At 37.2% G+C, this 72,089-nt stretch overlaps 2 protein-coding genes across 3 annotated transcripts; one reads left to right on the plus strand and one right to left on the minus strand.

The window, feature by feature from the left end:
• Window positions 1–10,849: 10,849 nt before the first annotated feature.
• On the minus strand, window positions 10,850–39,305 carry LOC137001974 (uncharacterized). 2 transcript variants are annotated; one of them, XM_067361354.1, is made up of 7 exons: window positions 38,982–39,305; window positions 35,183–35,253; window positions 31,043–31,083; window positions 12,247–12,519; window positions 11,708–11,959; window positions 11,545–11,580; window positions 10,850–11,422 (listed from the first exon to the last, which is right to left on the minus strand). In XM_067361354.1, exons 2-7 carry the CDS (start codon window positions 35,248–35,250, stop codon window positions 11,316–11,318), a joined length of 777 nt encoding a protein of 258 aa, XP_067217455.1. In that variant the 5' UTR covers window positions 35,251–35,253; window positions 38,982–39,305; the 3' UTR covers window positions 10,850–11,315. The 2 variants fall into 2 exon arrangements, with proteins under 2 accessions (XP_067217455.1, XP_067217457.1); XM_067361356.1 differs by lacking the exon at window positions 31,043–31,083 and having other exon boundaries at window positions 12,247–12,394; window positions 35,186–35,253.
• A 10,606-nt stretch (window positions 39,306–49,911) lies between these two features.
• On the plus strand, window positions 49,912–52,774 carry LOC137037154 (uncharacterized). The gene is made up of 5 exons (XM_067410973.1): window positions 49,912–49,956; window positions 50,406–50,446; window positions 50,813–51,514; window positions 51,617–51,709; window positions 52,475–52,774. Exons 3-5 carry the CDS (start codon window positions 51,305–51,307, stop codon window positions 52,772–52,774), a joined length of 603 nt encoding a protein of 200 aa, XP_067267074.1. The 5' UTR covers window positions 49,912–49,956; window positions 50,406–50,446; window positions 50,813–51,304.
• Window positions 52,775–72,089: the final 19,315 nt, after the last annotated feature.

Genomic DNA, 72,089 nt, shown 5'->3' on the forward strand with positions numbered 1-72,089 from the left:
TTATAGTTTCAATAAAACATTTGCAATGGGGTTGTAAAAGCTTTCTATGCGTGTTTGGCTTGAGTTTCTGCTGCATTTACACTGTTCTGACCAGCAGGGGTCACCAGCGTGTGGTGTTTCGAACGCTTCGAACAGTGAATCATTTTGAGAAGCAATCGGTTCAATTGATTCGAAACTTTGAAAAGCTTCGTTTCTCCCATCACTGCGGCCCTTTCCTAAATGGCACCCTAACACTTCCGTTGTTTGTTTGTTTGTTTGTTTTATTGAATCATGCTTTTATGGGGAAAATAAATGTTTTCAGGACATTAAAATTTTGTTCTATTTTCAAATTAATGTAGAATTGAATTGAAATAAAACAGAAAATTGTATAAATGCAGGGCTACCTTTATTTATTCATTTGCTTTTTCTTAATTTAATAGATAAACTCTTTCCCCACCAGCATTTTTTAAACAAGTTTCCAGTCACTGCCAGCATTTTTGATTATTTTTTCACAGTTTCATGGCCCCCATGAGTATTTTGTTGTATATCTGAAGAACATGCAATATTTCAAAAGAAAGAAAAACATTTTATTCTAGTTTCATGCATTTTTTACACTTAAATGTGGGTAAGTTTCATTAAAAATGTTTAAAAAGCAACATTTCGAGCAAAAGGCTGAGAAAATCGCCTTTTTGTCAAAGACTTTGTCCGGATGGGATTCAGAGCGATGATCAAAACACAGATGTAGTAGATCGAGTCCATCAAAGCTTCACAGTCCTGGAGCTCGTCCTGAAGTTTTGATTTATATGCCGTTGATGATCGTGTTATTTCTGCTTACATATCAATGTATGTGCTATCGCTTGTTTCTGCTTCTTCTTTTCCTGTGTTTTGATCAGGAGAGATCTGTACTTTTTCAGAAGGTGTGTAATAGCGCCCCCTACAGTATAACAGTGAAAACATGGAAAGCCAGAAGATTCTGTCAGTGGTGTGGAAAGAGTTAACAAATTACAAAAACAAAACAGTTGATATACATTTTATATGGAATATAGTACAATGAACTTAGATACAATAAGTGTAATTGATATTACAAAACATTTTAAGTTACATTAAGTGAAACTTATCCAGGTTTAGAATCAACAAACAGAAACCTGGTAATGCAATCCAAATGTTCATATTATTTTTCGGTGTATACATTGATCTTAAAATCTTTAACCTTATTATTTATTTTTCTGAGGTTAGGTAAAGTAAGTCGAGTCTGGCCTAAATTGTACGCATGTTAAATTAGTTCATTTGGTCAGAAGACTCCTCTGTGCTCTGTTCTTGTTTAAAGTCACTATAAATCAAGCCTCGGTAGGCAGTTTTTGTAATCAATGAAATTTCTTTTAATTGGTTATTTTTTGTTTTATAATAAAATAAAAAATGTAAAGGCAAGTAAAAGTTCATCATGTGCACACACACATAAACACACACTCTTTTGCAAACTCTTTATTTCAACAACATTTGGCAAAAAGCCTTTGTTGGTGAAATAAAGTATTTGCAAGTGAGTGTAGGTCAAATCCCCTTTGTACAGATTTGTTATCTTGGATGGTGTGCATATGAGTAAGTGTTTTTATTAAGGGACCACATGCCTATACAGCCACTGTTGTTTCTTGGCATCAGATAATATAATCAGAACCAGAGCCAGAACCAGAGGCAGAGTCAGCAGAACGCCACACACGGGCAAAACCCAAGACGCTACAGCTGGAAGGAGGAAGGTGGGAAAATATTTGTTCTTTCTTAAACTCACGTCTTAAAGATTTTATAAAGCTCTAAATGATTGTTTTACTTACTATGCTTTTTATTGGGTTTGTTCTCCAGTGTTCCCTTAGATTCTGTAGATGATATTGAAACTTTAGTAATTCAGTTTAGCATCAATTGACTGTTCAAATCATGATGTAACCTCATATATCCACTTTATAAATAATATTTCTGATCATCCTCTGATCTTCTCTCACCTGTGACTGTGATCCACATTTCTCCTTCAGAGTCCATATATATATATATATATATATATATATATATATATATATATATATATATATATATATATATATATATATATATAGACTATAGTATAGTGTAAAGCAGTATCAAATGTGTCAGTGCAGCTGTAAGAATATTCATGAACAATGTTTATTAAAGCTAAAGTCCGATTTTTGGCCCTCTAGCGGTTAATAAACAGAACTGCACGCGTCTTGCGGAAGAACATTGTAGCCGGAGCTACTTTTCTCTGTGTGTGTCTGTGGCGAGTCACGCAGTTACTGTGAAACTCCGCAGCGGGTCCGGTCTGAAATAGTCCGAATATAAACACTTATTATAAGTGTACCATAATGATTCAGGGTAAGACAAAATCACAGTTTGGAAAATGGATTCATGTTGTACATTCTCATTATAAAATGTTTGTAAAATTTGAACACAAAAAAAGTTACGGACAGCAGCTTTAATAAATTAACTGCATAGAAAAGTCAGTGATGAAGGTGTGTGTTGAATGTCAACCAAAGTCTCTTGAGTCACATGACAGAGAAACATTAGACTAAACTCTACCTGGAACTGAAAGTCAAAATGGTTACAATTTATGAATAAAAATGATACTGGCCGCTAGAATTGATGAAGCAAAACAACAGCAGAAGAAGATTTGAAAACCTGTTGAAAACAGAAGAGCTGGATTATGTCACAGATACAGACTCACATCACTCAAAGACATTTATAGGCCTGTTGAGATAAAATGCTTATAAAAATATTAATAAACTTTCACTTTCATTCTGTCTGGATATTTAACACATGTGACCTTTATATGTCTAATAAGAAACATCAAACTAATGATACCTGAGTAACTGAAAATGATCATCTAAACTCAAAACAATAACAGGCTTTAGAAATTATGTTAGACAATATTAAATTATATGCATTTAATTAGCTACCATATATTAATAACCTTGCTAATAAAAACCATCATCATAATCACACATCTGCTGTAAACATGAGGATGCATTAATAGCAGGTTTAGTTTTCCACAAACACAATAACAACACAAAAACACACAGGCTGAAAACTTACATGGTGAAAGTTCTGTTTGAGTATTATGTTCATCAGATGTCAAAACCACAGCATGTCTGGCAAGATTTAAATGTAAGAAATAAAACCGAAAGTACAGTGCGCAGTGTTTTATTGTCAAGATGTTTTATTTTGGACAGTGAAATAACAGGGAGTTTCTCCAGCTGATCCTCCCTATACACAAGCTGCCACCAGGGGGCCCCCTTGATCATCACTATATAACAATAAACATGATGATAAGAGGACTAACGGTTGATTAAACATGATGAATGTATTTATGATTATTAATTTCCTGGATTAAACACTTCAATAGAATCAATAAACAGTACTGTTAATATTGTTATTAATATTAAAATATATAATAATTTAATATAAATAGATATTATTTTATATCTAAAATGAATAACCTTCAACATGGGGTTGTTTAACCAAGAAATTGGGCTAATGTACAAAACCCAACAAGCTGGGTAAAATGTGTTCTGTCCAATATTTACCCAGTGGGTTGCCAAATAACCTGAATTGGGTTGTTTTTAACCCAGCATTTTTTAGAGTGTAAAGTGTGGCACAATGTGGCATAATTATAAAAACATCACTTCATTAACTGACTGGTTTGGTTGAGCGACTTGATTAGACCTCAGAAGACCCTGAGAGAATTATTGGTTCTCCTCTTCCCTCTCCAAGAACTGAACTCATCCAGAATGAGGAAAATGGAAATCCCTTTGGATTCTTCTCATCCAGGCCACATCTGTGTCTTGTTGTCATTCTGTCTGTGGAGCTTCTGTCACCAAGACAAATTCCTAGTGTGTATAAAAGCAATAAATCTGACTCTGAAAACTGATAACTCAGTACAAACCGAGTGGTAAACTTTGACAAAATAATTTTTTTAAATGCTATATTAGTGATTTCATAACGTCTAAATATGGAGTAGAATGAGCCGATAAGTGTTCCTCTGCTGACATCTACTAAATTTATGTTTATATTTTCCACCAGAAATAAAGCATGGGACATTTAACTCCATTAACCCTCTGCTCTGTTCATTTCCTGTGTACACTCGTTTTGTTTGAGATCAGTTTGACTCCAAAAATGTATAGAGGGATTGTATGAAAAAATATAAATTTTTAATATACAAATGATATATCATTTTTGAATAACTTTTTTACCTTTTTACTGCAAAATTCCTCAACTACACCATCAGCATGTTCTTGTGTGTGTAAATATAATAGAATAGAATAAATATAATGTATGTATTGTATCTGAACTCTGAACATGTTTAATTTGCTGTGCTTCACTTCAACACCATTCTAACAGCTATAAACACAAGTTATCAAACAAAACAATCCTACAATTATTATGCACTATTGCCACTTGTTGGAAAATAACTAAAAAAGTCAAGTCAAGTGAAATTTTAAAGAGATAAAAGAGAGATAAAAGTCAAGGGAGATAAAAGTCAAGTATCAAAATCGATCAAACAAATTGTATATACATAAAATGGAACACCGACATATAAAAAATAATATGCATCACTCGAAAGCTAAAGAGTAAAAATAAGTCTTTAAACTGGTTTTAAAAGCATCCAGTGGTCAAGATGAGGTCCTTTCAATAGAGGCTGTACGATAGCATGTTTAAAACTTTCTGGAAATACCCCGTTTATTAAGGAGCTGTTTATTACAGTGAAGAGGGTGGGGCTGATTGCATTTAAAACCTCTCTAAACAGATGACCAGGCAAAACATCTGATTGACAGAATGTAAGTTTCATCTGAGAAATGATTTTGAGTAATTGAGTTGAAAGTTTGTAAAGCTATAGGATGGAAGGATCAGTTGAGAGTGGTCTATGTCAGGTGGAGGCAGGTGTGATCTAATATCCTGTATTTTCTGAATGAAATATTCTGAAAATTGTGTGCACGTCTCAAGATTGACAACAGGAACTGAAAAAGCAACTGGGTTAAGAACCGAATTTATGGTATTAAAGAGTACTTTTGGCCTATTTGCATTTTTTGCAATCATGTTTGAGAAATAATTTGATTTTGCCTCATAAACAGATTTTTGATACACTGTAAAATGTAATTAGTTGAGTTTACTTAGAAAGCTTAATTAAACTGTTGGGTTTACTTAAAAAACTTAAGGAAACCGATTGCCTTAAATTTAGCAAGTAAGTTAACTCATCATTTTGAATTGATAAAACTAGCTGCCGCACAGTACAGAGTACTTAGAAATCTTGAGTATTCACTGTAAAATGTAATTAGTTGAGTTTACTTAGAAAGCTTCATTAAACTGTTGGGTTTAGCTACCAAACAGTACAGAGTACTTAGAAATCTTGAGGATTGGTAATTCAATTTTACAAATTGAGTACTTAGTTCAGTCATGCTAAAAATCTTGTTCACAGTGTAGAAACTGCCTTCAATTTCTCAAGCATTTTTTACTCAGTTGCAGCAATGGACCATACATTTATTTGTATTTATTAAACTGGAGATACTGTTGAAAATAATAAAGTTTGATGTCACCATCATGGTGGAAAGTGTTTGCTTTAGTTGGGCTCTTGACCTTGACTTTTAACATTAGTGTTTCTCTGGCTGTCGTAACTCAGTGTTTGTAAGACACAGCTGTTATGGTGAAAAAAGCCAAGAGAAATACTGGGATTGATCTGTTGCATCTTTCCTGATGATATCGTTGAATACCCACAGATTTAATCCTGAGGTTTATGCTTGATCAAAAGTGTGGTTCATTAAAAACAAATAAGTATTTTTTTAATAATCAATGAAACTATAGCAAGAGATGGAGCACTGTTGAAATCATATTATTAATATGACAGTCAAAAAACATTTTGAATTATATAGACACACAGAGACATCAAGAATCAGCGTATGCATCTCAACAACGGTGACATGCTGCAATGCATGCTGGGAGCCATGGATGAGTTTTATGATGGCTCCCAGCATGCATTGCATGTCACCATGGTTGAGATTTGTACGCTGATTATTGATGTCTCTGTGTGTCTGAAAGTAGCCCAAAATGTTTTTTGCCAAATATAATATTAAAAATATATGAGCTCAACTGTGCTCCGTCTCTTGATCTAGTTTCAGCAGTAAATTATTTAATTGTTTATATTAACAAACCAAACTTTTGATCAAGTATAAACCTCAGAATTAAATCTGTGGGTATTCAATGATATCATCAGGAAAGATGCAACAGATCAATCCCAGCATTTCTCTTGGCTTTTTTTCACCATAACAGCTGTGTCTTACAAACACTGAGTTACGACAGCCAGAGAAACACTAATGTTAAAAGTCAAGGTCAAGAGCCCAACTAAAGCAAACACTTTCCACCATGATGGTGACATCAAACTTTATTATTTTCAACAGTATCTCCAGTTTAATAAATACAAATAAATGTATGGTCCATTGTTGCAACTGAGTAAAAAATGCTTGAGAAATTGAAGGCAGTTTCTACATAATGTGAACAAGATTTTTAACATGACTGAACTAAGTACTCAGTTTGTAAAATTGAATTACCAATCCTCAAGATTTCTAAGTACTCTGTACTGTGTGGTAGCTAAACCCAACAGTTTAATGAAGCTTTCTAAGTAAACTCAACTAATTACATTTTACAGTGAATACTCAAGATTTCTAAGTACTCTGTACTGTGTGGTAGCTAGTTTTATCAATTCAAAATGATGAGTTAACTTACTTGCTAAATTTAAGGCAATCGGTTTCCTTAAGTTTTTTAAGTAAACCCCACAGTTTAATTAAGCTTTCTAAGTAAACTCAACTAATTACATTTTACAGTGATAGGCAAATAAACAGTCTTTTAAAATTTGGTAGGAGACTTGGAGCCCGTCCTTTTTCCAGCTGCGCTCAGCCCTTCTGCACTCTTGTCTGAGAGTGCGGGTAGAAGCATATAAGCTACTTCAATGGTATAAATCACATATTAGTGCAAGTTAAAGAGCAACAAAACAATTTTTGAGTTTCTGTTATTAAAGGATTAGTTCACTTTCAAATGAAAATTAGCCCAATCTTTACTCACTCTCAAGCCATCCTAGGTGTATATGACTTTCTTCCTTCTGATGAACACAATCGGAGATATTTGAATATCCTGACGCATCCAAGCTTTATAATGGCATTGAACAGGGGTCACGAGTATGAGCTGAAGAAAATGCTTCCATATTCATTTACCACCCTCTGTATTCAGTATACGAAGAAAGTGTAAAACTCTTGCAGTTCAAAAACTTACGCTATGCCTTCCCTAATCAACTTCCGGAAACTTGAATACGGAAGGCGGTCTGGTGGAAACTAGACATTCTACTTCATAACTTGTTAAAATATGGGGTTTTTTTTTTTTACACAAATGCATCGCTTCACTTTAGAAGACCTTTATTAACCCCCCGGAGCCATGTGGAGTACGTTTATGATGGATGGATGTGGATGGAAGCACTTTTTTCAGCTCATACTTGTGACCCCAGTTCACTGCCATTATAAAGCTTGGATGCGTCAGGAGGATATTTATTAATATAACTCCGACTTTGTTCATCAAAAAGAAGAAACACCTAGGATGGCTTGAGGGTGAGTAAAGCTTGGGATAATTTTCATTTGAAAGTGAACTAATCCTTTAACAGTGATGGGAATGTCTGTGTGTTCACCCAGAACATACTCACACATACACACCCTAACAACCAAATACTCACACACATACACCCTATCAACCACATACTCACATACACACCCTTGCAACTGCATGCTAAGAGCCAAGCAACCATCCAGAATCTCCTAACAAACCTTTATCAAACACCCAGAACATCTATCTGTTCTGGCCTAACTGACCAAACTATTTAAAACAAGACTTTAAGTTGGCTTTATGACAAGCCAGCATAAATTTGTCTTTCAAACTTTTCAATCTAGTTATTGTTTTTCTTGATTGCTGCTAACACACAATTCCTAACACCATTCAACATTTTCTCACAACTATAAACACGATCTCGAAACTATACATCAACTTGCACAAACCTCAAACTTCCAGGTCAAAATAAAATGTTCTAGTCAAAAATATATTCTTTTCTGACAAAATCAAATGCACCACAATACAGTAGCCTTTACTGTCAATTACAGTACAGTAAAAAAAAAAGTAAATTCAGCATCCTCTGCACATTTGGACAGATTTCATTACAGTATACTGTACTATAGCTGTCTATTGGTCTTCTGACACAAGACTATATCCCTAGGCAGTCATTTCTTAGTTCTGCAAAAATACAGTACACATTAAAAATGGCTACAAAAAAGCTGACAATCACAAGTTTGAGGGTGTTACAACGTGCTCCAGTTCAAGATCACAAAAACGGGAGACTTTTCAGACGCGCACTCCAACTTCGCCTCAGCGCCAGGCGCAAGTCAAACGGGCGCGGAAATGATACAGGTGGCGAATGAGCCTCAGCAGAACAACAGTGAACGGCGAACATTATATAGCTATAGCCTACGTAAATGTTTCTTAAGTGGTGGGTTGCAAGACCGTGCACTTTTCAATCACACGCAAATATGGCATGCTGTATAGCCTATCATTCACTGTATGATGAGAAAAATAACAATGAACAATCAAATCCATATGATCAGATTTTTCTCACAATTTCTTTTGCAATTAATGCTTTAAAACACAATTGCAACAATTGGAGAAAAATAATCAAATTGTAAAGGGTCAGGAGCCCAACTAAAACAAGCGTTTACCTCCATAACGGTGACATTTATAAATTTGATAAAACATCAACACCTCATAAAGAAGATTTGTATGACAGAAACAAAGTCAGAGTGGTTTGTAATAAGTGAAGATGCAGAGATCTAGAGAGATCTGTTAGTGTTTAATGTTGTTTCTGTTATCTGAGTTTTGTGTGTCACCATTGTGCTGGAGAGTAGATCCTGAGCTTCAGTCAGTGATGATCCAGAAACACTGATGCTCTGCTGCATGTCGCTTTATTTAAAGACAGTAACTGTGTAGTTACCGATGCAGTGATACAGCAGTTACATTAGCTCATGCATGTGCTGTTGTTTTTGTTTGAGCAGATACTCTTATTAATCGACATTTTTGATGAGGGCAGCTGGGATGTTCCCTAAAAAAAATTAAATATGGTTCCCTAAATGTTCTGTGAATGTCCGCCAAATAACGTCCCCCAAACCTTAAAAGAGCTCCACATCGTGACCGTCTCTGAACGTTCTGGGAACATTATTAAACAACGTCCTTAACACCAGTGGGGATGTTTTGAGAATGTTCTGGGAACGTAAAATTTCTAGCGGGGCAGGGTGTTGTGAACGTTCAGAAAATAACGTTTTCATAACATTTCCAAAATGATAGAATGGAATGTTCCTCTATCGTTCACATAAACCAAGAAAAAACGTTCTTAAAAACAGTTCATTTGAACGTTCCAAAAATATTACAAAATAACGTTTTTATAACATTTCCAAAATGATAGAATGGAATGTTCCTCTAACGTTCCTCTAACGAAAAAACATTCTTGATACATTAAAAAAACTGGACGTTTTGAACGTTTAGAAAACATTCCAAAATAACGTTTTCATAACTTAAAGAGAATGTTAACAAAACGTTCTGACAACTCCTTTTTGTTAGCTGGGCTTCTATCAACAATCACGGATGTTTCACTTCTGTTGATGCTCATAGCTTTGCGAACCTACATCGGCATCCAAACACGGCTCGCCGTAATTTGTATATAGACAGAGATTACAATCGAGCTGCTATTAGCTCGATTAGCTGCTATTTCAAAAATGGCAGTCACAAGTTTCTTGTTGGTCACGGTAACCCCGCCCCCAGCCCCTGAAGCAAGCGGTTCTTACTTCTAGCCCAGCAATGTTTTGGTACTACTTACGAACCACTTTTTCTGGTTTGGAGCTGGTGCTTTGTGTGTCGAAAGACAAAGAACTGATTTGAAACTAGGCTCTGGCTCGGAACCAGCACTCAAACTGCCTTGGTGGAAAAGGGGTATGTCTGTCTACTTCGGTAAAGTTGGTTTTATATTCGCACATTCGGACATCCGTATTCAATAGTCTTGTTAATCACACTACATTGGACATTCAGTGGACATTCACAAGTAAATATGCCATTAAAACAATACTTGCCTATTTTGATCGACTGTGAAAAATGTTGTAAGTTGACAATATCATGTCGCTTGGTTGTCAATATCATGTCGCTTCTTAAAATTCGCAAACATTAATTTATTGCACATTTATTGGAAAGTCTGAATTTATCAGAAGTCCGAATGTGCGAATATAAAACCAACTTTACCCAAGTTGTCTGTCTCATACTGAGGCGAATGATGTCGGGGAAGCTTTTGAAAGTTTTAAGTGCGTTGTTGGTAGGAAATACTTGAATTGAGGCGGGACTCGGCAATTTAAAACCCCACACGTTCGGTAGTCGACATCGTTAAGGGCATTACAATAGTGCCGCAATTAATTCTTTATTCGATGAACTGAAAACAGTCGGAAGTGACAGGAACCGGCAGCTTTCTCTCCATACCAGGCAACGCTCGGCAGACAATGCCAGTGACGAAGGATCAAGCGAGCTCAGCAGACGAACACTGGAGCGATAGGATCCAGCACTTGTAGTCATCCGTGCCAGGGAGATCCATCACAGTGGCATGTGCATAATTAAATGTAGCAAACTGGCGTGCACATAATTTGAACAGCCCACTGCAGCGCAACACTTCACTCACTACCTGTCGTTACTCCTTCCACTTCCTCTTTTATCCAGGTATTTCCATTCAATCATCCACACCTTTCTCCTGATTGGTTATAACATTTATTTATTTTAAAAGTGCGGTTTATCCCCAAACCGTCACACTATATTAATTTATAAACTTAAATGGCAACTGCCTATTTTAGACATTGAGTTTCTACAAATGAAGTGAACTAACTTCAGTTTAATTTAATGTATCTGTGCTGCCAGCATTTTACACTTACAGGACAGGAGTAAAAACTGTAAAAGCAACAGTACATTGCAGGTGAAGCTGCTGCCAGTTAATTACTGCAAATTTACACTGCAACATTTTACAGTGTACATGTAATAGCTAAATATATTCAGACCATATTGTGTCCAAAATTAAGCTTTTTAGATTGACTCTTTGTTTATTTTAAACTATTGTTTAAAAACTAATATTCAGGAAGAACAGCACTCTTGCTCAACTATTTTATATGATATAAATATAAGATTACAAGTTTCCAGTGTCATCTCTAGATGTTCTGGATTACTGTACAATGTCATGTATTGTTGTGCCGACGTCGGTATATCCAGATGACAATAAGTAGAACCACCAGAACCAGCAGAGCTCCAATCAAAGACAGTCCAATAACCAGAGGATCTACAGCTGGAAAGAGGAAGGAAGAGAACACAGATTATTTTTTAATGTTTTTTTTTTTTTTTTTTTTTTTTTTTTATCTCACTGCTTAAAGATTTTGTAAAGTTCTCACTGTCTCCTGTTTTACTTACTATATTGTGCAGGGTTATTAGTTTTTTCCACTGATTCTGTAGAGGATATCAAAGGTTACTCACACAGTTTAGCATCAAGTTGTTCTTTAAAACTTGATGAATAAGCATCATGCTCAAATGCAGTATAAATAATATTTCTGATCATCCACTGATCTTCTCTCACCTGTGATTGTGACTGTGACTGTGATCCAGATTTCTCCTTCAGAGTCCAGAACTCTGTATGTTCCAGTGTCAGAGACTGTAAAATTACTAATGGTCAGATTTCCATCTCTGTCGGTCAGTCGATCACTGCTGACCCCGTGACCTCTCGTCCACACCTCTGTCCACTCTCCACTGGAGTTTCTCTCCACTTTATCAGCATTGATCAACAGAACATCCATCTTCAGCTGCTCTCCTGTTTCCACAGAAATCTCATCTGAGGACAAACAGAAACACATTCATCCTCAATCATTATTATAACAGTATAAATCAATCAAGGTCATAAACTCAGATTTAGGATCAGAGGGAGCAAATGTAAACATATAAAAATCAGCCATTGAAAAGCCTATATTGGAATCATCTAATCTGAATATTGGATAATTGTTACATTTAATGTTTTCCATGATTACTGGCTCCACATTGAATACCAACAATATTACATTGTTAACATTATCAGGAAATCCAGAAAGCTCATGCTGATGGTTAAATTAGTTTTGACTTTACCATGAATATGAAGATGATACTTCAGTTCTCTCTGATCATTAGTGTAATAGACTCTCAGAATATATCTCCCAGCATCACTGAAGATCAGATCCTTGATGATGATGTCACATGATCCTTCTTTAAACACTCGACCACTACAGTTTTTCTCCTGACACACAGGAATGATTTTTGACCGACTAATTAAACTGAAATCAGAAATCTCTCTGTCATCAAAGTCACATGACAGGGTCACGTTGCCTCCATTTATTCCTGACACAGATTTAGTGCCGGTTCCTGCAAATACAGACAGTAAATATTCATTCAATACAATAAAGTAAAGTATCAATACTGGTGGATCCGAAATGGTCAATATTCATATTCATGCATTTTTATTAATATTTATGTTAATCGTTTATGGCTTATGATTTATCAGTTTTATCTTTAAGAGTATGTATGCTTGTTATGTTCAATTGTTCTTTGAAGTGGTCCAGTGTGACACGATTGTGGTTAGACATTGGACGCCTGCCAAGTACTGCAGAAGTGATGTTTTTCAGAATTATTGCTCATTTGAATCTGATCAAAATATGTCTGTTATTATTCCTGACATTTAAAAGGGTAAGATTTGCAAACTTCCCAAAGGGGGTCAAAACAACTACTATATCTATTTTTGACACTGGACCAGTCTATGTCTAATGGGGAAAAACCATTTAACCTTTTCTTTTAGAACAAAAACATCAATTTGTGTGGGATGTAAATTTCCCTATATGCTCCTGGTATAAAGCTGACCGGGTCTTTGATAATTCAGCTTTTTTTCTTCCTTTGCTCTCCTGGGCTTCTGCTTCTTCTCTCTTATCTGCAAATGTCTTAATTATTGTTCTTCCTTTTTGTATATTATGAACTTCATCTTTTAGATACAATACTCAGATTTTAGAATGTTATTTCACCTTTTGGTTTTATTAAATATTTCCATTATCGATTGAAGTTTGCGTGTGAGGCAAAATTTAATTGTAATGAATAAAGAATTTTTCATCAACGTTATCATCTGCCTGGATCTCATTTTCTCAAGTTTATGCATCAATACTGTATAAAGTATAATTTTGTAAAAATAAATGAATAAATAAATAAAATACAGAAAAACTGTAAACACATTTACAGAACAAACTGTGATTTACAAACAAGAAAATTTGAATGTAAACCAATAAATTGAACAATGCACACTACTACTACTAAAATCTATTTTGTATCTTTAACATATACTGACAACCACCATTATAATGCAGGTGCCAGGTGGTAAAAGAGAAAACCACATGAAGAATCAGAGTTCATCACAGTATAGTTTTTTCATGCACTGAAGCATGCTAATATATAAAAGGTTCAAAGAGTGATTCACGCAAACGCAAAACACTATCATGGTAACCCACAACACTTAAATAATGCAATAAACATTCATTAAACAACAGATGAAATAACATAAAACCCTAATGTACATAACTTATAACAAAAACTATTAAGAAACATAATTATCTAAACATTCAAATGTGGAGTGTTTTAAAGGGAATTGTGGGAATATCAGTTTACAGTTTTTGACTATAAGCAGATTTGTTGTTTTTTACTTCTAAAAACTGTATAATTAATAGCATTTTATTGTAAAATTACATAAAATGTCTGGTTAGACCTTTTACAGTTTTTCCCTGTATATAGTACAGGAACGTTTTGGTTACAAAGGTAACCCTCGTTCCCTGAAGGAGGGAACAGAGACGTACGTCGGACAGACCGACGAATAGGAATCTCGCTAGAGAGGCCAATCTATGGGGGTAAATTGATGCCAAAACCATTGAAAATGGACAGACTAAAAGTCACAAATAGATATTAGAACTTGTAAACACAAAACACAATCTACAAATAGATAAAAAATCCGCAAACAAAGTCCTCATGATCCGCAAATGTAAAACAAGATCTACAAATAGATACAAAGTCCTCAAACAAACTCTTTGTGATCCACAAATATAAAGCATGATCTACAAAAAGATTAAAAATCCACAAATAAACACATCCTGATTCACAAATAGAAATCAGTGACTTGTACTTGAAAACCAGAATTTGAATGAATGTAAAGTGACTTGTTTGCAGGTGAAGATCATGTTCTGTTTGTAGATTGTGTCACATTTGTTTTCATAATTCTGACACTATTGTTTTGCTGTTGTGACAAAATAATGCCATAATCATTGAAAATGAAGAGACTATGAGTCAAAAATGCATATTACAATTTGTAAACACAAAACAAGTTCTACAAATAAATTTAAAATCTGCAAATGTAAAACACAATCTGTAAATAGATTCCAAATCTGCAAACAAACTCCTCATGATCCGCAAATGTAAAACAAAATCTACAAATAGATAAAAAATCCACAAACAGACTCTTCATGATTCACAAATAGAAATCAGTGACTTGTACTTGACAACCAGAATTTGAATGAATGCAAAGTGATTTGTCTGCGCATGAGGGTCATTTTTTATTTGTAGATTGTGTTGCATTTGTTTTCAGAATTTTGGCACAGCTGTTTCGCTGTTTTTTCCATTAAAAAATCTACAAATGCCCTCCTCACAATCTGCAAACAAACATGGTCTAACTTGTATTTTCAAACCACTGTAAAAAGACATTCGTACACATTCTGTGCAAAGCTCAGCATGCAAGTGTTGAATCTGTGTTTGCAGATCACTGGGCATTCACAGATCCTTCTGCACACATCTACAGATCTTTTTGGCACTACCTTTCCGCAGAGTGTGTGACTACGATCCACACGTGTAGTCAGCCAATCAGGGGTATTGCTTCAATGTGATGTCACGCCCCCTCAATAAGCCCTTTTCAAAATAAGAGCTGACACTTCTCTGATGTGTGGGCTGGGCTCACTGCCATTTACCGTTGCCGGTGTCACAGCGCTGACAGGCGGACAGAGCCTGGGCAGCGCTGCAGTAGGAGTAAAATCTTTAATACGTGGAAGGGGGAGCTGCCACGGGACCTGCCACCGTTATATGCGCCTGCCTCGGGACCTGCCACCGTTATATGCGCCTGCCTCGGGACCTGCCAGGGTTATACGCGCCTGCCTCGGGACCTGCCACGGTTATACGCGCCTGCTTCGGGACCTGCCACGGTTATACGCGCCTGCCTCGGGACCTGCCACGGTTATGCGCGCCTGCCTCGGGACCTGCCAGGGTTATGCGCGCCTGCTTCGGGACCTGCCACGGTTATACGCGCCTGCCTCGGGACCTGCCAGGGTTATGCGCGCCTGCCTCGGGACCTGCCAGGGTTATGCGCGCCTGCTTCGGGACCTGCCACGGTTAAGCGCGCCTGCCTCGGGACTTGCCACGGTTAAGCGCGCCTGCCTCGGGACTTGCCACGGTTATGCGCGCCTGCTTCGGGACCTGCCAGGGTTATGCGCGCCTGCCTCGGGACCTGCCACGGTTAAGCGCGCCTGCCTCGGGACCTGCCACGGTTAAGCGCGCCTGCCTCGGGACTTGCCACGGTTATGCGCGCCTGCTTCGGGACCTGCCACGGTTATGCGCGCCTGCCTCGGGACCTGCCAGGGTTATACGCGCCTGCCTCGGGACCTGCCACGGTTATGTGCGCCTGCCTCGGGACCTGCCAGGGTTATACGCGCCTGCCTCGGGACCTGCCACGGTTATGTGCGCCTGCCTCGGGACCTGCCACGGTTATGCGCGCCTGCTTCGGGACCTGCCACGGTTAAATGCGCCTGCCTCGGGACCTGCCACGGATATATGATGCATATATGATATATGCCGATTGATGAATGCGTGCAAACAGTGCAGTCCTGCTCTTATGCACCTATTTATCATCTTAACTTAATATTTTATTCGCTCTTATTGCCCATAATGGAGCGCGTCTCTTAGCTCCTACTAGCGTCGCGCCTGCCTCAAGATCTCTCACTGTTTACAGCTACCAGACACTCTGATTGACACATGAGAGCAAACGGATACATAAATAAGAGCAGGATTGCACAATTTGTCAACTTATATTTTATTCGCTCTTATTGCCCATAATGGAGCGCGTCTCTTAGCTCCTACTAGCGTCGCGTCTGCCTCAAGATCTCTCACTGTTTACAGCTACCAGACACCCAGGACTGATGCAGGAGAGCACAGAACAAAACATGTCACAGCCAAGGTGAGTAAATTGAACAGGTAAAATCACATTGTGGTCTGTGAAATATTGTTTAAGGATCTTTTTAAGTACTAGTTTAGTAAGTTAATAAGATTTTTACAGTCTTTATAAAACATTTCTTTAAATGTTTGTGTCATTCAACAACACTGAAACAGCATTCGTTTTTATTTTTATTTATTTATTGTAATATGGGCTCAGACACCTTAAGCAGAGAAAAAAATGTAAAAAAAAAATATGATTGTAAAAAATGGGCTACACATTGTGGCATTAAGGCAAACTCGAAAGGTTATGCTGTACAAAATAAGTATATTAGTTCTGCAAAGTGACTTTTTAGACTGTATTATTCAACAAATTTGATAAAGATAACAGGGAAGGGGGCACAGAGAAAAGTCCAGACAGTAGCACAATGTGTGGTACAGTAACAGGAGGAATCCCTTTGTCATCAAAACCATTCAGGATCAGAATCTGTGGATGCTCTGTAAAATTGAGTAGAATTATTTAAGGGTTTAAGGCTAGACTGAATATTAAAATCAGGAAAAGGGAATTTAAAAATGCCATTTTAACACACTTACCCCAAATGTCCCTTTGTTTGAAAAGCCGTTTCTGCCTGGAACCTGTGGAAGCCCTCTGTCTTTTTTAGGATTAATAGGGTTACCTTTGAAAGACCAAGAGAGGACAACCATTTAATTTAATTTGATTGTTCTATATGCATCACCCATGCATTTTTAAGCAAACGAAATTATCCAAAAATTTACCTCAGAAATAAGTACTTCCAAAATGTAGGATGTATTACTTAATTCTGTCATGTCAATCTGTGTGACTCTTAATTCTATCAATGATCCCCTCTGTCTGTTGGCAATAGGCATTGCATTCAACATTGTTACAGTATATTGGTTATATATTAAGTGTAGCTCAAAATGCTAGGAAATAATTGTTTATATTTGTTGTTTTTCTACAAAAGTTACACGTTTGTTTATTACAAAATTGGTTTACCTGTTGTTCATCAAAAAAATAAATCCTTCCATTAAGTTTCATCTTCAGCTTTGGGGAAAATTTTGGATTTTTATGCAAAAACATCCTGTTTGATCTAATTGTGCCATTTGTGCCAGACACGTGAACAATAGAACACAGCAGAGATTCTTCCAAACCAACAATGGAAGGATATATGCACCAACAGGTGCAAACATAACACTTGGAGCTGAAGGAAAACTAACAGTCAACCTTGAGTGGATGAAAAACTTCAGAAGTAATCCAAGACTTGCAGCAAAACCCAGAGAAATGGACGACTTCTCATGTCCACACCCTGAGACCAGCACATCAGACCAGTATTCGTTATATGATAGATTTCATCAAAAAAAAAAACAGAAGCACCCTGAAGTATTATGTATTAAAATATTCCATGACTTGGGTACAGTCTGCTTTACATCCATTTTTTTTTTTCAGAGATGCATTTAGACATCTAGACTCCCTGGAAGGGTGGACTGAGTGAAAACCACAGCAATGGCACAAAAATGATGGAAGAAACTGTGGTGTTTTTGTTTGCACAGTGAGTGGACAGAGATTTATGTTTGCTATACATTCATTAACATTTACAGTATATAATAAATACTATGGAGACTTTAATTAAGTAAATACAGTACATTGTACAAAGCCCTTTACATTTTTGTAGATTGCAGAGATGGAAGCAAAAGGGCTCAGCATGTCTTCCGAGTTGCTCCACACAGAACAGTTGATCCACCTTCGGATGTACCATGCCTCCTGTTTGGTTAAAAATATACAAACTAAGGTAAAGCAGTGTCAAGCTCTAAATTAAATAATGGTGGCGTTTTCTCTAATCTGGATGTATGTGTGATCTGTCTAATATTTGAGTAAATATAAAATGAATATTATAAATACTATTTTGCTTAAAATGATGTACTGGTTTGCTCATCTTCTGTTCTTAGGACTTCCCACCTGAGATGACAGCTTGTGAGGCTAAAAACAGATATTTGGCCCAGAAGATTGATATTTGAATATTTCAACAAATCCGGACCAAGTAAGTGATAATACTGCATTTTAATATGTTATACTATATTGATTGAGCAGTTATATAAATGTACATATTTCCTCTGCAGAACCATGCATGCAGAGGTCAAGACATTGCAATGGATTCAGTGTGACATTTGTAATAAATGGCTGCACTATGACTGTGCTGGCATAAATCCAGCAATGGTCACAAAGGACATGGCATTCAGATGTGGATGTGACATTGAAAAGTCATATCCTTACGACAAGTATGCAGTTTACATTTTCAAAAAAATTTCATTCTCTAATCACAACATTACAAATACATTGAATGCTTCTGTAACCCTCCTATTTCTTTTAACAGAACACTATCAGTGTTGAAGCAGGGATTGGTGGTGAACATAACAGATCAGGACATTATGGTAAACAACATGAATACTTCATCACACCAATAACTGAATAAATGTGCCTTACCTTTTGTAAGGTTCTCATCTGCATATCCATTCTCTTGTGACATTTACATGCATATCTGTTTTTGGAAGTGAACAATTAGAAAAATAGTATATATTTGTTACACTTATTTCAGAAAGAAATACCGCATGATGCATTGCTTCACATTGTAGGAGCTACACAACGGCTTGACAAATGGCACAATTAGATCAAACAGGATGTTTTTGCATAAAAATCCAAAATTTTCCCCAAAGCTGAAGATGAAACTTAATGGAAGGATTTATTTTTTTGATGAACAACAGGTAAACCAATTTTGTAATAAACAAACGTGTAACTTTTGTAGAAAAACAACAAATATAAACAATTATTTCCTAGCATTTTGAGCTACACTTAATATATAACCAATATACTGTAACAATGTTGAATGCAATGCCTATTGCCAACAGACAGAGGGGATCATTGATAGAATTAAGAGTCACACAGATTGACATGACAGAATTAAGTAATACATCCTACATTTTGGAAGTACTTATTTCTGAGGTAAATTTTTGGATAATTTCGTTTGCTTAAAAATGCATGGGTGATGCATATAGAACAATCAAATTAAATTAAATGGTTGTCCTCTCTTGGTCTTTCAAAGGTAACCCTATTAATCCTAAAAAAGACAGAGGGCTTCCACAGGTTCCAGGCAGAAACGGCTTTTCAAACAAAGGGACATTTGGGGTAAGTGTGTTAAAATGGCATTTTTAAATTCCCTTTTCCTGATTTTAATATTCAGTCTAGCCTTAAACCCTTAAATAATTATACTCAATTTTACAGAGCATCCACAGATTCTGATCCTGAATGGTTTTGATGACAAAGGGATTCCTCCTGTTACTGTACCACACATTGTGCTACTGTCTGGACTTTTCTCTGTGCCCCCTTCCCTGTTATCTTTATCAAATTTGTTGAATAATACAGTCTAAAAAGTCACTTTGCAGAACTAATATACTTATTTTGTACAGCATAACCTTTTGAGTTTGCCTTAATGCCACAATGTGTAGCCCATTTTTTACAATCATATTTTTTTTTACATTTTTTTCTCTGCTTAAGGTGTCTGAGCCCATATTACAATAAATAAATAAAAATAAAAACTAATGCTGTTTCAGTGTTGTTGAATGACACAAACATTTAAAGAAATGTTTTATAAAGACTGTAAAAATCTTATTAACTTACTAAACTAGTACTTAAAAAGATCCTTAAACAATATTTCACAGACCACAATGTGATTTTACCTGTTCAATTTACTCACCTTGGCTGTGACATGTTTTGTTCTGTGCTCTCCTGCATCAGTCCTGGGTGTCTGGTAGCTGTAAACAGTGAGAGATCTTGAGGCAGACGCGACGCTAGTAGGAGCTAAGAGACGCGCTCCATTATGGGCAATAAGAGCGAATAAAATATAAGTTGACAAATTGTGCAATCCTGCTCTTATTTATGTATCCGTTTGCTCTCATGTGTCAATCAGAGTGTCTGGTACCTGTAAACAGTGAGAGATCTTGAGGCAGGCGCGACGCTAGTAGGAGCTAAGAGACGCGCTCCATTATGGGCAATAAGAGCGAATAAAATATTAAGTTAAGATGATAAATAGGTGCATAAGAGCAGGACTGCACTGTTTGCACGCATTCATCAATCGGCATATATCATATATGCATCATATATCCGTGGCAGGTCCCGAGGCAGGCGCATTTAACCGTGGCAGGTCCCGAAGCAGGCGCGCATAACCGTGGCAGGTCCCGAGGCAGGCGCGCATAACCGTGGCAGGTCCCGAGGCAGACGCGCATAACCCTGGCAGGTCCCGAGGCAGGCGCGCATAACCCTGGCAGGTCCCGAGGCAGGCGCGTATAACCGTGGCAGGTCCCGAGGCAGACGCGCATAACCCTGGCAGGTCCCGAGGCAGGCGCGCATAACCCTGGCAGGTCCCGAGGCAGGCGCGCATAACCGTGGCAGGTCCCGAGGCAGGCGCGTATAACCGTGGCAGGTCCCGAAGCAGGCGCGTATAACCGTGGCAGGTCCCGAGGCAGGCGCGTATAACCGTGGCAGGTCCCGAGGCAGGCGCGCATAACCGTGGCAGGTCCCGAGGCAGGCGCGCATAACCGTGGCAGGTCCCGAGGCAGGCGCGTATAACCGTGGCAGGTCCCGAAGCAGGCGCGCATAACCCTGGCAGGTCCCGAGGCAGGCGCGCATAACCGTGGCAGGTCCCGAGGCAGGCGCGTATAACCGTGGCAGGTCCCGAAGCAGGCGCGTATAACCGTGGCAGGTCCCGAGGCAGGCGCGTATAACCCTGGCAGGTCCCGAGGCAGGCGCATATAACGGTGGCAGGTCCCGAGGCAGGCGCATATAACGGTGGCAGGTCCCGTGGCAGCTCCCCCTTCCACGTATTAAAGATTTTACTCCTACTGCAGCGCTGCCCAGGCTCTGTCCGCCTGTCAGCGCTGTGACACCGGCAACGGTAAATGGCAGTGAGCCCAGCCCACACATCAGAGAAGTGTCAGCTCTTATTTTGAAAAGGGCTTATTGAGGGGCGTGACATCACATTGAAGCAATACCCCTGATTGGCTGACTACACGTGTGGATCGTAGTCACACACTCTGCGGAAAGGTAGTGCCAAAAAGATCTGTAGATGTGTGCAGAAGGATCTGTGAATGCCCAGTGATCTGCAAACACAGATTCAACACTTGCATGCTGAGCTTTGCACAGAATGTGTACGAATGTCTTTTTACAGTGGTTTGAAAATACAAGTTAGACCATGTTTGTTTGCAGATTGTGAGGAGGGCATTTGTAGATTTTTTAATGGAAAAAACAGCGAAACAGCTGTGCCAAAATTCTGAAAACAAATGCAACACAATCTACAAATAAAAAATGACCCTCATGCGCAGACAAATCACTTTGCATTCATTCAAATTCTGGTTGTCAAGTACAAGTCACTGATTTCTATTTGTGAATCATGAAGAGTCTGTTTGTGGATTTTTTATCTATTTGTAGATTTTGTTTTACATTTGCGGATCATGAGGAGTTTGTTTGCAGATTTGGAATCTATTTACAGATTGTGTTTTACATTTGCAGATTTTAAATTTATTTGTAGAACTTGTTTTGTGTTTACAAATTGTAATATGCATTTTTGACTCATAGTCTCTTCATTTTCAATGATTATGGCATTATTTTGTCACAACAGCAAAACAATAGTGTCAGAATTATGAAAACAAATGTGACACAATCTACAAACAGAACATGATCTTCACCTGCAAACAAGTCACTTTACATTCATTCAAATTCTGGTTTTCAAGTACAAGTCACTGATTTCTATTTGTGAATCAGGATGTGTTTATTTGTGGATTTTTAATCTTTTTGTAGATCATGCTTTATATTTGTGGATCACAAAGAGTTTGTTTGAGGACTTTGTATCTATTTGTAGATCTTGTTTTACATTTGCGGATCATGAGGACTTTGTTTGCGGATTTTTTATCTATTTGTAGATTGTGTTTTGTGTTTACAAGTTCTAATATCTATTTGTGACTTTTAGTCTGTCCATTTTCAATGGTTTTGGCATCAATTTACCCCCATACCAATCTACTTCGAGTGTAGCTAAAACGAGCCAATGCACATTGGCATGCAATCATATGCATCAGCTGCTCACCTCGCAGTGCAGGTGCGTTGCATCTTCAGCTTTTCACTGAGGAGCCGAAGGAAATAGGTGGCAGCAACAGCGGGGTACAGCGACTGTGGCAACGGGTTGACATCTCCATTCCCTCCTTCAGGGAACGAGGGTTACCTTTGTAACCGAAACGTCCCCATTCAGTCGGTCACGTTCGGCGTACGTCGGACAGACCGACGAATAGGAATCCCTACGAAAGTGCCACAGGAGCTGCCCCCTTCCAGCTCTCTGTAGTAAGCCACCTGACCCCTTGCCTGAGGACGGTGGGACAGGGCTAACACACAGAGAGGGTCGATCACTGCTGTTCCCCAAAACCCATTCAATGAAACTATTGGATAACGCTGGAAAAGCGTACCCTTTCATTGAGAAAGGAACACTGCCGGAAGCCACATCCTTCCCCGAAGGAGTTATGTGGAGAAGTACATATGGACTAACCCCATAGGGCTGTACTACATATGGAAGAACTGGGGTGACTCCAACTCGATGAGAGGTGGGTTCTCCCAGAGGGAAAGACATGGGCTTCGTTTAGGAGCAACCATGGAACCAGCCATATGGGATCCCCGTAGGGTCACACATATGGAACCCAGCCTAAACCTGGTTCTCAAGGATACAACGGACTATAGGCCTAGTGCCAGACGCTCCACCACGTCGGCTGCCGCAGGGAGATCAGAGGACTCGACAGGTTCTGCCTTGTAGGGACAGAGAGAAGACCGGCTCGACACGAAGGCTATAGTATCTAGCGAACGTGTTAGGTGTCGCCCAGCCCGCAGCTCTACAAATGTCTGTTAGCGAGGCGCCACGAGCCAGCGCCCAGGAGGATGCTACACCTCTCGTGGAGTGACCATGCAACCTGAGTGGGCAGGGCACGCCCTGAGCTTGGTAAGCCAGGGCGATGGCGTCCACTATCCAGTGGGCCATCCTCTGCTTGGAGACAGCCTTTCCCTTCTGCTGGCCTCCGTAACAGACAAAGAGCTGGTCTGAGGTCCTGAAGCTTTGAGTTCTGTCTATGTACAGTCACAAAGCGTGGACTGGACAGAGCAAAGCCAGGGCTGGGTCTGCTTCCTCCGAGGGCAGCACTTGCAGGCCCACTACCTGGTCCCTGAAGGGAGTGGTAGGAACTTTGGGCACATAGCCAGGCCGGGGTCTCAGTACAACGTGGCTGTCACCCGGCCCGAAGTCTAGGCACGATTCATCGACCGAAAATGACTGCAGGTCCCCTACCCTTTTGATGGAGGCCAATACAACCAGCAGCAAAGTCTTCAGAGACAAAATCTTTAAGTCTGCTGATTGCAGGGGCTCAAAGGGAGCAATCTGAAGTGCTCGAAGCACCAGAGCGAGGTCCCAAGAGGGTATGGAGGGAGGTCGAGGAGGATTTAACCGTCTCGCCCCCCTAAGGAACCTGACGACCAGGTGCTGACCAACAGTTTTGCCATCTATGTGGTCGTGGTAAGCGGAGATAGCAGCTGTGTGGACTTTGAGGGTGGAGGGGGACAGCCTACGCTCCAACCCTTGCTGCAAGAAGGACAGCATGACTCTGATCGAGCATCTTCGGGGGTCTTCTCGGTGAGAAGAACACCACTCGACGAACAGGTTCCACTTCGAGGTGTAAGCACGTCTTGTAGACAGTGCACGTGCCGAAGTGATGGTGTTAAGTACCTCAGGGGGTAAGTCACCTAGAACCTCCGCGTCCTGTCCAGGGACCAGACATGGAGTTTCCAGAGGTCTGGACGCAGGTGCCAAAGAGTGCCCCATCTCTGAGAAAGAAGGTCTTTCCTCAGAGGAATAGGCCAGGGAGGGGCTGTCGTGAGGAGTGAGAGTTCTGGGAACCAGGTCCGGTTGGGCCAATAGGGCGCAACTAACAGGACCTGCTCCTCGTCCTCCCTGACTTTGCACAGTGTCTGTGCAAGTAGGCTCACTGGGGGAAACGCATATTTGCGCAGGCCCCGGGGCCAGCTGTGTGCCAGTGCGTCTGTCCCGAGTGTTCCCCCAGTCAGAGAGTAAAACAACTGGCAGTGAGAGGTTTCTGGTGAGGCAAACAGGTCTATCTGAGCCTCTCCGAACTCTCTCCAGATCAGCTGGACCACCTGGGGGTGGAGTCGCCACTCTCCCGGCAGTGCAGCTCGTTGGCCGCACGGTTGAGCACACCGGGGACATGAATGGCGCAAAGCGACCTCAGATGCTTCCGACTCTACAAGAGGAGATGGCGGGCGAGTTGCGACATGCGATGGGAGCGTAGACCACCTTGACAGTTGATGTGCACAACGGTCGCAGTGTTGTCCGTATGGACCAGTACATGCTTGCGGCTCAGAGCAAGGCGTACTGCAAGCAACTCGAGGCAGTTGATGTGTCACTACAAAGGTCCCGTCCAAACCCCTGAAACTCCAAGCCCGTTGTACGTGGCACCCCAGCCGGTGGTCGAGGCATCCGTGAAAACCACAGCATGCCGGGACACCTGTTCTAGGGGCACTCCTGCCTGAAGAAACAAGGGGTCTGACCACGGGCTGAAGGCTTGGCGACACTCCTGAGTGATTGCCAACCGGAACGTGCCGCGTTGCCACGCCCATCTCGGGACTCGGCTGTGAAGCCAGTGTTGAAGCGGTCTCATATGAAGCAGACCGAGCAGTGTTACAGCCGCTGCTCAGTGGGACCGCTGTCCTGCCATTGAACGTATTCAGGCAGTTCAACACCAACTGAGCACGTTCCTCTGTGAGGCGTGCTATCTGTTCGACCGAATCCAACTCCATACCGAGAAAAGAGATCCTCTGCACCGGGGCGAGTTTGTTCTCTCATGGGAACAAGGGCTCCCTCCACGACTTTCGTGAAGACGCAGGGAGACAGGACCAGCCTGAAGGGTAGGACTCTGTACTGATATGCTCGTCCTTCGAACGCGAACCGCAGGAATGGCCTGTGTCACGGAAGAATCGAGACATGAAAGTACGCATCCTTCAGGTCGATAGCTGCAAACCAATCCTGGGGACGGATGCATTCGAAAATGCGTTTCTGCGTGAGCATCTTGAACAGTAGCTTGTGAAGGCTCCGATTCAAGACTCGCAGATCCAGGATAGGTCGTAACCCACCGCTCTTCTTGGGTACAATGATGTATGGACTGTAGAACCCTGACCTCATATCGGCTGGAGGGACCAGGTAGTGGACCGGCTCTATCGCGTCCTTCGCCAGTAGGACTGCGATGTCCGCACGCAAGACAGGGGCATCGACATCTTTCACTGTAGTGAAGAGGACGCCCCTGAACACCAGGCGAACTGAATCGCATAGCCGAGCCTGATGGTCCGAATGACCCAGCGAGACGGACTGGGGAACGCTAACCAGGATCGCAGAGACCGTACAAGTGGGACCAAAGGGACCACCGGCATACCCACAGTGGGGCAGCGAGGTGGAACACAGGGACGAGGCTCGGGGGGCTCTCTTTGCGAGGTGGCTCGAAGCGGCGTCACAGTGTGCTGGGCAACACTTACCTGGTTCCACGGTTGGACAGAGGGTGCAGTCAAGGCTTTGTTTAACCGCTGCCTGCTGCTGTCCACTGGCGACAGAAGAGGGGGATGAGAGTGGTGAGGTTCTTGCCCTCCCACTGCTCTCCGAGACCTCTCCGAGACCTCTTCAGACCTGGAGATTAAGGAAACTGCTCTTTCATTGAAAATTTGGGTACCACAAACAGACATTAACGAAAGAACGAGCAGCATGAGGTGCTGCGGGCGGTGGAGGTGCAGCAGCTGAACGCCACGGCAAGATGTGGGATATGGCCTCAGACTGCTTCTGGACAGCCGAGAACTGCTGGGCAAAGTTCTCGACCGTGTCGCCGAAGAAGCCAGTCTGGGACACGGGGGAATTAAGGAATCTGACTTTGTCGGTATCCCTCATGTCCACGAGACACAGCCAGAGATGGCGTTCCTGGACCACTAACGTGGACATCGCATGACCCACTGACCGCATCATGACCTTCGTCGCACGAAGCGCGAGGTCCGACGCAGCACGAAGTTCCTGTAGAACTTGTGGTTCATGACCACCCTCGTGCAGGTCCTTCAGTGCCTTGGCCTGATGGACCTGCAACAACGCCATAGTGTGTAGGGCAGAGGCGGCTTCCCCACAGGCCTGGTAAGCCTTGCCGGTAAGATCCGACGAGTACTTACAGGCCCGGGAAGGGAGAGACGGCTCCCCCCGCCAGGTGGAGTTAGGGCACAGTTGCATGGCAACGGCCCATTCCACAAGGGGTATGCGTGTATAACCCTTAGCTGCCCCGCCATCAAGGGTGGTGAGGGAGGAGGACGCACCGACACGGTTTCGGGCAGTAAAAGGTGCCGTCCATGTGCCAGTGAGTTCTTCATGCATCTCCAGGAAGAAAGGCACTGGGGTTGGGGGCTGAGAACCAGCCCTTGCCACCCCGAAATACCAATCATCCAGCCTCAAGGGTTCGTGACACGGTGGAGGATTCCACACGAGCCCGACCCTGTAGGCGGCCCGGGAAAGCATAGCCATCATTTCCGGGTCCGAATCGGGCACAGTTGTCACTCCAGAAGGAGGCAGCTGCGCCGAATCGTCATCCCCAGAAGTTTCAGGCTCACCCTCCGATACAGCAATCAACATCCTGTCAACCTGGGGAGCCCCGAAGGATACGGATGGTACACACCTCTGGGGTGGTCCACCGCGTTCCCCCTGCAGCTCTACTGGCTGCGGAGTGCAGGAGGGATGAGGGTTCCTAGGGGGTTGGTTCCCCGAAGAAAGCGCACTCACCGTGATCCTCAGATCACCAGGACCGCTGCCCGAAGCAACTCTCTGAGGAGGATTGGATCGAGGCAACGGAGCTGGGACTCCGCCCGTTTGCAGAAGCTGGAGTCTAGATCGCAACTCCGAGATGGTCATCTGCCCACAATGAGTACATGACTCATCCACAAACGCCGCCTCAGCGTGCTTTAAGCCCAGGCACGTGATACAGCGTTTGTGACCATCCCGCGGTGACAGATAACGACCGCATCCAGAAACACACAAGTAGAACGACATCTTTAAAAAGATGTGAATCTACTTATGTAAGCTCTTTTAGGACTACTCTTTTAGGTGCCGAAGCACGCAGGGGAATGACCGCTGCAAAAACAGACAGGGAATAGTGCAGCCTGTCGTGTGCACTCTCTCTCCTTGTAGCCGCCATCTTGCCAGCTGTGAGAACAGCTCTTAAGCGCTCAAAGCGCACCGTTCACCAGCCGTGAGAACGGCTTTTACAACTGGACTTTGCTCTCTTGAAAAAGGCAAAAACAAAACGAAAGTGAAAGTAAAGAAGAGAGATCGGTCCCGCTGCAGTGCTGTCCGCCTGCACCAACACAAAGGAGAGATCTTCCAAAAGAAGCTGACTCGTAGTAGAAAACACGCTCGTAGACACCACTGTTTGTAACAGAAGGTTCGGCTCCGAAGCGAAAAGCTGAAGATGCAACGCACCTGCTGCTCATTATATACCCGCGCTGCGAGGCGAGCAGCTGATGCATACGATTGTAGCCAATGTGCATTGGCTCGTTGTAGTTACACTCAAAGTAGATTGGCCTCTCTAGCGAGATTCCTATTCGTCGGTCTGTCCGACGTATGTCGAACGTGACCGACTGAATGGGAACAGGGAAGTAATAGATGCACGCCAGCCAATGAGATTGCCATTTGCGCATTAGATCTGCCCTCTACTGGAGAAACCGGCATCTCTTCTGTTTGAAAATTCTTCTGAATTATGAATAATTCCAAATGAACAGTGAAAACATGTGTAATTTAAAAACACTACTTTATTTTTTCATGAAATGTTGTCAAGAGTTTTTCAGGTGAGAATGTGCTGGTTTAAAGCTCAAATTTGTGGTTTGTTGATAAAGATAGTGCTTATTTGAAATGTTGATCTAATGTTGTGTGAGTTGTGAGATCCAGGTGATCACAGGGTGCTCAGCGTTCATGAACCCAGCTGAGAACAGCCTGACCTCGGCTAGTGCTTCTGATGTTTGCAGCTGGCTCTGATGACTCTTTAAACATGAGATATAGTTTGTCTTGTGTATGTCTAACAGACGATCTTTGCTTTCATGAATCTAAAATTTGTTCCTGGGCAAATCGTTTTCGTGGAGGGCAAAGAAAGTTAAGTTTAATAACTTTCTATATTTATTTAACTTTACCATTAGAGCGTTGACTTTGTATGCTTTTATGACTGAATTGTTTGTTTGTCTTTATTTCTTATTGTATAGCTTCTTATACTTCATACTTATACTTTTATTATGGCTATTATTGATCATTAAAACTGACTTTTAACAAAAAGAGATGGCTGTTTTATGTCATATTATTTTATTTTTTAAGAAGCTAATTATATGGAGCCTACATATACAGTGAAGATAATCAGAGTACTTATGCACATATTGCCTGAACCACACATTAATAAGTTTTATTTTTAAAATGAAAATGAAAAGAGGTAGGGTTGTGTTTTATATGTCATTTTGTTATAAATATAGCCTACACGAGGTGAAGATAATCAGTGAACCACATTTGTGTGGCACCTCTGTGTTGTCATTCTCCTTGTAGCATGTGCAAGAGACGATTCTCTGTCAACCAATCAACATTCAGCAGAGTCTAGCTCCACCCTATAGCTACCGGACTACTGTTACATACCCCAATGGAAGGATCCCAAAAAAAGTGGTACAGTTCTGGTTTTTGGTACCATTCATAACTTCTGACAATGGAAATGGACATAATTGCGTACCGTAACGTACTTGTCTTCTTTAGCCCAAAGTATACAAAGTATGCACACCTTATTCGTGTGCAGCACATTTTTTTATATTGTATTATATATTATTTCTGGTTCTCATACAGGCCTATACATATATTACGGACATTATATTTCCGGTTCATGAATGTGGCAGGCCGCCACCGTCTAGTTAATCCCTGCATCCCAGTGTGCATACTACAGTGTGCATACTATCCACCCTATCTACCCTAAATAGTATTGAATATTACTAGTGTCACATACTATTTAGGATGGATAGTATGCACATTGAGACGCAGGCAATGTATGGGAAACACTGCTATTGACATTTCTCTTTCTCTGACATCATCTGTTGCATACGCACTTCCCGCACTAGTGTAAAATGGCGGAGGAAGGCAAAAGTGAGTAATAAAAAAATGCACCCTCTATTTTAACAGTGTGTGTGTCCAAGTGTGTGTGAGCGTTATTGTGACTTAAGTACACTATTTGACAGTTTCATGCACAGTAAGTATTTACTAGTGTTTATTAGTTCTAAATGCTCCTGTCATATACTGTTCAGACCAGTTTTGTTTGATGTTTACGTCTTTTTTCAATCAGATAAAATAAAAAAGGAGTTCATATATCTGACTGCTTGTATTTATTGACAAAAAAATCAGCCATTTACAGTAATATTGAAATTGAGTATGCATTGTGTAATCAAAAACATGATAATCATAATCGAATTGAATCGTGAGACCAGTGATGATCCACACCCCTAGTGTAATAGCCATCCTGACATCTAGGCTAAAACAAGGAAAAAATTGGGCTGTCAGTGAGAATTTAATAGACCAAACAACTTGTAATCTCTGTTGACTTTGCTTACATGATGGAATATCACACATCTTGGCAAAAAACAACATGTAACCAAATTAAAGGTTATTTTGGCTAGAAATGGGTTTTGGAAAATAATCTAATTGTGATTTTTTTTTAGCAAATATAGCGATTAATATGAGGTTATTTTTTTTTAAGCTTTATCTTCTGTATTATTCAACAAAAACAAGCAACAAATCATTGTATATTAGGGGTGGAAATTTTTAGGCACCTTACAATCCGATCGATTCAGAGAGTCACGATCCGATTCTAAGACGATAATTGATCTACTTTTTTCTCATTTTTTAAATATTAAAGTACTTTAAAAAAAAAAAAAAATTACACATTAAGAAATTGAATTAAAACAATTGCATGTTAAGAATTTAAAAAAAAAAATTGTGCACCAAAAAAAAAAAAAAAAAAAAAATAACGACTTATATTATATTATTATAGGAGAAACAGAAACAGTTTATCATTAATCATTATTGTAATGTGTCAATTAATCAAGATCATAAGCATATATTTAGTTTTAGTATTCTCTCTATTTTCGTAAATTCTTAAATCAATATGATCATAAATATTCTTGTAGAGTTATTTTAGTGAACTGGATTATAATAAATAAATAAAGGCAACAAGTATCAACAATATTAGCAGTGCCACATTACAATGATTCAGATGTTGATGACAGAATAAATCAGTATCAGACGTGTCAGTGCAGTTATAGTGAACTCATGAACAACGTTTATTAATCAATGAACTGTAATGATATGTCAGTGACGTCAGTGTGATGGAAAACTTCAACTATAAATTCACAAACACTCATCAAATCACTCGACTGAGTGACACAACAGAAAAACTATTGACTAGAATAACTCTATCTTGAACTAAAAATGTTTTTCTGAACATAAATGATACTGACCGCTGTGATAGACGAGACACAGCAGAAGAAGAAGATTCAACCTGATGAGAAAACACAAGAGCTGTGATGATGATGAAGATGATGAAGAGTGATATTACACACCTGACTACAATACACACTACAGTAAACTCTCACACATGTGGATCTCACTGATACTCAAACACAACTATTACAAAAGGTTCAAACATTCACTGATGATCCAGAAGGAAACATGATGCATTAAGAACTGGGGGTGAACACTTTTGAACAGGATGAAGATGAAGATCATAAAAATTAAAATTAAAGATTAAAGATCATAGTTGTTTTTTTTTTTTTTTTCTCATGTAACACTGCCCTTCAGAAGCTACAGAAGATACTTGCATGTCTCCTGGAAGACAAATTAAATAAAGAAGAGACTTCAGAAGGTTTTGTCAGCTGTGGTTCAGCACAACAGAGGCTCTACTGAAATATACAAATTTATTGTAATGTTGCAACTTGCCATTATTTATTAAATCAAATGCTTGACCATAATAACGACACACGGTATTCAGAATCAAGTGTATGTAAACTTATGAACAGGTCATTTCTATGAATTCAACTTTTATTTTGTCTTGTGGACTATATTTAAACATACTTTATGTGAAATATCTTCAGCACAACACACTGAACACAGGCTCATTATTGGCTGGCTCCTGTCTCAGTATCACACGCATGCGTCATGCTGATCATCTGATCAGATCCAGCCAATACTGAGTCGGCGTTCAGACGTAAACACTGAAGCTCTGCACTGAACAAAACTCAGACGTTTCAGCGATGACTAATCTGAACACCTCTGATTGGCCATTGCAATTGTAAGCTCAAAAGAATCGTGCATGATTGGTTATAGTGCGCAACACTGTAAAACGTGTAAAAAGTGATCTATATTAAATGCCGCAATTGACACTTTTCATTTTCATTTTCACTTTATTACTAGATTTAGTTTAAATGTGCATCTGCATTTTTGGCCAAGCCCTAGTTAATTTTTGACCCATGGCCAGTGAGCCTTCCCCAGCCTTAAGCCTCGTTTTAAACGATACCAGATGAGGAATAACGTTAAGGGTCTTATCTTAAGGCAATCATTTGTGTTTATAAAGCATATGCAGTTGTTTTTTGTTTGTTTTGTTTTTTTTTTCGAAAATGAAAGATCGTTTCACTATAAGACTCTTATTCCTCGTCTGGTATCGTTTAAAGCTCTTTGAAGCTGCACTGAAACTGTAATTTTGACCTTCAGCCGTTTGGAGTCCATTGAAGTCCACTATATGGAGAAAAATCCTGGAATGTTTTCATCACGAACATCTTGAATGACATGAGGGTGAGTAAATTATCAGTAAAAATGTATTTGTAAGTGAACTAATCCTTTAATAAACAATTAAAATGTCTCCTTGCTGTTTTTTGTCACATTCATAATCATTACTTTAGCCGTTTTTTTATGACAAGCTTTATGTGTGCGCTTGGGTGCTATATAGATTATATTATGTAAACGCTCATTAATATGGATTTTCTCCAGTATTAAATTAATTTAAATTAACTATTGGCTTAAATGAACAACTACTAGTCAACTAGAAATAACTTATTTCACATATTTTCGATCCAGCATGTCACGAGGGTCTGTTCTGACACAGACACATCTACATTATTATCAGTTTAAAATTGTATTTGTGTACGACTAACCTGCACTATTTCTTTAGAACAAAACTTTGCAGGTCAGTCATCTCTAGTCATACCCTAATCTTCTTCAGCTAGCCTATGTGTCCCACCCCAACACACACCAGAGAAAAAACTTTGCAGGTCATATGAGAGAGAGCATACTCACATTCAGTGAGCTTATAATGCTGCATTTTATTGTCAGTAAGAATAAGGGCATTGAAAAAAAAGGCATACGTGGAAAAAATAAATCTATTTTTTCATAAAACTGCAATTTAAATATATTATTTCTATAGGTTATACAAAAAAGACAAAATAAAAGGGCTGAATAAGCTGATCTAGCATGTTAAATGGTGGCATCCTAGTAAATTAATGGTACACCGCCTTAAAATTAAATTTTAAATTGTAGGGCACCTTTAAACTTACAAAACATATTGAAATGTATACAATAACAAATGAGAAGATTAATCATAATAAAGTCTGTAACAATAAAGAAGGATTAATATGTATATAATTTATACAGTGAAGAATATGCAGTGCTATTTTACATTTGTTTACTTTATTTCTGTACCTGAAAACTATTAAACCTAAAAACACTGTTTATTTCATATGTATCTTTGTTCTGTTCTCTTTACGTAGGCCTGCTGAATGATAAATGGATTAAATCCATGCTCAATCCATGCTCATCCCTAAACAAAACATTTGAAGTTTAAAAAAAGTAGTTTTGGTATACATTATAAACACTTGTGAAAATGAAAATATTAAATAAAATTTTGGTAATTTTTTTGTAGTCATAATTTTGTTATAATATTGTTTTGAACTGGTTGTTATTTACAATTTTTACTATTAACTGTTGTTGTTTTTTGAGGGTGCATGAATTGTATTAAAACCAGGCCAAAAATGATAATATATAGTCAAACTAAATCATAATTATTAATGTTAATAATAATAATAATGTAGGCAACCCACAACAATAAAAAAACAAAAACATTCAAAAAAGTATTTCCTCGTTTTTTAATTAATAGATTGAATTTCAGTGATATTTTGACCACTCAAATCATTTAATTTCACCTTAGCATACACCTGATGAGAACTGCTAGAGCTGGCACAAGGTTCAAAATTCAGGATTATGAACAATATCTCGGAGGAAATATTACGGAGGAGACACTGATGAATTCAAGTGGAGGTGAAGAGAAATAAGAAGCGCAGAGAGCGTGTTTGAAATCAGCCCATCTATCACCATGGGAAATGTTCACTGTTTAACCAACAAACTCGAAAGAACTAGAGACTCCTATCAGGAGCCAGAAAATGTATCGGAAGAGCTAACTGAGTTATATGCCTGACTACAACATGTTTGAGAGACAGCATCCCTGATCGTTTGGCTAGCTTTAATAGCTTCAGGACGATACGAGTGGACATGGACGCTGAATCAAGCGTTAAAAAAACAGAAAGGAAGAAGCTTATTCAGCTCATCAATAACAAGAGGTGTAATCGTAATCATGCTACTATCAAAGAACTGCAATAAAGACATTTAACTATTGGCGGTTAGTTTAAAACTATATTACCTTCCAAAGGATTTCACACTGAAGATCGCCATTTTGTTCGTCTGCACATGGAAAAAACCTCACGAACTGACCAACTTCCTATGACATATCGCGAGATTTCAGGCAAAACATACATATATGTTCATCTTCTTTTTGGTAATTATAACCATGCTTCTCTCTCTCAGACTGTCACATTTAAGTAGTTTGTTGACTAAATAACAAGGAGAGATAATCTATCGTGCAGGGGCGAAGCACCCACTCTTGGGCCCCGTAGAGACAGTGTGTGCGACCCTTTGCCATCAAGCATCCAATGATCCACGCTATTTATCACATATTTTAAAATAATAGTGTACAACTTTACACACAGCACTCACTGATAGAAAAACAGTTTTACTGTAAGTCATGTATACAGTATAACACTGATATTTGAGTATGAATTGTGCTTTACGTAAAGCTTCTCTCAACTCAACAGACTCACACCAAACATTCAGTGTAATGACAGTAAATCTGACTGAACATCATCTTTGTACTTGTAAATAAAAGTACTTTTTCAGGTTACACAAATAAATATGAAAGGAGGAGCTTGTATTGTCATGTGCTCCTTGAATTTTTTTAATTAAAACCAATTATTACAGTCACTCCAACTGAGTCCAACACATACACATAATTACATAATTCATAAATCATAAAGCTCAGCTCTGTTGTGTTTCTCTCTTGATGAGAGTTTCCAACCCACAGAAAAAAATAAAGGGCAAAAATCATAAAGATGTGATTTCTAGCCTGATCAGGATTGAAGCAAAGTCTCCTGACTCTTCAACTACACAATTACTGTCACCAAAATCACTTGAACGCCATTGAGCGACTTTATTTTTCACTGGTGTGCAGATGTTGATCATTTACACACAGAAAATGATCACAGAGAGTTGAGAGGTACCACCAGTGGATATCTGTTAGGAGCGTCCTCCATCTCTCTCGGGATTTGTCCTTGCTGAGGGCAAACATAGCCTACATGAAGATAATGAAAATAAATAATCTTGAAAATGATATCATGAAAATAATCTTGAACCACATATATTTAATATATATATACTAGCAAATGGCTATTCTATCGCTATTCTATTGCATGAAACTGTTCCATCAATGAAACTGTTGATAAACTTGTTTCATTTCTTTGTGAAAACTCGTTATGATCGACGTATGAAATATAATCAGCAACAATGAGTCTCTTATTTACATCGTGTCAACACTTTGTTGGTTAAAATTAAAATATTCTTCAACTCATTGATCTCGCCTTGAAAGAAGACTCAAGTTTTGGACTCTCTTCAGAGCGCAAATATGAATATGTTCTGTCAGAGAGGAAAATAAAGGAATCGTGCACTGTAAAATGTAATTAGTTGAGTTTACTTAGAAAGCTTAATTAAACTGTTGGGTTTACATAAAAAACGTAAGGAAACCGATTGCCTTAAATTTAGCAAGTAAGGCCCCATTTACACTGCACAGTTCAAGTGACCCAATTCCGATTTTTTCCTCCCATGTGGCACAGATCGGATATGAGTCACGACCGTGTAAGCAGGAAAAAAGCGCATGGATTCCGATTTTCACAGATCGGTTTCAGGCCTCATTCATATGTGGTTATAAATCAGATATGAATCGGATACGTGCGTTTGCGCCTGCAGTGTAAGCGGACAGATCGGATATTCCCCTGTAAATGCGACTCCTGCGTCATTGAAAAGTGAGGGTTTTTTAACATTTCGCGGTACAGACATACCTATAACAAACGGAACATCTCTAGTTAACTGGCAGATTATTAATTTCATTTGTTTGTGTTAAATACAAGGCGATCTGACGTTGAAATGTGTTGCTCTTGAAATCACACTGAGTGCTCGTTGTCGCTGTTGTCAGTGACGACGGCTCGTGCACAGACGCGCGCTTCAGTCCCTATTCGTTCCATTGAAACCACAAAATAAAAAGCACACAAACTTGCAACTGTCCTTGATATACAATCACTGATGAATGCATTTGTTTTAATGACAAAAAAAAAAAAAAAAAAAAAAATAGTATAGGATGGCAGATTCGAGCCCATGAAGCTGTGAATATCTCGTACCCGAATATTCTTCAATTCGGGACATTCTAAAACGCTTAACGTGAAAAAGGCTTAACGTGGCTTAATGTACTAAGACAGTGATTTTAACAGACCAAACTTACTAAATATCATTATAATAAAGTATACTATGTGCAAAAAATCAGATGAGCCCAAAATATGATCTTAACGCGTTTTATAACACGTTAAGCTTTTTTCTCCCATAGAAAACCGTTATAAGAAAAAGCTTAACGTGGCTTAATGTAGACAGTGATTTTAACAGACCAAACTTACTAAATATCATTATAATAAAGTATACTATGTGCAAAAAATCAGATGAGCCCAAAATATGATCTTAACGCGTTTTATAACACGTTAAGCTTTTTTCTCCCATAGAAAACCGTTATAAGAAAAAGCTTAACGTGGCTTAATGTAGACAGTGATTTTAACAGACCAAACTTACTAAATATCATTATAATAAAGTATACTATGTGCAAAAAATCAGATGAGCCCAAAATATGATCTTAACGCGTTTTATAACACGTTAAGCTTTTTTCTCCCATAGAAAACCGTTATAAGAAAAAGCTTAACGTGGCTTAATGTACTAAGACAGTGATTTTAACAGACCAAACTTACTAAATATCATTATAATAAAGTATACTATTTGCAAAAAATCAGATGAGCCCAAAATATGATCTTAACGCGTTTTATAACACGTTAAGCTTTTTTCTCCCATAGAAAACCGTTATAAGAAAAAGCTTAATGTGGCTTAATGTACTAAGACAGTGATTTTAACAGACCAAACTTACTAAATATCATTATAATAAAGTATACTATGTGCAAAAAATCAGATGAGCCCAAAATATGATCTGAACGCGTTTTATAACACGTTAAGCTTTTTTCTCCCATAGAAAACCGTTATAAGAAAAAGCTTAACGTGGCTTAATGTACTAAGACAGTGATTTTAACAGACCAAACTTACTAAATATCATTATAATAAAGTATACTATTTGCAAAAAATCAGATGAGCCCAAAATATGATCTTAACGCGTTTTATAACACGTTAAGCTTTTTTCTCCCATAGAAAACCGTTATAAGAAAAAGCTTAACGTGGCTTAATGTACTAAGACAGTGATTTTAACAGACCAAACTTACTAAATATCATTATAATAAAGTATACTATGTGCAAAAAATCAGATGAGCCCAAAATATGATCTTAACGCGTTTTATAACACGTTAAGCTTTTTTCTCCCATAGAAAACCGTTATAAGAAAAAGCTTAACGTGGCTTAATGTACTAAGACAGTGATTTTAACAGACCAAACTTACTAAATATCATTATAATAAAGTATACTATGTGCAAAAAATCAGATGAGCCCAAAATATGATCTTAACGCGTTTTATAACACGTTAAGCTTTTTTCTCCCATAGAAAACCGTTATAAGAAAAAGCTTAACGTGGCTTAATGTACTAAGACAGTGATTTTAACAGACCAAACTCACTAAAAATCATAATAATAACGGCCTCATCTTATTTTTTGCACATAGTATACTTTATTATAATGATATTTAGTAAGTTTGGTCTGTTAAAATCACTGTCTTAGTACATTAAGCCACGTTAAGCTCTTTCTTATAATGGTTTTCTATGGGAGAAAAAAGCTTAACGTGTTATAAAACGCGTTAAGATCATATTTTGGGCTCATCTGATTTTTTGCAAATAGTATACTTTATTATAATGATATTTAGTAAGTTTGGTCTGTTAAAATCACTGTCTTAGTACATTAAGCCACGTTAAGCCTTTTTCACGTTAAGCGTTTTAGAATGTCCCTTCAATTCGCACGCTTCCAGCGGAGCTGCATATGTCGTGAATTTGTATTATTTTTTATATAGGGAACTATTGCATTAAAAGGGTTTCTGTATGAATTCATGTCAATAAATTAAGCTCAATGTACCACTGAAATTGATTTGTGATGTCATATAGGCTATTTTTGGTACGTTTCGCCAAGTGCAGTGTAAAAAGGAGATATCCGATACAGGTCACTTTTAAAAGAAATGTAAGCACGTCGTCCAAAAAAATCGGATATGGTCAAAAGATCGGATCTGTGCATTAAGACTTGCAGTGTAAATGCGGCCTAAGTTAACTCATCATTTTGAATTGATAAAACTAGCTACCACACAGTACAGAGTACTTAGAAATCTTGAGGATTGGTAATTCAATTTTACAAATTGAGTACTTAGTTCAGTCATGTTAAAAATCTGGTTCACATTATATAGAAACTGCCTTCAATTTCTCAAGCATTTTTTACTCAGTTGCAGCAATGGACCATACATTTATTTGTATTTATTAAACTGGAGATACTGTTGAAAATAATAAAGTTTGATGTCACCATCATGGTGGAAAGTGTTTGCTTTAGTTGGGCTCTTGACCTTGACTTTTAACATTAGTGTTTCTCTGGCTGTCGTAACTCAGTGTTTGTAAGACACAGCTGTTATGGTGAAAAAAGCCAAGAAAAATACTGGTGAGTTAACCTACTTGCTAAATTTAAGGCAATCGTTTTCCTTAATTTTTTTTAGTAAACCCAACAGTTTAATTAAGCTTTCTAAGTAAACTCAACTAATTGTATTTTACAGTGTGTAAGTGTGATTTAGGCTCACCTTTCTCACATCTTGACCGCCAGATTCCTTTTTCTGCTGTCTTTCTGTATCCAACTCTAGTCCTGCTCATCCATTAATTCATATATAGGCTATACTTCACCTTTGTTAAGTATATATCCCCATATATAGGCTACTTCACCTTTGTTAAGTATATATCCCCATATATAGGCTACTTCACCTTTGTTAAGTATATATCCCCATATATCCGACTAATTTATCCAGTACAGCGTCAAAATCGACCTGCTCTCTATTTCTGGATTTAATGTTGCCAAATCCTTCATTCTGGTCTTTGCTTTTCTTTCTCTTTCGCCTCCTTCTTTAACTGCTTTCTTTCCTCTGTGTAATTTCCAAAAGCGCCCCAACGCTTAAATGCTCTGAATGATCCAGGGGCGGAGCCAGACATTAACATTCGGGGCTTAGCCCAAATCAGTTTGTCCAATGACATTTCTGTTAACAGCTTTACTGACATGAAAGGAACTTTGTTTTAGTATCTTGGTTAAATTTCATTAAATGTACATTATGTACATCAGTGGAATTTGCAAAACTTTGTTGGGTGTACCTCCTCTAGGTTAAATGCATCAATCTGGTGCACTCTGGAAGCTCAAAATTAAGAGCTTCAATCTATGTACAGTGTGTGCACAATGAACAAAGAAACAGAACTGACTTGTACCTGGACATGAAAGAGGGCTCAACATCTTTTAGTGATATAGAGTCTCAGTCTACATTGTGTTTTAGGATGCCAAACAAGTATTACAATAAAATAATAATATAATGTTTTAGGTAGCCTCTGTAGGAGCCATACAATTTACTGGTGAATTATTTTAAAAACTGTTCTATTGCGCTTCTGATTTGGCAGTGAAATTCGCCGATTTTGGGTGCGTAAGATATGAAGGATTCAATGGTCCAGTTAGTATTTTCACCCCATAATGGCGGCCGCGCTACCGGAGCGCCATCTAGTGGCTGTTAGCCAAAGAGTATCAGAGTGTCGCCTCTTGGGTTCTAAGCTCTTTGGAGAGGTTCACATATGGATTTTCTTGGATCTCGGAGATATGTATGAGTTTATTTGAATTCTTTACAGAGTTTTAATATGTGGTGTTTGTTTCTACACTGTTAAAAAAAACTGTCAAATTTACGGTAAAATACCGGCAGCTGTGGTTGCCAGGAATATACAGTGAAAAAAATGTGGAATCTGTAAAAGACAATACGATATACTGGTTTTGTAACCCTAAATTTTACAGTAGACAACGTATTTTTTTTTACCAAAATCATGGTAGAAAAAAACAAATATATTTGTCAATTATACAGTAATTTTATGTAAAAAATGCAACTTTCCATAGCTTTTTACGGATATTTGCAGTAAAAAAAAAAGTTATAATATAATAATATATACAGTAATTTGTTGTTAATTTAACAGTAATACACTGTAAAAAAAATCCCAGTAAAATTTACGGTAAAAAACGGCAGCTGTGGTTGCCAGAACTTTACCGTAAAAAATACAGTAGCAATGTTAAAAAAAATCTGTTAAATTTACGGTAAAATAAGGTATTTCATTAACTGATATAATGTTATTTTACCAACCTAATGAAATACTAATATCTGTTTTGTACCTTTATAATACACTGACAGTCACCAAACACAGTGGTGATAAGAGTCACATGATGAATCAAAGTTCATCACAAGCAGATTTCCCACAAGCTGAGAAGGACAACACTAACATATAGAAGGCGCACAGTGTCATTCACACACACACTAAACACCATCATGGTAACATGCATGAAATTTTAAAAATGCAATAAACATTAATTTAACAACATTAGATGTAACATAAAACCCTAATGTACATAACTGATTAGAAAAAAATGAGAAAAACTAAGAAGAAACAGAATTAGTTCAACGAAAATATATCAAATGTGAAGTGTCACGCAGGGAATTGTGGGAATGTTAATTTATGGTTTTTCACTGTAATATTTACAATGAATTGTTATTTTTCACTTCCAAAAACTGTGAATTTAATGGTATTTTACCATAAAATTACATTAAATGTACCATTAGATTTATCACAGTTATTCACCGTATATAGTACGGAAACTTTCTGTAAACCAATTAATAGTTTTTCACCGCAGCATTTTTACAGTCTTTTACTGTTAAAATCATGGTCATTTTTTAATAGACCCTATTATGGTAAATAACTGTAAAAATAACAGAAATATGTTAAACCTTATTAAAACCTTTGACAGTAAAAACACAGTGAAATTGTATAACAAATTACAGCATTTTATTTTGACCAGATACATTTTACAGTAAATTCCTGCACTGTAAAAAAAGTCAGTAAAATATACAGCAAAACACCGTCAAATTCCAATGGTAATGGAAAAACTTCCTTTTACTGTATTAAATAGATTGAATAACCGTTAATTGTGAGACTGGATAAAACTTTGTTTTTTACTGTAATAAAATGTTGAAATTATAAATATTTTCTGTGAAAACAAATAAATATGCATACATTTTACAATTAAATATTGTAATGTTGAAAATGTCTAAAAACCTTAGATTTTATGGTATTATTTGAGTAAAACTACATCTTTTGGGGTTGTGCACATTGGAATTCACAGTATAAATCTGTAGATTTTTAAGCAAACAAAAACATTCATTTTTACAGAAGCAAGATGTTAAAAAATCCCACTAAACACTGGACGTCGGATAGACATGCAGATCATGTCTATATTAGGTCCGTCGGTCCATGACCATTTCTGAACATCTATTCGACGTCCAAACTACACAGTTAAAAAAAAAACTGTCAAATTTACGGTAAAATACCGGCAGCTGTGGTTGCCAGGAATATACCGTGAAAAAAATGTGGAATCTGTAAAAGACAATACGGTATACTGGTTTTGTAACCCTAAATTTTACAGTAGACAACGTATTTTTTTTACCAAAATCATGGTAGAAAAAAACAAATATATTTGTTAATTATACAGGTCCACTATTTGGACGTCCAACCATGACCCAACTTGGACGTCATCTTGACGTTCAACATTTGACCTTTGAACGGGGTCATTTTTTTGGACGTCATTTGGACGTCAATAACAGATGCAGGAAATTGACATGATTAACATGTAATATTTGTTTTATAGGGCCTATCAACATGATTAATACACGAAGAGCTCAGATGCAAAAGCCTCTAAGTGCCATCTGAAATTTTCTTCTAAAATTATCATTTTTATCAAGCTTGTATATTTAAGTTCAATAATTTCACTTAAATGGCAATGCAAATTACCTATTAATTGTCATTTAAGTGAAAGTACTTAACTATACCACAGCAAAGTCCCCAGTGTTAAATTAATACCCAAAGTGAACATATGAGTCCATCTTACCGGGTGTTAAAAAGTAACACTGAAGTTATATTATCGGTGACCATAAGTCTGAGTGGACATCCATGACATGCGGAGTCCCTCAAGGTTCAATTCTTGCACCCCTCCTGTTCAACCTATATATGCTGCCACTGAGCCAAATAATGAGAAAGAACCAAATTGCATATCACAGCTATGCAGATGACACCCAGATTTACCTAGCCCTATCACCTAATGACTACAGCCCCATTGACTCCCTGTGCCATTGCATTGATGAAATTAAAAATTGGATGTGTCTAAACTTCCTTCAGTTAAACAAAGACAAAACTGAAATCATTGCGTTTGGAAACAAAGATGAAGTTCTCAAAGTGAACAAGTACCTTCACTCTAGGGGTCAAACAACTAAAAATCAAGTCAGGAATCTTGGTGTGATTTTGGAGTCAGACCTGAGTTTCAGTAGCCATGTAAAGACAATAACTAAATCAGCATATTATCATCTCAAAAATATTGCAAGAATTAGATGCTTTGTCTCCAGTCAAGACTTAGAGAAACTTGTTCATGCTTTCATCACCAGCCGGGTGGATTATTGTAATGGACTCCTCACTGGTCTTCCCAAAAAGACCATAAGACAGCTGCAGCTCGTACAGAACGCTGCTGCCAGGATTCTGAGCAGAATCAGAAAACATGAACACATCACACCAGTCCTCAGGTCCTTGCACTGGCTTCCAGTTGCATTTAGAATTGATTTTAAAGTACTGTTGCTTGTTTATAAATCACTCAATGGTCTAGGACCTCAATACATTGCAGATATGCTCATAGAATATAAACCTAACAGATCACTCAGATCATCAGGATCAAGTCATTTAGAAATACCCAGGGTTCACTCAAAGCAAGGAGAGTCTGCTTTTAGCTGTTACACCAGCCGCAGCTGGAACCAGCTTCCAGAAGAGATCAGGTGTGCTCCAACAGTAGCCACATTCAAATCCAGACTCAAAACACATCTTTTTATCTATGCATTTGCTGATTGAACTGTTTGCATTTTATTTTATACGTATTATCTTTTTATTCTTTTAATTCCTTTTCCTGTTTTTATTTCATTTTTAATGTATTTTATATCTTTTATGTATCATCTTGTTATTCTGACTTTTAATGCATTTTAAATATTGCTGTCTGGTTGAAAGAGCTGGGAGAATTAGGAAGAAAGTGATTAGGTTAAAATTTGGTAAATTTGGATAAGGGGACAAACCATGGGGAAATTTAAGCTGTGGTGCATGGTTAAGATATCTCTGGATTACAGTCAGGACACTTTCCAAAGGGGGAAATTTCCAAAGGGGAAATTTGAACTGTGTTGCATAGATAAGATATCTCCGGAAGGGGCATTAGGGCTGTGTGGTGCAGTTTGAGGTGTCTTGGCAAAAGGGGAGATTGAAACTGTGTTTATCAGTTTGAAGTGCCTTAACAGGTAGCAGTCCTGTCGTGTGAGGAAGATCCATTCTGATCCGCTCTGATGGATAGATCCGTTTAGATCCAACTCTGATGGACGACAACAACAACAACAACAACAACAAACTCCCTGAGACTTCCTAGCTCTTCCATCCAGATAGCAAAATTCTCTGTTTTTACTGTTATTTCTATTCCTTATGTTCTATTTTTATTATTCTTTTTTATGTAAAGCACTTTGAATTACCATTGTGTATGAAATGTGCTATACAAACAAAATTGCCTTGCCTTGCCTTGCCTTGCCTTGAAGCAGTGTTAAAGTTAATGAGATAATTGATTGATGATTGAGTGATGATTGACAATTAGTGGAGACACCTGATGATAATAAGCAGAATCACTGAAGAAACAACAAGAGAAAAAGAGAGAGACACAACATCTACAACTGACTTCCAGCCATTAAACATTATTACACTTATTATTAACCAGTTTGATTTGATTTCTGTCACACATCAACAAAAGCTCTTACTGAGAATGAACAGATGTTTAGATGTTAATGTTTGAATGAAAGTTTAGTTTGAAGTCACCATGATGGTGAAAAGCATTTCCTTTAGCTGGGCTCTTGACTCTATTTATTAACATTAATTTCTCTCTGGCTGCTCCAACTTTGTGTTTGTAAAGCACATTTGTTATGGTCAGAGAAACTATGATCTGGGCTGTGTTTCCCAATAGTGATGTGAACTAAAGTTGATCAATTTAGGTTTACAATGCTTTGGGATTCACAGTCATGATGGTTTTGTTTTGATGATGACATTCTGTTTGTGAAATGGTCAGATTCATTGATGACGTCCAGTATTGACGGTCAAATAGATGTTATATTATTTCTTTTTAGTAAACGTGTTACCACTTGAAATCAGAAAAGCTTTTATAATCTGAAGACTCAAGAAAAAAAACACACACACACAGACATCAAGAATCAGCATATGATTCTCAAGAACGGCGATGATAAATAAATACAAAATACTGACAAACAGATCAACTCTGAACATCACAAAACAAGCTACTGTCACAACAAAACTACAGAGAAATAAAGTAAACATGAACAATCTACGAAAATTACAGGACAATTCAGCTGCATAATTTATTCATGCAGCAATGCATGATGGGAGCCATGGATGAGTTTTGATTGGTGGCTCCCATCATGCACTGCAACATGAAGCACTTTGTTTGATTGTCACCATTGTTGAGGGTCATGTGCTGATTCTTGATGTCTGTGTTTTTGTTTTGTTTTTTCTGTTCTTCAGATTATAAAAGCTCTTCTAGATTTCAAGTGGTAACAGATTTACTAGAAAGAAATAATCTGACATCTATATGACTGACAATACTGGATGTCACCAATGAATCTGACCATTTCACAAAGAGAATGTCATCAAAACAAAACCATCATGACTGTGACTCCCAAAGCACTGTAAACCTAAATTGATCAACTTTAGCTCACATCACTATTGGGAAACACAGCCCAGGTCATAGTTTCTCTGACCATAACAAATGTGCTTTACAAACACAAAGTTGGAGCAGCCAGAGATAAACTAATGTTAATAAAGAGAGTCAAGAGCCCAGCTAAAGGAAATGCTTTTCACCATCATGGTGACTTCAAACTAAACTTTCATTCAAACATTAACATCTAAACATCTGTTCATTCTCAGTAAGAACTTTTGTTGATGTGTGACAGAAATCAAATCAAACTGGTTAATAATAAGTGTAATAATGTTTAATGGCTGGAAGTCAGTTGTAGTTGTTGTGTCTCTTTCTTTTTCTCTTGTTGTTTCTTCAGTGATTCTGCTTATTATCATCAGGTGTCTCCACTAATTGTCAATCATCACTCAATCATCAATCAATTATCTCATTAACTTTAACACTGCTTCAGTGTTACTTTTTAACACCCGGTAAGATGGACTCATAAGTTCACTTTGGGTGTTAATTTAACACTGGGGATTTTGCTGTGGTATAGTTAAGTACTTTCACTTAAATGATAATTAATAGGTAATTTGCATTGCCATTTAAGTGAAATTATTGAACTTAAATATACAAGCTTGATAAAAATGATAATTCTAGAAGAAAATTTCAGATGGCACTTAGAGGCTTTTGCATCTGAGCTCTTCATGTATTAATCATGTTGATAGGCTCTATAAAACAAATATTACATATTAATCATGTCAATTTCCTGCATCTGTTATTGATGTCCAAATGACGTCCAAAAAAATTACCCCGTTCAAAGGTCAAATGTTGAACGTCAAGATGAAAAAATATTTATGAAAAAATATTTATAATTTCAACATTTTATTACAGTAAAAAACAAAGTTTTATCCAGTCTCACAATTAATGGTTATTCAATCTATTTAATACAGTAAAAGGAAGTTTTTGGTTTTACGCTCCATTACCGTTGGAATTTGACGGTGTTTTGCTGTATATTTTACTGACTTTTTTTTACAGTGTATAATAATAAAGGTGTTTTAATGCATGTATTTCAGCTCTATGGAGCCCATTAGTTCATATGCAAGAGGTTTGCATGTGCTGTCTTTTGGACCTTTGACATAGGTATGAGGATTTTTGAAGCATTCATGGGCATTCTGATTGCAGTTTGGCTAAGTGTGCGGGTGTAGAAAGCCATAACATCAGTGTTAAAAAAGGTCGGAGCAGCTAGTTAACAAGAATCAGCTGACCTTTAAGCTAGTTGTTTTACATCTTCCCGGCTAAGTAAAATAATTTTTTTATATATATTATGATAATGATCTGTTGTATTATTGTGAAAACGTTGAGCACAGGGCCTCTTCAGTCATGAAATTATATAGTCATGAAATTATATATATAATCATGAAATTATATATATAATCATGAAATTATATATATATAATTTCATGACTGAAGAGGCCTTTCATGAGTTTTTGTCAGATAGAAAAGCTACAGTTCTTATTAACCCTTTAACTGCCCGCTCAACCAAATGGTTGAGCACATTTTGAGTCACTATATTTTGAACAGAGTTGGGTAATCCAGGGGTCAGAGAGTAAAAGTCCTGCCATATTTTTATTCCACCCACTGAAGCATTAATGAGATAAATAAGTGATTAATTGAGTGATGATTGAACATTATTGAAGACACCTGATGATAACAAGCAGAATCACCAAAGGAGAAAATCACAATTTTTAAGTTACCATCATCGAGGTCAGGGTTTGTTTTAGTTGACCTCTTGACCCTTGACTTTTTAATATTAGATTTTGTTTGGGCAGTTTTAACTGCATTAAAACCAACCAGACAAGCAAAGTTAAAAGATGCTGCTGTTGGTTATGTTTTTACATAATCCTTAATTGATCTGAACTCATTTAGAGCCCAATCTCTGAGTTAGATTCACATTATTGATTACAGCAGCACTGTGATTCTACAGCAGAAGATCAGCTTTATCAATACAATTTTTTTTTTTTTTAAGTTCTGTTTTAAAAAAAAACAAACAAACCTCATTTAAACACACAGACGTAAAGAATCAGCCTGTGAATCTCAACAGTGGTGAGAATAATAAAACCTGTTGCAGTGCATTCTGGGTGCCACCAATCAAAATTCATCCATGCCTCCCAGCATGCATTGCTGCATGAATAAATTATGATCTGAATTGTCTTAGTAATTTTCTTTATTCTCACTATTAAAATTTTGCTGTTTTTCTGTGACTTTTTAGTAGCTTGTTTTCTAATGTTCAGAGTTGATCTGTTTATCAGAATTTGTTGCTTGTCACCGTCATTGAGATTCACAGGATGATTCTTGATGTCTGTGTGTGCCTAAAATAGCTTTTTTTTTTGTGAAAAGAACAACTTTAAAAAAAAAAAAAAAATTCTGTATTGCAAAAGCTGATCTTCTGCTGTAGAATCACAGTGCTGCTGTAATCAATAATGTGAATCTAACTCAGAGATTGGGCTCTAAATGAGTTCAGTGATTCAGATCAAATAATGATTATGTGAAAACATAACCAACACCACCTGATTATCTTTTCTCTTTGCTTGACTAGCTGTTACAACAGCCCAAACAAAATCTAACATTAAATAGTCAAGGGTCAAGAGCCCAACTAAAGCAAACCCTCATCTCCACGATGGTGTCTTAAAAATTGTGATTTTCTCCTTTGGTGATTCTGCTTGTTATCATCAGGTGTCTTCAATAATGCTCAATCATCACTCAATTAATCACTTAATTAACTCATTAACTTTAACACCGCTTCAGTGTTCATTTAACACTCTTATTTTAACACTTTAACACTCTTGAGTATGGTCTCACATGTACTCCCAGAGAGAGTTTATTTAACACTGCAGTTTTTGCTGTGCAATGTCCGATATCGGATCACATTCCCTTATAAGGAAATAAGGTCCTGTCTGTTGTGTAATCACTCCAGATAGCCACTTCAGATATCCTCCCACCACAGAAAAACAGAATCATCCACAGCTTTCTCTCTTGCTTGATACAGTCATGTTGATTTTTCTGCAACTGTTTCCTGTAAACATTTTCATGTAAACATTTACATAGTTTCAGGAAAACCAACCTGGTGCAATCTAAAGGTAGAACATTGAAACAATTATATTAATAACCCTACTATTAAATTTTCATCATTGTAACAAATTCAGCATAGACTCTGACTGTCCTTTAACATCACCAGCAGGTTAAGTTTTCCACAAACAGCTAAAACTATAGGTATAATAACACAAAAACACTCTCAAGCTGGCGTTATATTGAAGTTATATTGAAATAAAGATATTTTATCATCAATGCACATTTGTTCATTAGTCAATTTCTTCATACCCATCTTAAATGTCTTTCTGCTAGTCCATTGGTTGCTGGGTGTTTTGGTGCAAAATAACATCTTTGGAATTCATCAGAAGTGAAAGTAGTTGCATTATCAGTCATTATTTGTTCAGGTAATCCTTATGCTGAAAACAGTCTCTTCAATCTGGAAATTGTAGCTTGAGAAGTAATCTGTGGCATACGAACAACTTCCAACCACTTAGAATAAGCATCATGAACATGTTGTTCAGGAAAGGACCAGCGAAATTGACATGCAACCTTTTCATCAAATTTTCCATAATGCATTGAAAAATGGTGCTGAACTGATGCCAAAAGCTATTGAAATTAATTTCTGGACATCATATTTTCTACAATTGTTATTTTACATATCTGATATAGCATTGTATTAGCAGCAGTTTCGTTCACTGTTTTGTTTCTTCATGCTTTATTAAAAAAAACAAAAACAAAGGTCCCCCCCCAATGTTTAAGACATGGTTACAGCCTTGAGTATTATGTATTGTGTGTTTTTAATCTTAGATTTAAACTGACAGTGTGTCTGCTTCCCGGACAATGCTAGGAAGATTGTTCCAAAGTTTAGGTGCTAAAAAGGAAAAGGATTAGTTATTTTGATATTCTAGGTATTATCAGCTGGCCAGAATTTAGAGATTGCAATAGACGTGAAGGACTATAAGAGGGTTAAATTTATCAGGTCTGGACCTGACCCTGCTATATTTACAGAACTGTGCAGCACCACAGGGTGCTGGAGACCATGTGTTTGTTGCTGGTTCTGAGCTTGCCCATCTGTCTGTGCAACCAAAGACGTCAGTTCTCATGTCCTCAGAGCCAAAGTTCAGTCTCTGCTGGAAAAAGCACAATGGAGAGAGTTCCCACGGAACACAGTGAGTCAGGCTTTTACAGCTGCTACTTCCTCGTCCCCAAGAAAGACGGGGGTCACAGGTCCATTCTCACACCCTCATGAGACTGATGTTCAAAATGTTAACTTTGAAACAAATCCTTGCACAGCTTCGCCCCAGGAATTAGTGTTTCATGAGGCTTCATCTCGTCCAGGGTTGAGGTCATTATTATATATATTTTTTTATTGTATGCAGTAACAGTGAAATATAGTGGAAAAAAATATACAACAAATACATGTATTGATCTGTCTTTTCTGTTTTTATGTCTATACTGCTAATTAAAAAAAAGAAAAGAAAAGAAACCTAAAGAAAAAACACCATGTAGACACTGGTTCATGGGTTGGCAGAGATCAACGCCCCCTTGTTTCAGTAAGTGCTAGATTGTAAATTACTTTCAGTTTTGGCTGTACTGCTAAACACAGCAATTTGTTTGGACTCATGCAGAACTTTTATCATGTAAGTTTTCCATTATATATATATAAATCCAGCTTGTTTTTGTTTTATTGTTCCAATAGTTGTGTTTCTATTTTTGAAAAACTAGTCCTGCTTGTGATGAAGAAATATGAATCCATTACTGTGATTATGATGATGGTTTTTATTTATGGAGTTATATTAATATAATTATTAGGTACTTAATTTTCTAAAGCCTGTTGTTTGTGTTTTGAGTTTTTTACTGATCATTTTTCAGTATTAAACTGGAATCATTAATTAACGCAAAAATTCAGAATGTAATTTGATGTTTCTTTTTTTGACATTTTAATCATGACAGATCCTCATGTGTTAAATATTCAGACAGAATGAAAGTGAATGTTTAGTAACATTTTACCATTCAGGAAAGTGTTTTATCTCTGTATAAATGTGTTTGTGATGTGTGTTTCTAATCCAGCTCTTCTGTTTCTCATCAGGTTTTCGAATCTGCTGCTGTTTTGCTTTATCAATTATAGCGGTCAGTATCATTTTTGTTGATAAATGGTAACAATTTTTAATTTTAGCTAAAGATTTGTTATTGTAGTCGACTTTTTCTATTTTTCACCAAGTGACTTTGCTTGACATTTGTGGGTTAAAGATGGAAATTTCCTGTTCAGGAATTCACTACAGGTTCATTGAAACATCTGATACAGCTTTTGTTAAAATGTGGCACAGCTAATATTGTTGGCTCCTTATTACCCTAATTTATATATATATTTAATCCAGTTGACTAAAATAAGAATATTTTCAGATGGCCTTGATTACAGAGAATAGAGAGAAACAACACACGTATTTTTCAGTAATGATACATTGTATTGAATAAATATTATGTCTGTATTTGCAGGAACCCCTTCTATACCTGTGACAGGAATAAAAGGAGGCAATGCCACCCTGTCATGTGAACTTGAGGACCATGAGATTTCAGATATTGTTTTAAGCAGACAGGCAAAAAACATCCTTGTCTGTAAGAATGATGAATGCAAGAGTGTAAATGACTCTAAAGTGTTTAAAAAAGGAAAATGTGACATTGTGTTAAAGGATCTGATCTACACCCAGATAGCATGAATGATCGAAATAACATTGATTCAATGTCGTTACCGTTGACACATTGACATTGATTCAATGTCATTTTTGCACCCTCAATTAATGTTAAATCAATGTTAAATTTCAACAATAAATCAATGCCCACACAGCAAGGGACTCCTAGGCAGATCCGCATTCAAGTCGCCAAATCCGCGTGACTGTCACATCCGTTTTGGCGCCACCCAGAGGATCAGGTCCGCATCCGGGCGACGCCATAAATTCTACTGTCAATCAGCGGATCCTGAGCGGACCCATGTCGGATCCGCGGACGCGCACGCGCCTTTACTGTAACGGTTGTATCAATTTGCGGGTCCCAAACGGACCCGCCGCGGAGGTAAGGTTTAAATCGCGGATGCGGAGCGGATGCAGCGCGGAGCCAAGACGGGTCCGTGATCCGCCTTCGTTGTGGATCCGTCACTGCGAGCAAGTGGACTCCGATACGACCAATGCATGTTTTTTTTCAGTTAGTGCAATTCAACAAGCTTTTTATTTCAAAAACATTTGGCATTTATTTACTTCCATACATAGAGTCACTGTATTGGCACTAAAATGCATGTCTTTGTAGTTCCAGAGTACTGAGAAAACAAGGGATACATGTATCCATTGCCTCATTGAGTATCTTGGGGAAAACCAAGAAGAGCTGTTCCAAGACTGTCAGGTATGTTATTACATAATTCATCATTTCAAGGTATTCAAATGGAGAAACATTGTTTCATTTCCCTTATTGATCACTGTGATTTAGCCAATAAACCAATACGATACCTAGCCTTTGATAAATAGTCAGAGTAGTGCATTTAAAAATATATTGTATTTATTTATGTATTGTGATAGAAATATTTTGACACATATGAAATGTTCAGAAAATGCAGACTAATATGCTCAGGTCAAAGATTATGTAAAATACAGTGAAAATACTTGACATTGATTTTTACTCACAGATTTAGATGCACAAATTTAATGTAGACTTAATCTCATATACACATTGATCAACAATCCTAGAGAAGTTCAAACTTACTTGCTTGACACACAAGAACAAACCTTACTGTTTTTTTACAGAGGCAAAAACATGCTGTGAGACAAGAAAATTAACTTCATTAGGTGTAACGTGTCAAGCAAGCATGCTTGTCTAAATTGGATGCTGCAAACATTGTTTAATTAATTAATTAAACATTGTTAAATTAATTAATTAAACATTGTTAAATTAATAATTGTTTCATTATGGGATACTCAGGTGAAGAATTTGGGTTTGCCTTGAGTATTTGTTACCCATTACCCATTTATATTGAAGTGATGATTAATACAGAAATCCTGCTTGTGATCAAACAATTGGCATTAACCAAGAAAACAACTGTAATCAAACAGCATTCTAATTAGCTTGAACTAACATAAAAATGTATTTTTTGTTTGTTTGTTTTTTCAACAGGAGGATGAACTTGAAGGCCACACAAATGAAATAAAGAAGTTGGTGGTTATTCACAATCCCGCAGTTGAGGAGGACCCAGCAGATGTGTGTGTTGTAATAGAGGGCATCAAAGTGCTGAATGGTTGTGGAAACAGAACCACTGCGTGCATACTGTTGATGGGACTGATATATGCCCTCAACCTTGAATATCCAAAAAAACTGAAGTACACCTTTGAAGTCTTCCAGAACCTTTTTTTGAAACTTGATGGAGCAAAACTGCTGAAGAAGGTCCAAAGCCTCAAGCGTAAACTAATGGAATGAGCTGTCTGTGCTGTAAGTTCAGGCTCAGATTTGCTTCATACAATGAAAACTGTGTTTTATTTTCAAATGGTAAATGTTCAAGAAGTTGTATGTAATATGTAATGTGAGTTATATTTGAAGTTTAATGTAACTTAAAATTTATTGCAAGTACATTCTTGCCTAATTAGTGTTCAATGTTTTATTTTTAAATAGTAATTGTTCAAGAAGTTATATGTAAAGTTGAATGTCACTTAAAAATGAATGTAAGAGCATTTTTTGCACTTAGTTTTAAATGAAGTTTAAATGTTTATATCGATATAGAATGCTAGTTATTTGAGGTAAATCAGATCAGTTTCTCCTCTCATTTCAGTCGTCTTTTTATTTTCTAGAGTTGCAAGTATTGTAGCCACACATTAAATCTAAACACATATTGTTTGAAATGATAACGTGAAGAAACAGTATTTAGGAGTCTTGCTTCTAATGTATGTTTTGACATCTCATTTTTGAATGGAATGTGTTCAAAAAGCTTTATGCCACATTATGATGTTGTATTTCACTTGAAATTATTGTAAGGGGTTATTTTGTACATACTATTTTGTACATACTTTTAATTAGTTTTAAATGTTTAAAAATACAAAATGTTATTTGATCAATAAAAAAAGCAATTGATGCAATCTCCTGCGTCTGACCATTTTTATATAAATTCAACCTTCCCTGAATAGGTAATGTGTAATTTTTCCTATTGGCTAATCATTATTAATAATAATTTAGTAGATGAATTGTTGCTTACTTACAATAGGGTTAATATTACTAATTTTTTATAAGTAATTAGTTATGTGATGTACTGAGAAATATTAGGTAGACCTTACCTAATTTCTTTTAGTTTGCCATAGCTGTTAAATTTAGGTATACTTTACTCAAATATATAAGATCGAATCTACCCAAACAAAGTGAGTGCAAATTGTTACCTCAATTTTATTGAGTAGATTCTATAGGTTGTTTTTTACAGTGTGGTTTTAAATCAATCCACAGCAGAACCACTGCATCTCTGTATATCCTATCTATATATAATATTTTCTTCAAGTCCTTCACAATAAAGTACATATGATATCTAGATATTTTTCTGGGATTTTGTTGATAACAATAATTGTGTTTTTGTGCTGGAATATCTTGTTGGTTTAGGACTGTCTGACTCACAAAGATTTTCATATTCTGTGCATTAAAGGTGATATTTTCTCCCATAAATTGATCTCCAAGGGCAATTTTACCTTTATGGTCATTTTTCTTACATATAAATAAATGCATCATCTTTTATGTCAAATTCATTTAATAAATATATTCAGACAATACTGTGCACTCAAAAAACAATACAAATTCATGCAATGAAATGTAATTGAGTTGGTCCAACTTAATTTTATTAAATACAGTTTAAATGAAATTGATTCATTTATAAAAAGAATTTTATTTATGCTTGTCCAACTCAAAATAAATCATTTAGTTGGACACAAAACTTGGTTGAGATGTTTTTATTTAAAAGTCATAAAAGCAGGTATAAAACAGTTATTTACTGTAAAACAACCACAATATTAAAAACAATCGAAATATGCACTAGCCGTCAGTGGTCAATATGAAAAATAAACATTTGCTGTTTAGTAATGAATTATTGCATTCATAACTTTGAAATATTAATTAACCATTTAAACATTCATTTAACCAACGTTTTTATCCATAGCAACTTAGAAATAAGGAACAATTCATCTTAAGGAGGCAATAAACACAAGAAGTGCTAAAAAATACAAAGATTCAAACATTATTCAGAATAGTACAAACTAGAACAGTGAGGGATTTAATGAATAGTGTTTTTTTAAGAGTCAGCAGGATGCCATTAAGTGTTCACAGAAGAGATGAGTTTTCAGTTGTTTCTTGAATATTGTCAGGGATTCAGCTGTCCAGTTAGGGTTAGAGAGATTGCAGATGTTCGAAGAGCGTTGCAATAGTCCAGTCTAGAAATGACAAGGGCCTGGATGAGAAGTTGTGTTGGACGCTCCATTAGGAAGGGCCTGATCTTCCTAGTATAGTGCAGTGCAAACTTAAATGACCAAGTTGTCTTTGTAATGTGGTCTCTGAACGTCAGATGGTCATCAAAGATTACCACAAGGAATTACAGTTGATGAGCCTAGCTGGATGGTGAATTCATGCTGAATCGTCAGAGTGGCTGGGAAGACGAAAAATTTTGTCTTTGCCAGATTGAGTTGCAGGTGATGTTCTTGTATCCATGCCGAGATGTTCACCAGGCAGTCCAAGATCTGTGCAGCTACTGTCAGATCATCAGCCTAAAATGAAAAGTAAAGCTGTGTGTCATCAGCATAGCAATGGTAGGAGAAACCATGTACCATTATAATAGTATACAGTACAGGTCAAAGATTTGGACATGTTACTATTTTTAATGTTTTTGAAAGAAGTCTCTTATGCTCATCAAGCCTGCATTTATTTGTTCAAAAATACAGGGAAAAAAAACAGTAATATTGTGAAATATTATTACAATTTAATGATTAAATATATAACAATTAAACATTTTAATTTGAATATGCTTTCAAATATAATTTATTCCAGTGACTGTAAAGCTGAATTTTCAGCATCATTACTCCAGTCTTCAGTGTCACATGATCCTTCAGAAATCATTCTAATATGCTGATTTATTATCAATGTTGAACACAGTTGTGCTGCTTAATATTTTTTTTTATAACCTGTTATACTTTTTTCAGGATTCTTTGATGAATAAAAGTTAAATAACAGCATTTATTTAAAATAAATATTTTATAAAGTTTGGGGTCTGTAATTTTTTTCTTATTTTTTTTTTTTTTTAAGAAATTAATACTTTTATTCAGCAAGGATGTGTTAAATTGATAAAAATTGATAAAGATTATATTGTTAGAAAAAGATTTCTATTTTGAATAAAAGCTGTTTTTTTTTTCTTCATCAAAAATTATCACAGATTATAAAGACATTAAGCAGCACAACGGTTTCCAACATTGATAATAAATCATCATATTAGAATGATTTCTGAAGGATCATGTGACACTGAAGACTGGAGTAATGATGCTGAAAATTCAGCTTTGATCACAGGAATAAATTATATTTTAAAATATATTAAAATAGAAAACCATTATTTTAAATTGTAATATTTCACAATATTACAGTTGTTTTCTGTATTTTTATAATAATAAATAATGGTAGCCTTGATCAGCATAAGATTCTTCTTTCAAAAACATTAAAAATAGTAATGTGTCCAAACTTTTGACCGGTATTGTATATGAATATACAGAGAAGGGAGGGGTCCCAGAACTGACCCTTCAGGTACCCCTGTGACCAGAGCTTGACTGAAAGACCTACCTATGAGATTCACACCAGCAATGTATAGTTCCTGTGATGCCCTGTGATGAGAGCGTGCACAAAAGTATTGGATGGCTAACGGTGTCAATCCAGTTGCGCCAGTCTGTGGAAAGACAGAAAAATAAATAAATAAATAAATTTATATATATATATATATATATATATATATATATATATATATACACACACACACATACATACAGTACTGTGAAAAAGTCCTAGTATTTTCACAACCTTCACAATCTTTTGCTGTTGTGTGTCAGTAGGAAATTTACATTTTCAAATATTAATTTTGCCATCAATTGTAATAATCCATTGACATTTTTATATGCACAAGGAGTCTGACAACAGCCGGTATGATCTGATCTCACCATCATCAAGTCCACCTGTGATTACATGAAGAAATAGAAAGAACTGAGACAGACTAAATCCAGAAGAACTGCAGCAATGTCTCCAAGACACTGGAAGAAAACTTGCTGCAGTTCCTCTGGATTTAGTCTGTCTCAGATCTTTATGTTTCTTCATGTAATCACAGACAGACTCGATGATGGTGAGATCAGATCATACCGGCTGTTGTCAGACTCCTTGCGCATATAAAAATTTCACTGGATTATTACAATTAAAGGAAAAATGAATGAACTGATATTTCCGACTGACACACACATTATATATATATATATATATATATATATATATATATATATATATATATATATATATATATATATATATATATAAAATCAGTCTAGTAATAGAAAAAAACATACCTTTTTGTGTGGAGGGGTGTGTCTGCCACACTCACAACCCTAAAAATAAGAATAAAAGTATTATTACACACCATATTTAACAAATTACATGTAAAAATCTGATTATTTGAGCAAATATGACTTACTATCACTAGGAGGTAGTCACAATGATGTTAAATGACGTCATCAAACTGTGAAAAAGATGTACATTTTATTTGAATAACATTAACGTATGAAAACAGACGCTTTTGATTACAAGGTTCAATTTTATACAGAGTCCCAACAAACTCTGATGCTCCCCATAACACATAAAAAAATTTAAAAAATACACAAGACTTCACATCAGAGACACAGATCCATCATTTTAACAAAAAAATCTAGATATGTTGGGTCTGTGATGATATAAAATGGCAGGAATGCCACAGAACTAGCTAAGCTAAAGTGTGCAGCAGTGACTTTGATGAGCGTGATGTTCAAGCTGGGATAAAGTATGAAGCGTGCATAATTAGATTTGGAAATATTGCTAGCCATAAATTAATTTGTATCACTTTGTTCCCTGGGCTAGCAAACTTGATTTGAATTGAGTAACGTATGTTCTTCGATCGCAAGCCAACGTATTCAATGAATGAAATCAAGCCAGCTAGCCAGCCAGTTAGCTATAGTCAAATTTTGCACTGTTACACTGGTCTCGCTCACTGACAGTGCTATTTTGCACATTACGTGAGTCTGAATTTAAGCGAAGGTGCGTTTGTATCCAGCTGTTAAAACAATTCACCTCGATTAATTATTTTAACGCTGTATTTCACCCAACATATTTCACTCAATATTATAATATACACATTCCTTGGCATTGAGATCAATTTTTAAACACAAAACAACTAGTTCAATCTTAGCTCTCTTTATATTGACTTGTTTATTGAATGTTATAAAAACAAAAACAAATTATAACAAAAATATAAAAACGAATTTGTAATTGTTCTGATATTCAGGAAGAACAGCACTCTTGCTCAACCTTATAATATGATGTAAATATAAGATTACAAGTTTCCAGTGTCGTCTCTAGATGGGCCGCAGTTCAATATCATTCTGTGGGACAGACACATGTTGTCTGTTCCTGCACCAACACTGGTATTTAAAGATGACAGCACATATCAGAGCCAGAACCAGCAGAGCTCCAAGAACAGACACCACAATAATCCAAGGATCTACAGCAGGAAGGAGGAAAGTGGGAAGAGAACACAGATTTTTTTTTTTATGTTTTTCCTTTTTTAAAATCTCTGCTTAAAGATTTTGTAAAGCTCTCAGTGTCTCCTGTTTTACTTACTATGTTGTTCAGTGTCATTAGCTTCTTCCTTTGATTCTTCACTAGATTCTGTAGAGGAGAGTGAAGGGTTAATCACAGTTTAGCATCAATTTGCTGTTCAAATCATTAATAATAAACCTCGGGTGTTCAAATGCTTCAAAAATAATATTTCTAAACAGCTATTAATCTTCTCTCACCTGTGATTGTGACTGTGACTGTGATCAAAGTTTCATTATCAGAGTCCAGAACTCTGTATGTTCCAGTGTCAGAGACTGTAAAATTACTAATGGTCAGATTTCCATCTCTGTCGGTCAGTCGATCACTGCTGACCCCGTGACCTCTCGTCCACACCTCTGTCCACTCTCCACTGGAGTTTCTCTCCACTTTATCAGCATTGATCAACAGAACATCCATCTTCAGCTGCTCTCCTGTTTTCACAGAAATCTCACCTGAGGAGAAACAGAAACACATTCGTCATTATTATAATGGTGTCAATCAATCAAGACCATAAACTCATATTGGAGACGACTGATCTTATATATTAAGCAGGATGAGTCTCATTCAGTGTCTGCTGGTCACAGTTCCTCATGCAGGACCAACATTACTAAAGGAAACCCAGAAAACATTACGACTGTAACCCCTGAGAACAGGGAACGAGACACTGTGTCCTGAGACGCTGATGGAGAACACCTCCATGTGACTGTATCTGAAGAAACTGTAAAATCACAGCAATCCTATTGGCCGGCAACAGCCTATGACGTCATACTAGTGCGACCAGGAAGAATATAAGAGTTGCCTAGAGAACATGTCTTCCTCTTCTTCATCTGAAGGGACTGAACAAGCAGCCTGGAGACATAGCTAAAAGACACAGTGTACAATAATGGCAGTACCAACTGAAATGGCAGAACGACTCCCCCTCCTGGTCACACATTAGTCTGTTAGTGACAGTATTCCCTACAGCCATTGCCCGAGATACACGAAAAAAGTGCCTTCGCCGGGAGGACTTCTCAAAGGGCTTCAAGGGCTTGAAACTAGCATCTTCACTGGGAAGGGGTTCCTTTAAGGAAATATGGCCAGGGACCAAAAGCAGCACCTTTTAGGAAGAGCCACCAGAGCTAACCCAGTCTGATTTGTGACCTAGTCTAGCTAACATCCTGTGTCCTAAACAGAGCCTCTTACCCTACTCCACTCAGCCTAGGCCGATTTATCAAGCAGACCTACAGAGGGCCATAGACTTGAAACTGTGATCTGATCTGGAGCTCAGGAGAGCGGTGGCTTCAGCTTCTTAGAAAAACCTCTAAATGAGAGGAAGCCGACTCACTCAGTACAGAATGATTATCAACACTTCAAATATCAAAGGATTGGGGATGTAGACCCGGAGCGTTCCTTTCAGCAGGTCACCTGCTGCTCTTAGAGGATTAGTTCACTTTCAAATAAATTTTCCTGATAATTTACTAACCCCCATGTCATCCGAGACGGTCATGTCTTTCTTTCTTCAGTTGACCATAAAGCATATACAGTTGTCCATCTAGAGAAACCATCGGCCATTTTCTAAAAACATCAACTGTATATTCTTTATAAACACAAAATATCACCTTGAACGAACTTCTGCTTTCCGCATTTTTCAAAAAGCTCACGCTGTATGTCCTACGCCTTCCCTATTCTACTTACGGAAAAAAACCAAACTGCCGCTGCGTTCGTTCTGTTTCAACCATCTGGAGTCCACTGAAGTCCACTACCCAGCCAGCAGAGCCATGTGGGGCCCAAATGGGTTTGACCTGGGCTATCTAACTGGGACCCAGCCAGTTTTGCACCCAGTTTCCATGTAGGCCCCACATGGATTAGCCCAGATGAACTGAACACTGCTCAGTGTGCACACTACAGGCTGTTAAATGAAACACAGAAACATGCTGGAGTTAATGAGATAATTAGGTGATAACGAGCAGAATCGCTGAAGGACAGAGAAACAACAAGAACTACAACTTCAGCCACAGCCTTCGATGAAATCAACTGAAGATAAAAGACATTAAATCACTGAAGATCTGATTAAACATCTCCACAAACAGCTTTACCAGCTTCACTTATCACTAACCAGACTGACTTTATTTCTGACATTCATCTACAGAAGTTGTTATTGAGAATTACCAGAGGTTTAGATGTTGATGATTTGTTGAAAATACGTTTGGTTTGATGTCACCGTGATCGAGGTCAGCGCTTACTTCAGTTAGGCAGTTTGACTCTTAACTATAACTTTTAATTTTTTCTCTGGCTGTTTGTTATGGCAAGAAAAACAAGAGACAATGTGGTCGGCTGCTAAATGATAAAAATATAGTCATCATTTAGTGGCTTAATTCACTGATCTAATGACTGAGCTTTTTATGAGCAAAATGTGTTTAAATTTGTGCTGGATCTTTTCTTGAATTACAACAATAAAAATGTTTTAATCAGAAAATTTGAAAAACACATCAATCACTAAACACTTCAAACCTCCTGCAAGATTCACTTACACAGACATCAAGAATCAGCGTATGATTCTCAACAATGGTGACATGCTTCAATGGTGCAATGCATTCTGGTAGCCATGGATAAGTTTCATATGATGCACCCAGAATGCATTGCACCATTGAAGCATGTCACCATTGTTGAGAATCATACGCTGATTCTTGATGTCTGTGTAAGTGAATCTTGCAGGAGGTTTGAAGTGTTTAGTGAACAATGTGTTTTTCAAATTTTCTGATTAAAACATTTTTATTGTTGTAAATCAAGAAAAGATCCAACACATTTTGCTCATAAAAAGCTCAGTCATCAGATCAGTGAATTGAGTCACTAAATGATGACTATATTTCTATCATTTAGCAGCTGATCACATTGTCTCTTGTAGTTCTTGCCATAACAAACAGCCAGAGAAAAAATTAAAAGTTATAGTTAAGAGTCAAACTGCCTAACTGAAGTAAGCGCTGACCTCGATCACGGTGACATCAAACCAAACGTATTTTCAGCAAATCATCAACATCTAAACCTCTGGTAATTCTCAATAACAACTTTTGTAGATGAATGTCAGAAATAAAGTCAGTCTGGTTAGTAATAAGTGAAGCTGGTAAAGCTGTTTGTGGAGATGTTTAATCAGATCTTCAGAGATTTAATGTCTTTTATCTTCAGTTGATTTCATCGAAGGCTGTGACTGAAGTTGTAGTTCTTGTTGTTTCTCTGTCCTTCAGCGATTCTGCTCGTTATCACCTAATTATCTCATTAACTCCAGCATGTTTCTGTGTTACATTAAACAACCTGTAGTGTGCACACTGAGCAGTGTTCAGTTCATCTGGGCAAATCCATGTGGGGCCTACATGGAAACTGGGTGCAAAACTGGCTGGGTTCCAGTTAGATAGCCCAGGTCAAACCCATTTGGGCCCCACATGGCTCTGCTGGCTGGGTATAAGGAGAAAAATCCTGGAATGTTTTCATCAAAAACCTTAATTTCTTTTCGACCAAAGAAAGAAAGACATGAACATCTTGGATGACATGGAGGTGAGTAAATTATCAGGAAAATTTTAATTTTAAGTGGACTAATCCTTTAAAGCACTGCTATAGTGTGCAGCACATGACCTGCTGCCGTGTGTGTCCTGCCATATGAGAGCAGGGCTGGAGCTTTCAAAAGCAATGATTTATTTTTCCAAACACAAGATAGTTCACAACCGTTTCAGGAGCTCAGTGAAGCTGGGGTGATTATGGCCAGAAAGAAAGCGTTTGTGCTTCTGATCTTACATGAGCGGATCTACACATGTCAGCTGACGGCTGTGTGACATGTGCTCCATAACACCCAACAACTCATCATACGTGCACACAGCTTTAAACGTTTGCTTTAACAGGCCATTTTACAGATTTGAACAGCGTGCTTCACATAAAACAATCCCTGAAGATGAAGAAGAGGATGACATGTTCTCTAGGCGCCTTATATATATTTTCTGGTCACACTAGTATGATGTCATAGGCTGTTGCCGGCCAATAGGATTGCTGTGGATATTCTGAGTTTTGTCTTTACCCTGAATATGAAGATGGTACTTCCTCTCCACTTCTCTCTGACCATCATCATTATAGACTCTCAGAATGTATTTCCCAGCATCACTGAAGATCAGATCCTTGATGATGATGTCACATGATATTTCTTTAAACACTCGACTATTTTCACTCTTACATTCACCATTCTGACAATCAGTGATGTTCTTTGACTGTCTGTTTAATCTAATATCTATATTGCCTCTGGGCTGAAATTCGCACGGCAGGGTGACGTTGCCTCCTTCTTCCCCCGTCACATGTCGAGGAGTGTTTCCTGCAGCTGCACTTCCTGCAAACAGACAGAAAAACATTCATACTGTCGCTCTGTCTCTTCTGTCTACAGCCTCTACTCTTTATATTAACACAGAGGGCCAATGGAAATCAGCCAAAGGCTTTATTGTGTTTTTATCCTCAACAGTTTTGTGAGTGTATGGGATACCTGTTACTTTGTACAATTTTTATTAAAAAAATTCAGTTCAATACTGCATATCAAAACTGTAAATGTTTTACTTTTGTCAAATTGTAAAGCAAATCAATTCACAAACTATTTACATTTAATCAAACTCTAAAACAGAGTTATTTGACTGGATTTGATTTTGCTCCAGATGTTTCTCAGTCTCCACACACACTCCTGACACTGAATGAGCCAATGAGCATCTCCAGACGGGTTCCTGAACCAAAGAACCGCTCCCAAACCAACCAATCAGAAAGAACCCAATGATCCGCTTCAATCAGATCTTTCTGACTCAGACTCGACCTGAAAATCTGACTTTATCTCTGACTGTAGATTTGATTTGATTCATTTGAATCTGTAACGTGAGACACGAGAGAGCAGGATCCAAATGCAGCTTAATATTTTAATAATAATAATAACAATAATTATAATAACAAAATAAACCAATCTAGTGAATTATTGACACTACATATATGAAAGAAAAAGACTAGAAAAAGAACATAAAATACAAGAGCTTTAAACAGAGAAACTCTTCAAAATACAGATTCATTATTGGCATCATATTGATGGATCCATTAAGAAACTTTAACATCCTCTTTTCCATTCCACAAAAGGATCTTTAAATTATTAAAATGTTCCTCACGCTAAGAAATAATGGCTCCTAACAGAACTGATCACTGATTGGTTCTTCTGTTGCTGTGAAAAACCTACTTTTGAAACTTGTATTTTTAAGAGCGTAACAAGAAAAATCAATACATGAACTAATAAAACTACAAACAGATACAAGACTAAAGCAGGAAACTAAAAGACCCAAACTTGTAAATATGTGATAAAGTTTGTCTGCTGCCCAACAGATCACAAACACAGAGCGAATCTGAATCACAGCTGATTATTCTCACTTTCTTCAAAGTTAAGATCTGATCAGCTTTTAGGACAGTTTTGTGTCTTATTAGATTTTCAGTTTCCAAAGAAAGTTAGAAGCTAAAATACTGCTAGATGTAGTGAATTCCTGAACCATGTTTAATAATTAATGAACTGCAGAGATAAGATGAGTCGGTGATGTCATGGTTCCAGCCAGCAGAGCCATGTAGGCCCCACATGGATTTGCCCAGATGAAATGAACACTGCTTAGTGTGCACACTACAGGCTGTTAAATGTAACACTTAATCAGTGTTGGAGGTAATGAGATAATTAAGTGATTGAATAATGATTTTGTATTAGTGAAGAACACCTGCTGTTAACAAGCAGAATCACTGAAGGAAAGAGAAACACAAGAACTACTTCCAGCCACAGCCTTGGATGAAATCAACTGAAGATAAAATACATTACATCTCTCAAGATCTGATTAAACAACTCCACAAACAACATTAGCTTCACTTATTACTAACCAGACTGACTTTATTTCTGTCAGACATCTACAGAAGTTCGTATTAAGAATTAAGAAGAGGCTTAGATGTTGATTACTTATTTGAAAGTAATAGTTTGATTTGATGTTACCATTGTGGCGATCAGTGTGTGCTTTAGTCAGGCTCTTGACTTTTTAACATTAGTTTTTCTCTGGACAGCTGTGTCTGTTTGTTATGGCGAGAACAGCAAGAGAAAATATAACCAGATGCTGTAAGCTGGTTGATGATAAGAATATAATCATCATATTTTGGCTTAACTCATTGATATTATGTGGGAGGTTTATACGGGTAGTATGTTATTAATTCTGTTTTATTGTTATGATTTTACAGCAAGAGAATAATAGAATTTAATCAGAACATCAAACGATTTATAACACACCATTTACATATTTTGGGCTCCTGTGAGTTTTACTCGCACACAGACATCAAGAATCAGCGTATGATTCTCAACAATGGTGACATGCTTCAATGGTGCAATGCATTCTGGGAGCCTCATACGAAACTCATCCATGGCTCCCAGAATGCATTGCAGCATGAAGCATGTCACCATTGTTGAGAATCATACGCTGATTCTTGATGTCTGTGTAAGTGAATCCTGCAGGAGGTTTGAAATGTTTAGTGATTGATGTGTTTTTCAAATTTTCTGATTGAAACATTTTTATTGTTGTAATTCAAGAAAAGATCCAGCACAAATTATATTTTGCTCATAAAAAGCTCAGTCATTAGATCAGTGAATTAAGCCACTAAATGATGACTACATTTTTATCATTTAGCAGCCGACCACATTGTCTCTTGTTTTTCTTGCCATAACAAACAGCCTGAGAAAAAATTAAAAGTTATAGTTAAGAGTCAAACTGCCTAACTGAAGTAAGCGCTGACCTCGATCACGGTGACATCAAACCAAACGTATTTTCAACAAATCATCAACATCTAAACCTCTGGTAATTCTCAATAACAACTTTTGTAGATGAATGTCAGAAATAAAGTCAGTCTGGTTAGTGATAAGTGAAGCTGGTAAAGCTGTTTGTGGAGATGTTTAATCAGATCTTCAGTGATTTAATGTCTTTTATCTTCAGTTGATTTCATCGAAGGCTGTGACTGAAGTCGTAGTTCTTGTTGTTTCTCTGTCCTTCAGCGATTCTGCTCGTTATCACCTAATTATCTCATTAACTCCAGCATGTTTCTGTGTTTCATTTAACAGCCTGTAGTGTGCACACTGAGCAGTGTTCAGTTCATCTGGGCAAATCCATGTGGGGCCTACATGGAAACTGGGTGCAAAACTGGCTGGGTCCCAGTTAGATAGCCCAGGTCAAACCCATTTGGGACCCACATGGCTCTGCTGGCTGGGGTGTGTGATGATGATGTAATATGCTGGGAAATATCCATTATTAAAGGTGATAAAGAGGATCTTTTCGTCAACTGAGAAACCAAAGACTGTTACTGAGTTTTTGAAATGAGCGCATGCGTAAGAACAACCCCCCTCCTTTCGAAGGAACGCCTCCCAAAACTTGTGTACGAGTATTGGAACACTAGTGTTTACCACCGGCATTCTCTGTGTCGTGTTAGTGGATTCATTATGTCGGACTCACCGCAGGTAACTCATAATCTGCAGTTGTTACTCCTGATAAAAACATTGCATGCAGCGCCTGTGGAGTGTGGAAAGTTACTGGAGCGCGCAGCCGCGCTCGTCTCTCACAAGGAACGTCACGGCAGTGATTGACAAGCCAGAGGGCCAATGTTTTGATTGGTTGATGTTTTTAAGGCCCTACCTCGTGCACAGATGATGTATATTAATATTATTCCTTTCAGTGCACCTAATAAATAGTCTTTTATCCGTTAGTAAAGACAGTTTCAAGTAATATTGCAAAAATGTATAAAACAAAACATCCTCTTTAGCACATTTAAGCCACAAATGTCAAGCAAAGTCACTTGGTGCAAAATATAAACAATCGACTACATCAACATGAAAAGGAAAATCAAAGATTGTTACAATTTATCAACAGAAAATGACACTGACCGATATAATTGATGAAGCACAACAGCAGCAGCACATTGAAGCATCTGGGCCTGATGAGAAACAGAAGAGCTGGATTATGTCACAGATTCAGGATAATAATCACAAACACATTAATAATGAGATAAAACACTTTAATTAATATTAAAATTTCTTAATAATTAATATTTCATGGCCACGACATATCACGTTCCCACAAGTTTATATGTTGTGGCCACGACAAAACTAAACGAACTGAACATGTCCCCTCCCGGTCACCGTACTAACTGTCCAATGACAGTGAGTGTTACAAGTGAGAGAGGATTGGCTCTTCAAATTGAGGTGAAAGTTGATTGGTTGCTCCCATGTGTGTACTGTCCAATGGCATTTTACCACTTGACGGACAAATGGATAAAGAAAAGCATTTGGTAAATAGAGAGAAAAAAATCATTTTTCAATCAATTCTTTTTTTAAAAAAGTGATTTAAATGCACATTTAAAATTATTTACTAATAAACTTTTTGTTTTATTGAACTACGTTTTAAAAAATAAATTAAATAACCTGTTTCAAATTGGTTTATTTATTTACACATTCAAATTTTTTTTTAATTTATTGTTTTATTGTTTTATTAAACTATATTTAAAAACAGGAATTAAATAAACAACTTTAAATATGTCTATTAATTTGCCCATATAAAAAGTGATTCATTTATATACATTTTTATGTTTGAATTATTAATTTAATTCATTGATTCTTCGTTTTATTTTTAAGTGTCACTCCTGGTCCTCCATACCTTACGAGTAAAAACTGAACTAAAACTATCCCAAAGGTGACCTCGAGCTCGCAAAAAATATGGAACATTTGGATATTTTCCTCCACTGATAATTCTTTCAAAGCATAACTCTTTCATACTAAAAGATTAAAAAACGTATAGTTTGATTTCAGGAGGACTTTAACATTAGTGTCTTTCAGTATTTCCGGAGGGTGAGCAAAAACAAACCAGCACTATGAGTCATGATGTCATATTTTAAAGTTATTCACACCAGTCATTCAGAGTAATGACAGTAAGTCTGACTGAACATCATCTTTGTACTTGTACATAAAAGTACTTTTTCAGGTTACACAGATAAATATGAAAGGAGGAGCTTGTATTGTCATGTGCTCCTTGATTTTCTTAATTAAAATCGATTATTATAGTCACTCCAACTGAGTCCAACAGTTACATAATTCATAATTCATAGAGCTCAGCTACAGATCTGTCGTGTTTCTCTCCTGAAGAGCAAAATTCATAAAGATGTGATTTCTAGCCTGATCAGGATCGAAGCAAAGTCTCCTGACTCTTCAACTACACAATTACTGTCACCAAAATCACTTGAACGCTATTTAACAATTTTATTTTTTACTGGTGTGCAGATGTTGATCATTTACACACAGAATATGATCACAGAGAGTTGAACCCACCAGTGGATATCTGTCAGGAGTGTCCTCCATCTCTCCTTGAATTTCTCCATGCTGAGGGAACGTTTTCTCTTTTTGGCTCTTCCTCTACCCTGACTGACTCCTTGTTGTTGCTCCATGATGGAGGCCATCTCTGTTCTTCTGCTCCAAACCCTCCAGCCTGTGAATACAATCACAAATATACAACAATATGAAGAAACAAACGTCAAAAACACACACCCACGTATCATCATATAAGCATTAGAATTTCCCTTCATCTTTGATCCATTCATTAAGTGTGAAAAATATGAAGTAGCCCTTAGTGACAATTGATCTAGACTGACCTGAACACTCGCCAGATTGATAAACTGTTACTGTATATCTGAACGTACACTCTTGAACAGTGCTGGGGAAAGTTACTTTGAAAAGTAATGCACTGCAATATTGGATAAGAAAAGTAATGTGTTATGTTAATTTTTTTGTTTTGTTTTGTTTTGTTTACAAAAAAGTTATATTTTTGCACAAATAAAAATATGTGTTTTATTTAACACATTTCATTATTGGAGGTTTGGAGATTTTGCATTTGACTGATTTTATTAATTTTGAGAAATACTGAATCTTCTTTTGTGCGAGTAAGATTAATAAACGCTCACATTCAGTCTAGAACTACAATAACATCATGTTCACACACACCTCAGCTCTCTCCTGATTTCTCTCATGGAGACAGGACAGCCGTCAGTCAATAACTGGAAAACAACGTAACCTGCATTACTTATTTGGAAAAGTAACAGATATTCTGTTGTAAATTTAAAAGTAATGCATTACTGTAGTTACTTGACAAAAGTAATCTGATTTTGTTACCCGAGTTACTTGTAATGTGTTCCCCTCAACACTCTTAACATCAGTCAATCAAGCTTTATATTACGATATTATTTATGATAATCAAGCACTATTTAATGACAGAACTTTAGTAATTAAAACTAATCTTGGTAATCATGTATGAATGCAGATTTGTCATTTTAGCTGAACTCAGGACTGATGGTGCTTAAGATATTGTTGGACATTCAGTGTTTCTGTATTAAAAAAAAATAGATAATAGAAATAGATTCTACTAATGACAGATGCTACTAATAAAAACATACAACGCATTGATGATTGATGAGCTGCTGGGTTCATGAATATTAATCACGTTGTCAGCGTTCACTCAATCTGATTAGCTGAAATCAAAACAGGGAAGTAATAGATGAGCGCCAGCCAATGAGATCGCTATTTGAGCATTAGATCTGCCCTCTACTGGAGAAACCAGCATCTCTTCTGCTTGAAGATTGTTCTGAATTATGATTAATTCCAAATGAACAGTGAAAACATGCGTAATTTAAAAACACTACTTTATTTTGTCATGAAATGTAGTTAAAAGTTTTGGTTTAAAGCTCAAATTTGTGGTTTATTGATAATTATTTGAAATTTTGATGTAATGTTGTGAGATCCAGGTGATCAGGGGGCGCTTCATGAACCCAGCTGAGAACAGCCTGACCTCGGCTAGTGCTTCTGACGTTTGCTGCTGGCTCTGATGACTCTTTATACGAGATATAGTTTGTCTTGTGTATGTCTAACAGGCGATCTTTGCTTTCATGAATCTAAAATTTGTTCCTGGGCAAATCATTTTCGTGGAGGGCAAAAAAAGTGAAGTTTAATAACTTGATATATATTTATTTAAATTTACCATTAGAGCGTTGACTTTGTATGCTTTTATGACTGAATTGTTTGTTTGTCTTTATTTCTTATTGTATAGATTCTTATACTTCATACTTATACTTTTATTACGGCTATTATTGATCATTAAAACTGACTTTTAACAAAAAGAGACAGTGCTGTTTTATGTCATATTATTTCATTTTATAAGAAGCTAATTATATGTAGCCTACATATACAGTGAAGATAATCAGAGTACTTATGCACATATTGCCTGAACCACACATTAATAAGTTTCATATTTTTAAAATGAAAATGAAAAGAGGCAGGGTTGTGTTTTATTTCATTTTGTTATAAGTATAGCCTACACTATGGAAGCATATGTGTAGCAATATTCAATTTGAAATGTAATGTGCAAAATGGCAATGCAATATGTAAAATGGCAATGCATTTCTGTGTTTAAATTTACATTTTCCATTCCATATATGCAATGTTTGGAGCAAAATGATAATTCAAATTCAATAATAGAATTTACATTTGCCATTTCCTACACTACGTTTAACAAATAATTTAAACATATATTTTAATGCTTTATAAGTTGCAAAATTAAAATGAAAATGTATTAAAGAAATGATTATATATGTTTAACACGGTCAAGCCAAAATTGTAGCAAAATGATCATTTAAATGTTATTTTTCTTAATTGCATTTACACTCACAGTGCGATTGCATTTTCATTAAATGCCCCGCAATGAAGTAGCAAAATTCAATGTGGATTTGAAAATGCATTTCCAGCCGATCAAGTCCCCGCCCTGTCAATCACTTCATTAAGGCGGGGCCAGGTGTTGGAAACATGGCGGCAGCAGAGTTATGAAGAGCGACCCACACAGCAAAAGGACTCTGTGGCAGATCCACCGCGGAGGTATCGCGCAGAGGTGGAAAGTCCAGGGCTCAGAAAGTAAAAGTCCTGCCATATTTTTTTTCCACCCGCTGAAACAGTGTTAAAGTTAATGAGATAAATAAGTGATTAATTGAGTGATGATTGAGCATTATTGAAGACACCTGATGATAACAAGCAGAATCACCAAAGGAGAAAATCACTATTTTTAAGACACCATCGTGGAGATGAGAGTTTGCTTTAGTTGGGCTCTTGTCTTGTCCCTTCACTTTTTAATATTACATTTTGTTTGGGCTGCTGTAACTGAGTTACAACAGCCAGACAAGCAGAAAGAAAAGATGATCAGGTTTTGTTGGTTATGTTTTCACATGCTTATTACTTGATCTGAATCACTGAACTCATTTAGATCTTAATCTCTGAGTTAGATTCACATTATTGATTACAGCAGAACTGTGATTCTACAGCACAAGATCCAGTTTTTTTTTTTTTTCAAAATAATTCAAAGGTTTCATCAAAAGTTGTTCTTAGTAAAAAAAAATAAGATGCTCTCTCATGTTGTAGACACACAGACATCAAGAATCAGCCTGTGAATCTCAACAATGGTGAGAATAATAAAGCATGTTGCAGTGCATTCTGGGAGCCACCAATCAAAATTCATCCATGGCTCCCATCATGCATTGCTGCATGAGTAAATTATGAGCTGAATTGTCTTAGTAATTTCCTTTATTCTCATATTTTATTGTGTTCCGTTTATGTGACTTTTTAGTAGCTTGTTTTCTAATGTTCAGAGTTGATCTGTTGATCAGAATATGTTGCTTGTCACCGTCGTTGAGATTCACAGGCTGATTCTTGATGTCTGTGTGTGCCTAAGGGAAAGATTTTTTTTTTTTTTGCTCAGAACAACTGTTTGTGAAATCTTTCAGATTATATTGATAAAGCTGATCTTGTGCTGTAGAATCACAGTTCTGCTGTAATCAATAATGTGAATCTAACTCAGAGATTGGGCTCTAGATGAGTTCAGTAATTCAGATCAAATAATGATTATGTGAAAACATAACCAACACCACCTGATCATTTTTCCATTTGTTTGTCTGGATGTTATAACTCAGTTAAAACAGCCCAAACAAAATTTTATTTTAAAAAGTCAAGGGACAAGAGCCCAACTAAAGCAAACTCTCATCTCCACGATGGTGTCTTAAAAATTGTGATTTTCTCCTTTGGTGATTCTGCTTGTTATCATCAGGTGTCTTCAATAATGCTCAATCATCACTCAATTAATCACTTAATTATCTAATTAACTTTAACACTTTTCAGTGTTCTTTTAACACTCTTATTTTAACACTTTAACACTCTTGAGTATGGTCTCACATGTACTCCCAGGAGAGTTAATTTAACACTGCAGTTTTTGCTGTGCAGGCGCGAAACTTAAAACACGTGAGTCAACTCACTACATTACAATGCGCGGTAGATGATTCGTGTTCACGATATACTGATTCACATTCCTTCAGGTGAACACTAAAGAAAAATGGAAAAGCAGTCGAACTGTGCCAGGAAAATCAATCGTCACACAATAGGAAGAGTAATGCGTACTATAAAGTACATTCAAAAACATTCTCTCATTTTAGTCACATATTAAGGAGGTGCAAATGGAGGAAACAGTGTTATATTATAAAGGATGCGTGCGTGACATACACTTTTCTGTAAACTGAGCCAATGAAATAGTTTTGGTAACATTCGGGTGATTGACAGAACATCTTTAATTGATTTAGGAGAGTGTGAGCATGTTAGTTCATACTTTGATATAATGTCATGCAATATTTTCTTTTCTGTTCATTATTAAGAGTGTTTATTTTTGTTCAACTCTATTTCTCACTTTATAAATCCATCCACAATTCATACAGTACATGATGTAACTGAGGTAAAAGATGGCTTGGAGTTTAAAAGTCATTGAAAAGTTTAAAA

This window comes from Chanodichthys erythropterus, chromosome 15, assembly GCF_024489055.1.
Source record: "Chanodichthys erythropterus isolate Z2021 chromosome 15, ASM2448905v1, whole genome shotgun sequence".
NCBI lineage: Eukaryota > Metazoa > Chordata > Actinopteri > Cypriniformes > Xenocyprididae > Chanodichthys > Chanodichthys erythropterus.

Excerpts from the sequence above, each read along its gene's own strand:
- LOC137001974 (XM_067361354.1), bottom strand. The coding sequence starts at position 35,250 with ATGTTTGCCCTCAGCAAGGACAAATCCCGAGAGAGATGGAGGACGCTC. Across the intron at positions 31,084-35,182 it reads CTAACAGATATCCACTGGTG|GTTGAATCTTCTTCTTCTGC; the intron begins GTACCTCTCAAC and ends TTTTCTCATCAG. Across the intron at positions 12,520-31,042 it reads GTGTCTCGTCTATCACAGCG|GAACCGGCACTAAATCTGTG; the intron begins GTCAGTATCATT and ends CTGTATTTGCAG.
- LOC137037154 (XM_067410973.1), top strand. The coding sequence starts at position 51,305 with ATGTCGGATCCGCGGACGCGCACGCGCCTTTACTGTAACGGTTGTATC. Across the intron at positions 51,515-51,616 it reads CCAATGCATGTTTTTTTTCA|TTCCAGAGTACTGAGAAAAC; the intron begins GTTAGTGCAATT and ends ATGTCTTTGTAG. Across the intron at positions 51,710-52,474 it reads AGCTGTTCCAAGACTGTCAG|GAGGATGAACTTGAAGGCCA; the intron begins GTATGTTATTAC and ends TTTTTTCAACAG.